The 72,089-nt window shown below is 43.5% G+C and overlaps 1 protein-coding gene across 1 annotated transcript; it reads left to right on the forward strand.

The window, feature by feature from the left end:
• The first annotated feature begins 3,996 nt into the window (after positions 1–3,996).
• On the forward strand, positions 3,997–30,248 carry LOC147637258 (uncharacterized). Its single transcript, XM_086800877.1, has 7 exons — positions 3,997–4,129; positions 4,361–4,561; positions 4,841–4,907; positions 5,015–5,349; positions 29,060–29,201; positions 29,337–29,462; positions 29,559–30,248. Exons 1-7 carry the CDS (start codon positions 4,051–4,053, stop codon positions 29,935–29,937), a joined length of 1,329 nt encoding a protein of 442 aa, XP_086657003.1. The 5' UTR covers positions 3,997–4,050; the 3' UTR covers positions 29,938–30,248.
• The last annotated feature ends 41,841 nt before the right edge of the window (positions 30,249–72,089 follow it).

Raw genomic sequence — 72,089 nt, forward strand, 5'->3', positions numbered from 1 at the left:
AAGCATAAAGGTCAAGTCAAGTCACCTATGTGGGACATGATAGGCATAAGAGTCAAGTCCAAGTCAAATCGAAGGAGTGGTAGAGTGGTCCTCACACTTCACAAAAGGAGAAGCCTCGACTCTGAAAGCTACTTAGGTTCATCTCCGGATGGGGGGACACTAGTGAGCTATAGAAGGGGAACCTTTTACGCTTGTCCTAGTGTACGTCCCATCACTTGAGGACTCCCTACTCAATTCCTTTTGTACCACATATCTATTTTAATTGACCTTGTGATGCATCTTAGGGTATCACATGACAAGGCACATTTAATAGGCACGCTTTAATTGTTTTACTGGTGCACTTGCATGATTACACATCATTCATGCACCGAGTACCCAATATAGAAATCTTGTGCCGACAACCCATAGACCCCCACCGAGCTGTATTGCACAACATGCCATAAATGCATTGAGCATATCTAGGGCACTACATTGTAGCGTTCATCATTAGGCACAAGAACTTGTTGAGGCATAAGCATTGAAAAGGCACTTAAAAATCCAAGTGCAATTTTTTTGGATTGTGGTAATCATTCCCCTAGATGATCCCACTTTTGAGATGATTCAACATCTTTGATTGTTGATATCACTTCTACGATCGCATCTTTGATCAGTTACTTCTCAAATCGTGAGTTAGCTCCACCGATTTCACCCTCCGATCGTTGGCTTCAAATCGTTGATTCACTTTTTAAATCGATGATCATCCCGATCTTTGATCAACGATCAAACCCCTCAAATCATGGGGCGATTTGAGCGAAGTGTGATTTGAGCGAAGTGTGCCACATCAACATGGCCACTATATATTACACATGTGCTGACTTTACCCTTTATTTGAGCAAACCTATTCGGCGTAGCAATTCGATTAGCAAAGCAATTATGCAAGTACGTTCTGCCTCCAAATGATCCTAGCTGAGCTTTTAACAACCTATCAGTGTTGCAAGTGTTGTCAGTGCTAAGGCTTAAAGTGTTTTTGTTAGTAGAGCACATATAGAGCCAGAGAAGGCCAACTCTTTTTATTTTTGTTAGTGCCTATATAGTTGTATGAGCAGTATATATAAATTGTTGTGAGCATAAGCTCCTGATCCAGCACTAGAATCACATGTTGAGGTTCTTTTTATGAGATTTTTTGGGGAATTTTCAATGTTTTTAGTCTTTTCTTCTTTTCTATTTTTTAATGGCTTTTTGAGGATTTTCTAATGCATAGAGGCAGAGTATAGAAACAAAATAATGCTTGCATAGTACAAAATCCATAAAATTCACAAATAGATGGTACTATGTTTATAAAAACAAAATCCATAAAATTCACAAATATATGGTACTATGCTCGTAAAAACAAAGTATTTGTTCTAGGAAGGGCACTCTCCTTGGATCTTGTGATTTTTAGAGAGGAAGAGTGCTAACTCTTCATCCATATGAATGTGTGCTTGTATTTTATATACGATAATATATATTTATTCATGTACACACATATATTAATTGTGTGTTTACAAGAAAGTGCATACACGCTTTTGTTACCCATTAACGGAATCCACAAATTATAAAGCTCCAAATCAATTTGCTACAAAGGACCCTTCAAAATGATGGGTTTAGTAAAATAATGCTCATAATTTACCTTATTTTTGACGGTCACTCAAAACAAGTGGTTGTATTTTACAACCGAAATGCCCAAAAATGAGCATGATGCCCCTCATAAAGCCCCCCTAGAACATATTTTTGATTAATTAATTAGATGGTGGGTGAGGGGGCCCTTCAGGCCCCCCAAGGAAACAAATTTTTTGTAAGGTTTATAAGGCTTAAAAAAATATATAAGGTTTATAAGGCTAACGGTTGGGTGTTAGGTAGGATTTAGCGTGATTGTGAATTTTTTGGGATAGTGTGCATGCATGGGGCTGGGTGGCAATTAAGGGGGTGCATGGGGCGGCTCGTCGGTCGTGGGTCTCCTTCGTCATCGTCTGCACCTCCTCTATTGCTGAGGTGAGATGCGGGTTGCTCCTTTCTTCCTGCGTGTTGCTGTCCATGTTTAGGGCAGGGAGTCACATGGTTAGTGGTGTGGGGTTGCTCCTTCGTATATGGCTTGCTCTTGCATGTTGCTGTTTGTGTTTAGGACAGGGGGTCGCGTGGTTCGTGGTGTGGGGCTGCTCATTCGTTGGCATCTCCTCTGTGTTGTTGTCTATGTTTAGGGCAAGGGGTCGCGTGGTTCATGGTGTGGGGCTGCTCCTTCATCGACATCTCCTCTACCTACACATCATGCTAACGTGAGATGCGGCTCGCTCCTTTCTTCTTGCGTGTTGCTCAGAGTGTCCGCATGTCTGTGGTGGTCTGTGCTGTGATTGTATGTGGTTGTGGTTGCTGGAGGTTTATGATGGTCTCTGATTAGTTGTTAGTTCATGTGATGGTTTGTGATTAGTTGCTAATTAATGATTAGTTACTGGTTTGATTTTATTGTTTAGTTGCTAATTAATGCTTGTTTGTTGGTTTGATTTGATGAGAACCCTGCTAATCTTGATTTTATTAATTGATTGCTAATTAATACTTGTTCTTTTTGCTTTTATAGATTATTCTAATTAATTAATCAAAAATATGTTCTAGGGGGGCTCGTGTAGTCAAATTCTGTAATTGAATGTCAATTAAATGTGTTTGACTAATTAAATGTAGATCAAAACTAATTAATATCTTTCTGTACGTCGGCCTCATGAGGGCATGTACGGTGAATCCGCGTTGGATTGGGAGCCTTTGTTACGATCGTGGGTGGGATGCGATTTTGTACAGTTGGTTGGGGCAATAAAAGGGCACCTATGTGGAGGGCTCTGGGAGCTTGGGTTGGCTTGGCTTTGTCTACTATGTGTTGTGGGGTTAGGCCGGCATGGGCACCTGGGTGGATGGGAACTCACTGTTGGTGTTGTGTTGGGTCATAGGCTCTGTGTTGTTGGCTTGGGGACTCATTATTGGGGTTGGGTTGGGTTTGTCTGACAGTCTTAGGCTTTGTGTTGTGGGGTTGGGTTGGGTTTGTGTGTTGGGGTGGGTCTTTGCCATGACGGCTCGCCGTCCTCAAGGGCTTACAGACATCACAAATGTAGGTAAAGATACAGCATGCCCTTCTGCGCGTCCACGTGATAAAGGGAAAGTCTTGGAGGCTATTGCATCCACACATGCGTGTGACAAAGGTAAGGGTTATCGCTTGCAACATACACGAAGCAATATATGCAATAACTTTTCGAAAAATGTCTATCTTGTACATTCTAAAATTTTGTGCAAAATTTGTTCGAAATTCATATATATATATATATATATATATAGTTGTCGAAAATTTATCTATCTTGTGCAATTTGTCAAATTTTGGCATTTTTTAAAAACAAGAGAATTTTTTTTTGCAAACCATAGAATATAGTGGTTCAATTTGTAAATTTATGGCTTTTGTTAAAAAAAAGGAGAACTATGTATAATTCTTTATAGAAACTTCTCAAAAGCACTTTTCAAACTAAAAAGTGATTTCTGACTTCTGTTTTCATGGCAACAAATATAGTAAAAAACATTGGTGTGCTAAGGTCTAAACCTAACAAAAAAAATACTAAGGCAAGAACCTTATTAAAACAATGGGAATTTTTTTTCCAACCCTTAATTAATGCGATTTATATATATATAGTGAAATAGGTACGCGAAAAAAAAGCAACCTTAACGACAATTACATGGATGATGACGATTATCATCATAGATATAATCTACTTATGCAATAAAAATAAAAAATTACATGGATTATGATGACGATGACGATTATCATCATAGATATAATCTACTTATGCAATAAAAATAAAAAATTTCGCTTATCTTATATTACATGTCACATTTTGGCACATGGGTAAGCGAGTCGTTGCGCGTAAAGTGTTTGAGCTGGCCTTTCGTACGCTGTGTCCCTGTCCTCTGTCTGTCTGTTCTCTCTCTCGCTCTCTCTCGCGCGCGCGCGTAGTTTTCTATTGAACCCATTGAATCGTGTGTGCGCAAGAAGCTGCTGTGGCTATGGCGGACGATCCAAGGCAACCCCTCCTAACGGCTGGCCCTTCTGCCCCTCTCTTTGCAGATTTCCAGGCTGCTCCTGCTTCAGGCACGTCACAAACTTTCTGTGCACAATGCGTCGTTTAGCGTCAAGATTTTCAATAACTAGAATGGTAGATTAAAGGAATTGATGCATTGTAGGCTTCTCGGCAATCTCTTCATTAAACTCTAGAATGGTAGATTAGTTAAATATGGTGGTAATGATCACATTGATAGACATTATCACATGTGTAGATTAAACTTTACGTGTACTGATGAACCCATCTCTGCATACATTCAGTGGAGAAGGAGGGCCAACTCTCTGAGTGGGCCCAGTATGAGTATGTGAGCAAATCTCTGCGCAAACCCGGTGCTGTTGAAGCTGACACTGCAGTCAGTGGCGACGAAATCCGCACGGCCGCATCTGTCGATCCTTATCCTGTGTGGATCTATGGTGCCCTCATCACTCCTGAAGATCCAGCAGAAGGTGGCTCTGGTAATGGACACATCCCATTTTTGAGGTCAAATCTCATGTTTGTTGTTGTCGTCCTCCCTAATGATATCAGCATTCAATTCATTTGATTTAATACTGTGTGTGTGTGTGCGCGCGTGCGCGTGCACGTGCTCGCATATGTGTGTGTGGATGGATGGATGGATGGATGTGTGCGTGCATGCATATTTTGTTTGCTTGACAAGGAGCCAGGAGCCATAGAGTTGAACTGTAGGTGTGTTTCTTCTCTTCAAATGGAAGGCTGTAAATTTCTTGTGTCTTCAGGAAGAGGAGAGCCTTTGACAGGTCCAAGTACCCCAGCACCGCAACTTCAGGATGAGGGTCAGAGAAGGTTTTGAATCTGTTCTTTTATGAAATTCTAACTCAGTTTCTATCACATGCTTGTGCAAATTGACTTCTTAAAGTGAGGATTTTTTGGATGTTTTGTTGTTGTTCCAGTGTGCAGGTCTTAGAAGAAGAAGAGATAAGAGAGCTGCTTATTGACCATGTGGGCCACCATTGCTGCTGGGGTCGGTTCCCAGCCAGGAGATGGGCCATTCAGAAAATAGAGGATTGCAATTCGTATATCGGTACACTGGAGACATTCATTGAAGAAAGGGATGTGGTTGATGAAGTTGAACCCTATGCAGGAGGGATTGTTGATGGAAAAGATGGTGGTAGAATGCTGGGTGCATGGGAAGTGGATATGAAAGCAGAGTTTCCTCTACTCTTTGTCTCCAGAAAAGAGGCTCGAATAAAGCTTCCACATTCAGAAGTTGTGGAAAAATGCCAAGGTATTTTGATATGAAACTCCTCATATTTGTATCACAATGTAGAACATCTAGAAAGGCATTGCATTTGTTGCAAGAGAGAGAGAGAGAGAGAGAGAGAGAGAGAGAGAGAGAGAGATTGTATTAAACGCTCTACGGAAGACCCAAAGGGTCTATGAGTACATATGGTCCATGAAGTATTGCATGTCGGAAGCATGAAAAAAACAAACATCTACCAAATAAAATGAGCCCATGGTAGATGATTGGGTCCTAGACGGAGGGGGTAGAGTCTCCATTGCTCCTTGCACTACCACTACGGATCATTTGCCAAGGGTCCTTTCCCTAGCCAATATGATTGTAGATTAAGCCATAGAGGATTTGTCATCAAGCTGAAGCTCCAGCTCCCCTTGTGCCCTTCGCCTTGCCCTCCACCTCTCCCCCCTCGGATGCTTAGTGCGCACCCCCCCTCCCCCTTTTCTCTTGCCTGTCCTCTTGGCCGCCAAAGTCTTCCTTTCTTAATGGTGACTTACATGAGGAGGTGTATGTTGAACAACCTCTAGGTTTTTAGGTTCCCGGATATGAGGGTAAGGGGTACAGATTGCACAAAGCCCTTTATGGTTTGAAACAGGCACCCAAGGTGTGGTATGATAAGATTGATGCATTCTTTCTTTCCCTTGGATTCCAGAGATGCTTTGTAGATATAATCTCTATGTCTTTGCTCAGGATGCTTTGCTTTGTTTGATTGTCTTATATGTTGATGATTTATTGATCACTGGCTCACATCTTGCCGAGATTGAATAGCTCTGGTCAGATTTAGCTCACCTTTGAGATGATTGATTTAGGACGTCTCCACTACTTTCGTGGGATTGAGGTCTATTAGTCTTCTGATGGAGTGTTTCTTAGCCAGTACAGATATTTGCAATAGCTCCTGGAGACATTTGAGATGACCGAGTGCTATTTAATTTCTTGTCCAATTGATCCTAACTCCAAGCTCTCCCATGATGATCCCTCTCCCCTTTTCGAGGACAGTACACAGAACGGGAGGCTTGTTGGTTCTCTTATTTATCTGACTTTGTTACATGCGAAAGCTCTAGGAGCATAGTCACATGGGATGCGAAATGGGGACGGGGAGCAGGGACGGAAAAGATTGAGAATGGCCATTCCCTGTGACTATAGAGTGACATTGGATGGGAATGGGAACGGGAAGAAGCTGCCATCCCCAACATTCCCAAGGCTAAAAATGCCCATTCCTTGTGACTATGTCTGGGAGTCTTCTTTGAGCCCTAAACACCATCTGGGAACATGTTGATGCAAAATGCATGCAGAAGAGAGAGAAGAGAGAGAGAGAGAGAGAGAGAGAGAGAGCTGAGTATTCCATATATTTCATATGGTACAAAAAGGTACAAGTGGTCTTCCAGCCCTTTGGCTGCCTTCCATGAAAAGGTATAACACCTAGTCTAAGCCTATGTTTAGACCCAGCCCCAAGCTAGGGCTGAATGAGTCAAAACGTTGAGCATTAATGCTATTTATAAGCTGGAAAAAGACATAATAAACTGGTCGGCCAGCTAACTGGACAAATATCACACTATTTGCTGCAGCCGACTGGATTTCCCCCCTGGGTATGCTGGCTGGCAGCCCTCTATGTCCAGCAACAGTCCATCACCTGCCAAAACTAGCAACACATGCTCCTAATCTTTGGTTCTGATTTGTCTTTATTTGGTTGCTCTCCTCAGTAATAGCTCTGTTTGTTGAGCCTGATGCTCTGATACCAATGTTACATGCGAAAGCACTGGGAGTCTTCTTGCAGCCCTAAACACCATTTGGGAACATGCTGATGCAAAATGCATGTTGAAGAGAGAAAAGAGAGGGAGAGAGAGATAGCTGATTATTTAGTATATTTCATATGGTACAAAAAGGTACAAGTGTTCTTGTAGCCCTTGGTTGCCTTCCATGAAAAGGTACAACACCTAGTCTAAGCCTATGTCTAGACCCAGCCCCAAGCTAGGGCTGAATGAGTCAAAACGCTGAGCATCAATGCTATTTGTAAGCTAGAAAAAGACATAATGAACACCATTTGGGAACATGCTGATGCAAAATGCATGTAGAAGAGAGAAAAGAGAGGGAGAGAGAGAGAGCTGATTATTTAGTATATTTCATATGGTACAAAAAGGTACAAGTGTTCTTGCAGCCCTTGGTTGCCTTCCATGAAAAGGTACAACACCTAGTCTAAGCCTATGTCTAGACCCAGCCCCAAGCTAGGGCTGAATGAGTCAAAACGCTGAGCATCAATGCTATTTGTAAGCTAGAAAAAGACATAATGAACCAGTTGGCCAGCTAACTGGACAAATATCACACTATTTGCTGCAACCGATTGGATTTCCCCCCTGGGTATACTGGTCGACAGCCCTCTATGTCCATCAATAGTCCATCACCTACCAAAACTAGCAACACATGCTCCTAATATTTGGATCTGACTTGTCTTTATCTGGTTGCTCTCCTTAGTAATAGCTCTAGGCTCAGCAAGTGCGTGTCTTGCACATGACAGACTTACACTAGGCTCGACATTTCTTACAGTGTCAAGTGTTATCAGTCAGTTTTCTTCCGCTCCTCGACATTCTCATTGGTAGGCCGCTTTGAGGGTTCTTGTTCGGTACCTTGGACAATGGTCTCTCTTTCAAAGGAGGCAATGAGCTTGTTGGATACTTTGATGCTGATTGGGTAGGTGATCAAGATACTCGACGACCCACTTCTGGTTATTGCTTCACTCTTGGTTCCGGTCTTATTTCCTAGAGATCCAAGAAGTAGAATACAATTTCATTATCTTCTATTGAGGCGGGGTACCGTGCTTATCTGGATACATACTGCGAGTTGTTATGGTTGTTCCAAATGTTGAGCAATCTTGATGTACTCTCGGATTCTCTGATCCGTATTCTTATGGACAGCCAAAGTGCCTTGGCATTGGCTCGAACTTTATCCTTCCATGGTAGGTCTACCTTCACTTCGTTTGTGAGCTGGTTGCTGACGGCATCATTACGGTGGAGTATTGTCCTTCTCTGAACAACTTGGCTGATCTCTTCACCAAACCTCTTCCTCAAGATACTATTGATCAACTCTCTACTCGTATGGTAGTCGGACCCCGTGTTGGAGCTGAGAGGAGGTGTTGGACATGTCACTGGTAAGCGAAAGCAGAGGGCGTTGACAGATGCGGTCGCTAGCGTCGGGCAGGACCCGCCGGCGGCCTTGGATTAGCACGGAGGGCGCAGGACGGCGGCAGCGGCTATACACGTCCGAAAGGGACCAGCCACAGGCGAGTGCTCGGCGTTGGTGTTGGACCAGGGTAGCTGTGGGCTAGCAGCTGCAGTCGTGAGTCAACGGTGACCCGAACAAGCGACGGCAATCGTGAGTCGACGGCGACCCGAACAGAACGGCTGTCGACGGAACAGAACGGGCGTGGTCGACGACGAAGGCCGATCCTGAAGTGTGACGGCGCGTGCTCGGGATGGCGCGTTTGTGAGCGGTCGGAACGTGAGGGGCGACGTGTGGACCGTCGACGGGTCTGGCCGGAACGTAGTTGACGGAGTTCCCAAGTACTGACGGACGGACGACAGGTGGGAGGCACGGAGGCGGCGCTGGGACGGCGGCTGCAGAGGAGACTGCTGCCCGCGAGGCTGGGCGGAGGTGGTGGGCTTCCCACTAGTGCCGTCCGTTTCTGGCGGCCGGACGGTGGAGCAGAGGCAGAATGGGCGGACGGAATCCACGGACGGACGGCGATGGAATTTCGCAGGCGACGGAAAAACACAGCGTCGACGGAATTTCGCAGGTTTCTTCCAGCAGCAGAATTTCAGGGCCAGCTCCCAGCTCTGATACCAAATGTTGGCACACTCACACACACAAACCTGCACATTAGGGTTAGGTGCAGGGTAGAGAAGCTCACACACAGAAATAAGAGAGAGAGAGAGAGAGAGAGAGAGAGAGAGAGAGAGAGAGAGAGAGAGAGAGAGAGAGAGAGAGAGCCAAGAGTGTGGTATCCACAAAATGGAAGTCAACCCTTGCATGTGTGCCACATCCATATAATATAGAAGTACAAAATATTATATGTTGTCCTTTCACACTTGATGTCCAAGGGGAAAAACCACATGGGAAAAAGTGCCCTTGGTTAAGCCCTGTTCACACATAGCACTACCATAAGTGAGCATATGTCTGCAGGGAATAGGGAATAGGGATCTTGCACAATACAGCACACTGAGCAAGGAACAGGCCCCGCCCCCTTTCAGGAATTTATTCAGGAACAATCCATAGGCACATTGGCAAGGATCAATACAATCAATGAAGACAAAACAAACAAATATGCCGATGTAGGATATCCAAGTCGATGTCGATATCTTTGCCTAGGTATGAGATCTCTGATGTCGAGCACACCACGGGGATGACCCACAAGTATCTCTCACCGGGCTAGTACCAAATCTAATATCCAAATCCAATGAATCCAAGTCCAATGAATCCAAATCCAAGTTCATATCCAAGTCCAAGTTCTAGTTCCAATCCAAATCCACGTCCAAGTTCCAATCCAAGTTCAAGTTCCAATCCAAATCCAAGTCCGAGTTTTAATCCAAGTTCTAGTCCAAGTCCAGATCCAAATGCAAGTCCAAGAATCACTCGCTCATCCCATGAGTAATCTCCACAACGCCTACAGCCTTGTTGATGAAGAAAACCATCAAAAAGCTCTTTCTAGCAAGAAAATTGATATAAAACTTGTTTTAATGGTTTTTGGGCGATAAAAATCTTCGAAAATTTGTTTTTTAGTGTTTTTGGAGCAGTTTTAGGGTTTCTAAAATTTTTAGGATTTCAAAAATTTTCAATCCGCACAGCTCGTGCAGTTTCGTACAGTTGTACGGACAAATGATGACATGGCACTACAACCAATGAAGGCACTCTGAATTAGCAGGCAACGATGAAAAACTCCATGGTTTGGTTCATAATCAAGAAGATGATTTCTGAGCTTCAACAGAGATGGCAACACCTTAAAAATGAAGAGGTTATTCTCCAACTTGATGCTCAAGAGAGGCTCATGCTTCTTTTATACTTGAGAGGGTCCTACGCTTTTTGCCAAAAGCTTATCCATGCTTTGCTTTTGCCTTTTTACTCTTTTCTTTTTCCTTTTTGCTTTTCAATAATAAAATATTACTCAACTTTTGTCAAAGTTATTTATCTTTTGGTTTTCTAACTTTAGGGCCTTGCTTTTTGGCCTTGGAGTTGCTTTTTGGAAAAGCGGCTTTTAGCTTTTTGGTTTAGCTCAGTCTCCTCTTGCTAGTGGTGCCCCTAGCTCGTGGTCAACCTAGTTTCACTTTTTGCTTTTTCTTGCTTTTTGACCAAAACTGGTGCTTTTTCTTAATCAAACCTTATGGACCATGTCCCCATGTCCTCTTCCACCTATCTGGTGTCCGGGCATGGGTTTCATCATGAGAAATAGAGCTAGGAGGGCCAAATAGTTACAATGACTCTTTGAAAGCTCCTCGAAAACTAGGAAGCTAATCTAATCCTCCTCCCTTTGGGGTTCGGAGATATACCCACTTCAAAAATCTATTACCTCTCGAGTTCTAGCTTTGACTGCAGCACTCGCGCAACGATACCTATTCGGAAACACCTTTTGTGTCTCCTAGGTCCTCATGTCTTGGAAGCTCTCCTTTACTCGATCTTGGGCTGCTCCATAGCCTTAGGCGATTCCTCTACGATCCTTACCCATGGGCGCATTGCCACCTTCAAACATGTCACCATCTTGATGAATTCTAATGTCCTTTGCTCTCCCTGAAGCCTTCTTGCTCCATGTCCTTGTTGATTCCAAAAGTTCGAAGCTACGATCGTCCCCTTCAACTTTCTACTGAAGTTTTGAATTCTACTCCATCAAAGCTTCATTCTCCTCTATCGGAGATTCTTGTCAAGGGAGCAGCCAAAAGAAGCCATTTCCTACCTCAATTAGACGTAGGCTAAGACTTTTGTTGATCCTAATCTACATGCAACCTACGCAAAAATGGGCTCAAAACGCAACAATGTGAACCCTAATTTTGACTTTGCACATTGAAACTAGGGCTGAAAACACTATTCCAAGGGCTGAGTTAATGCAAAAGAGAAACCCTCATACCCTAATTCACCATGCACACACTCTACCTAGGATGACCTACATGCTCTGATACCAATGTCACATGAGCGATGCAGCAGAAAGACTAAAATATAGATTAATGCTAACCAAACTTATCTTGCAAACGCACGAAAGACAAGGGAAGATAGACCTAATCTACTAAATATTGCAAAACATGAGTATATACAATGATGAACATGGTTCTTGACTTAGATCTTGGTTATCCATACCTATCTTACTATTGCATACAAAGGTAACTTGCTGATTCACAACTTTGTGATGATCTCCAGATGTTTCCTTGCATTAAGGGCTGAACACTGCAACATACAGTTGTATTTACCCTATATGTGTGCAAGAATGCTAAGATGAGATGCCTAAAATGAACTCTAAACTAGCCTTTTATAAGGTATTATGATGCTGGTCAGGCCAGCCGTTTTATGACTTCAACATAATACATGCAGAGTTTGGGGTAGTCCCACTAGTCATAGACGCTCTCTTCCATATCATTACTTACATTCAGCATGTATCTTCCCTGGACAGAGACCGTCTCCCTCGCCTAGCACTAATCTTCTATGCAACCGTATCATGAGAGGGAGAGGGGTGCAGGAGAGACAGGCCAGACACCCTCCATCTCACTGAGAAGTTGGCTGCCACCCTTACCAAAGCAGGTATGGTACGCGGAGGTAGTTAAGGTACTCGGAGGTAGTTAAGGTACTCGGAGGTAGTTGATTGGTTTCAGGCACATGGATTGCATATGGAGGATTGCAGATGGATCATATCCCCCCATTTCAGTACAACCTAGACTGCCACACCTCGATCTCTTACAAGAGGAGATCAACTGGATCATCCGGTTGGATCTACTTGGCCTACACATACGCCAGACTTGAGTGTCATCATCATAGATAGGGACAAAACGTGAGTTCTACAGAAAGCATTTTTTGAGACTCGCCGGGGATGGATTCTTTGATATCCTGAGGTACATGTAGATTCACGTGTCACATGTTATGGATTGGTCAGCGAATCTCAATCGCCTCGGCAAATCTTTGGAAGCCCACCCCCGGGCGACCCCTGATAACTACGTTGCCATATCATCAGCGAACTCAGAATCAAGCAGCTCCTCCTATGCTCGGATGGGAAGACGCAATCCCTAAAGTCCAGTCTCCTGGGCGGAGAGAAAACTGCTCATGGCCTCCGTGACAAATAGGAAGAGATAAGGCGCTAGAGGACACTCTTGCCGGATGGTGCGAGAGAGCGAAAATCTGTCACCTCTAGCTCCCTAAATAAGAACCTCATTGTGTGAAGCCAAGTAGAGTCCCAATACACCTTGGACCCACTCCTCTCGGAAACCCATCCTGCACATCGTCCCCTCCAGCAAGCCCCAATCTACTCTGTCATAGGCTTTCTCAAAATCAAGAAGGAGAACTACCATATCCTGCTGATGCATTCTGGCCAACACGGTCACCTCCCAGAAGGTGAAGATGTTGTCTAGAATACTCTGATCCTAAACGAAGCCCGTCTGTGGAACATGAATCAAGTTGAGAAAGGGTTGTAGTCAAGCCGTCCCTAGGAGGGTGATGGGTGTCCATTGCCGAATCTCCAGTCTGTCACCACCCTCGGAAATGAAAGTGTATCAAACCCTCAGACAGCCTCTCCGGCATGGCTCCCGTGACTACAGTACATCATGAGCTTGAGAGGGGATGTTGAGATTCAAGCTCGATGTCAGCTTGTGTCAGTTGCACTATGTGCTGGCATGTTAGGTAGTAACATGTGTGAGACATAAATGACCGCGTCCAGTTGGTCATAGTGTGTGGACATTAGCTAGAGTTAGTAGTGTGTGGACACAACACAGTGTGTGTGTTGTAGATTATGGATTGTGGCTTTATGCATTGTGTGAGAAGGGAGATGGCTTCCCTCTATGGTTAGGGTTAGCAATATACATTAGGGTTTGCTCCTCTGTGTGTGTCTCCTCTCCCTCTACCTGTTTTTCATCATAAAGGTGGGGGATAAGGGTCTGAGTGCGCTCGAGCTCCAGCTCGGCCTGCCGACAGCCCTCCGCCGCCCTGCAGACCTCCTCGACATTTGCAGCTACATGTGGTCCTCATCGTTGAGTCTCCAGTTGCTGGCTCCCTCCAATGCTCGTTAGCTCTATTCGTCGACTGTCTGCTCCAAGCCTGCTGCCCTTGTCTGAAGGTATTTCACTGTACAAATTTTTGGTCAAACACAAATACAAAATTTACAGCCATTCCAGTGCAGGTCATATGCAGATTTTGCAGGCACTTCTGTGCAAGTCAGATTTTGCAGGCACTTCTGTGCAATTTGGGGGATTTATCAATTTCAGGACATTTTGAAAAAATTGGGCATTTTTCTTTGCCTGCAATTTGGGGGTTTTCGAAATTGAGGTCAAAATCAGCAAATTGAACCTCTTTCACTTGCAGAAATTTGGGGCTTTTGTGAAAATTGGCCAATTAGATGCACATTGAAGCGATTGGAGTGTACAAAAATTGGGGATTTTCAGATTGGAGCATGTAATTGGGCATTACAGCTGCGATTTGTCGCGTATGTATACACATTGTGTGTAATTGGACAATTTGGTGCAGGTTTACACTTGCTTTGGTTTGCAGGCATACATTTGCACAGGACATTTGGTTGCTTGGCAGTGCACATTGTGCTTGGTTTGCTTGCAGATATATTTTGTTGACATGGCACAGAATGCTACAGATGTATTTGGTGTGCTCACCTAGGAGAACAAGCTGGATGGATCTAACTACTCTCTCTGGAGTTTCATGATCCGTAATTTGCTGGTAGCCAAAGGGCTTTGGGGCATCGTGTGTGGTGATGACACACGCCCACATACCATACAGCCAGCCACGCCTCAAAGGGGAGGTGCTCGAAGAGCTCTTGATGTAGATCTTGCTCCCACACAAGAGCAGAAGAGATGGGACTCTAGAGATGCACAGGCCATGTCAATAGCCCTTTCGGTGAAAAGGACTATTATTCCGCACATTTGTTCTTGCAAGACATCGAAGCTTGCATGGGACACATTGGAAGCAATGTATCAGGTACGCAACGAGGCAAGAGTTGCCTACTTGAAGAGGCAATTGGATCTTCTTTCTATGGATGAGGGTGACTCCATGGCAGATCATCTCACCAAAGTGAAAGATTTACAGGAACAATTGCTCAACATTGATGAGGTTATCCCAGACAGACAGATGGTCACCAACACTCTTCATTCTTTACTGCCTTCCTACTTGGGTTTTCACACCTCTCTCAACCTCTCAATGAGAGGAGGTGTTGATCCCGTCACTTTTGAAGAGCTCGTGGGTTTACTCTTGCAAGAAGAGCAAACAAGAGCAAACTTATCGAGCAACCGTGGTGGAGAAAAGGCATTTACAGCCAAGGATAAGGGTAAAGCAAAGAGCTTTAGGCATGGGAAACAACAGTCTAGCAAGGCTGGTCATGGACAGCCCTCTTCTACTGGTGAAAAGTCTGACAAAGGGGATGCAAACAAGCCCAAAAAGAAGGGCAAATGTCACTACTGCCATAAGCCTGGACACTACATCAGTGAATGTAGAAAGCGGATTGCAAAAGAGAAAAGGAAAGAAGCAGGCAATGCAGTAGCAGACTCTTCTGATGACAAAGCACAGCAACCAGCTAATGTAATCCAGGAAGAGTACACTTTTTTGGTCACATGCACTAGTGACACACCAAGTGCTTCAGACACTGATATGTCTTGCATTGCATCTGACAGACAGAATGCATCATGGTATTTTGATAGTGGTGCTTCGAGCCACATCACTTCATGCAAAGATGTATTTCAGCACTTGGTTTATGCTTCAAAAGGCCGCACTGTATCATGTGCAGATCATACCACATATCCAGTAAAGGGAATTGGTAATGTCATACTTATTGCAGCCAATGGTGCCAATATATGTATGAAAAATGTATTGTATGTTCCAGGGATAAAGAAAAATCTGCTCTCTGTCTCAGCCATAAACGACCAAGGTTTGAAAGTTGAATTTGAAGACGGGAAGTGTTTGGTAAAAGACCCATCAAAGGGTTATGAAATAGTCACTTCTGGAACACGATACAAAGGCTTGTATAAGCTGGACAGCTATGACAAGTGTACTTATGATGCAAATACAGTGGCTGCCCACACTCCTACTATGCATGATGCAGAGCTATAGCATGCTCGTTTTGGGCATGTAAATTTTCAGAGTTTGATGCTTTTGCAGAAGCATCATATGGTTGATAATATGCCGCCTCTTGAGTCTCCACCAAGACATGTATGTGAGGGGTGTATTTTGGGAAAGATGCAACGAAAACCATTCCCCAAAGATGGAGCTGTTAGAGCTGAAAGTAAATTACAGCTCATACATAGTGATGTATGTGGTCCGATGCGGACACCATCCATAGGGGGGCATCTTTACTTTGTCACATTCATTGATGACTACTCCAGGTTTGCTTGGGCTTACCCTTTGAAAGCGAAAGCAGATGTGTTTACATGCTTTCGACACTTTGTAGCAATGGCTGAAAATATGTGTGGATGTAAAGTCCAAACACTCCGCTCAGATAGAGATGGAGAATACATGTCAAATGCATTCAATGATTATATGCTTCAAAAGGGCATCAAACACCAATGTACTGTGCCTTATACACCACAGCAGAATGGTGTACTCGAAAGGAAAAATAGATCTCTCATGGAGATGGCAAGATGCATGGTGAAAGCACAAAAATTGCCTCACAAATTTTGGATGGAAGCTATAATGTCTGCAACTCATGTGTTGAACAGGTGTCCAACAAAAGCTTTGAAAACCATAACACCATTTGAGGCTTGGTATAGCCGAAAGCCAACAGTGGATTATATGCGTACATTTGATTGTTTGGCATATGCACATGTGCCAGAACAACTCTGAACAAAGCTAGATGACAAAGCAATTAAATGCATTTTTGTGGGCTACAGCAATGAGAGGAAAGGATACCGTCTTTATAATCCAACTACACGAAGGATTTTTGTCAGTAGAGATGTGGTATTTGCTGAAAATTCAGAACAGCCCATGTACAGCTTGTATAAAAGTAATGATACAGGCATACAGGACATGTTTGATGGACTTTTACCCATTGCAATTAGGGGAAATTCAGATCAGCCAGCTCTTACACAAGAAAATCCACATGTAGAACATGTGGAACAGCCAGCCATTCAGCCCCCTTCTGTGGAAGAAGTGGAACATCTTGTCAGGGAAGAGCAAACAGCCATAGACACAGCCAAGTCAGTGCCAAGATGGTTGCTGAAAACTTTGCAAGAAAGCAAACTTGCAGCTCCACTCAGGTAGAACAAGGGCTAGTTTCAGCCATGCTTTGAATGTACATCGTGGGGAGTCTGCATTCGCAACGGGTGGTCTCTTTGATTCAGAAGAGCCTTCTTCTTATGAAGAAGCACATGAGAATGAGCATTGGGTGCAAGCTATGCAAGCTGAAATTTCTTCTATCATGAAGAACAATACATGGGATCTTGTGGAATTGCCTAAAGGCAAACATGTAATTGGAACAAAATGGGTGTACAAAGTCAAAAGAAAATCTGATGGTACTATTGACAGGTACAAAGCAAGACTTGTGGCAAAAGGCTACTCCCAGAAAAAGGGAATAGATTATGATGAGACTTTTGCTCCTACTTCGAGAATGACCACAATAAGATCTGTGATTGCATTGGCTGCACATAAAGGATGGAAAGTGCATCAATTGGACATCAAAACTGCATTCTTAAATGGGGATTTACAGGAGGAAGTATATGTAAATCAGTCCATTGGTTTTGTAGTTCCTGGTGAGGAACATAAAGTATGGAGGTTGCACAAAGCATTGTATGGGTTAAAGCAAGCTCCAAGAGCTTGGTATGATAAGATACATGCTCATCTAACCAGCCAAGGTTATGAGAATAGTCCAGCTAAAAGCACATTATATGTGAAGAAAACCGATGCCGATATTCTCATAGTCATCTTGTATGTAGATGACATGCTCATTACAGGTACAAACAAAGCTCAAATTTCAGATTTGAAAGCTGAATTTGATATGTCAGATTTGGGAGCCTTTACACTACTATCTCAGCATACAGTTTATGCATACAGATGATGGCATTGTTATGCAGCAAACTAAGTACATAAAAAGTTTGCTAAAAGGGTTTCACATGGATGAATGTAAGCCGATTTCTACTCCGGTAGAACCAGGTGTACGGCTTACTATGCATGATATTGGAGAGCCTTTTGAGGCTGGCATTTACAGCCAGGCAGTAGGATGCCTCATTTACTTGTGTAACACGAGGCCAGACATATCTTTTGGGGTGTCTTTGTTGAGCAAATTCATGCACAGCCCAGGCACAAAGCATTGGCAAGCAGTCAAACGCATTTTTCGTTATCTTAAGGGTACCCTGGATCTTGGTTTGTTCTATCCCAGGGGGGGCAGCTTGCAGCTTTATGCATAGAGTGATTCAGATTGGGTTGGTGATTATGATACCAGGTAATCCACCAGTGGGAATTGTTTTTTTCTTGGCAGTTCATGCATATCTTGGTTGAGTAAAAAGCAACCCACTGTTGCTACATCTACTTGTGAGGCTGAGTACAGGGCAGTCTTTACAGCTACAGTAGATTGTGTATGGTTGAGGAGACTATCGGCTGATCTTCGTGAGTGTCAGCAGACACCCACCACCATTCTCACTGATAGCCAGAGTGCTATGGCCGTGGCACGAAATTCAGTATTTCATGCACGTACCAAGCATTCAGTATTTCCCCTATCGAGGCCGGTGAGGGGTCTACATGCCACTGTCTCTGATGAAAGCCGACCACCCGCACCCTCTGAAGAATACATCCCTGGAGCCCATCCAAATCTAGTCGTGTCCTCTGAAGCTGGCCACCCTCTCCCACCTCGAAAGTGAGTGGGGCGACTCTCTCCGCTGTGCCGCAGACCGCTAGAAGGATCTCATGCCGAGTGAAGACACCCATCCACTGTGGAGGTGGAGGGTCTTGTACTGGGGTCCGCCACTCCCGGGGGATGGCCGCCTCAATGTCCTGTCTCATCAACTCTCTGCCCCTCATCCTACTGAGTCTCCTCTCCTGAGCCTTTAGAGGCAGCTGCTGAAAACCTATCCAGTCGTCTAGGGACTGGGTTGGGCCAGAGCTCAGCGGGCCCCACGACACGTGAGACCGCGATCCAACCATATGGCCACTGGGGAGACGAATCAAGGGGTTCCAGATCAAAGGCTGCCTCAGGCGCTCCTCATCGGTGCCCGGGGGAGTCTGGAAGAGTGACGGCCTCAGATGCGCCCAGGCCCTCAGAAGGCTAGCTGCAAAACGCTCCTCGAAGCCAAGGCCCACTCCTCTGGATCGCTGCTCTGTAAAGATCCACCTGATGCTGGGGGTCCAGGGGCCGCTAAGAGAAGGGGTGCGGCTGAGCATCCTGGAAACAAGAAACTCCTTCCACGGCTCAGCGCCTGGCAGGAGGCCACGAACTACCAACTTGCCAAGCAATGCTCGGCTTTGGCAAATAGGATCAACAATGCCCAGGCCGCCTCTCTCCCTCGGCTGAGTGATCACCGCCCATGCCACCTTGGCCCTGGCGGGCCGCCCGTCGCCATCGGACCAAAGAAAGTTCCTGATGAGCCTCTGCACCTGGCCAATGCACGCCCGAGAGAAGGCCCAGCAAGAAGTGATGTACCACATAGTAGCAAGCAGAACCTGGTTGGCCACAACTACTCGGCCAGCCAGAGATAAACGAGCGGTACTCCAATACAGAAGCTTCTTCCGAATGCTCAGAAGAAGGGGGGCTATCTGCTGCTCCGGAGATATGTCAATGCCCACATAGCATCCCAAATAACGTACTGTAGTGCCGGGGGGCAGCCACTGAAAACCGTCAACTGGCCTCCAAGTCGGGGGGGGCATAGAGCTGACCCACAACCCACACGACTTGTGCCAGTTGATCAAAGCGCCCGAAGCTCTGCAAAACCTGTCCATGGCTAAGGCGAAGCGGCGGAGGTTCTCCTCACCTCCCTGAAGATAGACAGCAGTGTCAGCCGCAAACTCCGAGTCTAGGAGCTCCTCCGAGGTGCGGATGGGAAGCTGGAGGCCCCGCAAACCTGTATCCTGTGCCGTCAAAAAAGTGCTCATGGCCTCCGCCACAAAAAGAAAAAGAAAGGGCGCCAAGGGGCACCCCTGCCGCACCGAGCACGAGAGCTGGAACCTCTCTCCGCGCACGCCCTGTATCAGCACCTGGCTATGAGCCGATGTGTAGAGTGTAGAGACCCCACGGATCCACTGAGGGGGGAAGCCCATCCTCTCCATAGTGCCTTCCAAGAAGGCCCAGTCCACCCGATCATATGCCTTCTCGAAGTCGAGAAGGAGCACTGCCAGATCCTCCTGTCGAAATCTAGCCAGAGCCGTAGCCTCCCAGAAAGAGAAAATGTTATCCAGAATGCTCCTATCCTGGATGAAGCCTGTCTGCGTGGAGTGGATGATGTCCGGAAGGTGAGGCTGAAGCTGCCTGCTGATCGCCTTAGCTAGGACCTTGTAGGCCGTGCCTAGCAAGGTGATCGGTCTCCACTGTCTAATCTCCAGTCTGTCTCCTCCCTCTTTGGGGATCAAGTGGATCAACCCCTCTGCCATGCTGTCCGGCATGACTCCTGACTCCATAATCTCCTGGAATGCCAATCTGAAGCCCCTATGTAAGAGGCCCCAGTACCTCTGGAAGAAAGCCACCGAAAGACCGTCCTCTCCTGGGCATTTGCCCCGAGGTAATGCCTGAAGAGCCTCCTCCAGTTCCGTATCCGAGAAGGGGGAGAAAAGGGAGTGCTGCAAATGGGCCGGCACAACCGGTCTCGTGAAGCTCCAGACTGCCTCCCGAGCCTCTCTCACCCTGTCATCTGCTGGCTCAGCAGAGAGAAGATCCCTGTAAAAATCTGTGGCTATAGCCCGAACCCTGGGGGGATCCACCACAACCTGGCCATCAGCCTGCCGAAGACGCCTGAGACCCTCTCGTCTGAAGCGAGGCCCTGTCGCCTCAAAGAAATCTCGAGTCACTCTGTCTCCAGCCTGTGTCCAAAAAGAAGCCCGAGCATGGAATCGGAACTCCACCCTCCTCTCCTCGATGGATCTGATCTCAGTGCGAGCTGACTCCATCTGCTCTGAGATCCAAGGGCTCGTAGGATCCCTCTCCTGGAGTCTCTGGAGGGACTCTAGACTCCTCCGTAGGCTCCTCTCCTGCTCTCTGAAGGCCTCCAGCCGGTCCAAGGCAGCCTGTCTGAGCATCTGGCTGATCTCCTGCAAGCCACTGGCAAGATCGCTGGCTGCCGATCCTCTCTTGAACTGTAGCTCCTGCGAGACCTGCTCAACTCTGATCGCAATCTCGGGCTCCTCTATGAGACAATCTGGAATCCGGACGCTCTGGCCCTGCTCTCCTCTCGTGGGGTCCTCGATCTGGAGAAGCACTGGAAAGTGGTCTGAAAACGAGGAGCCTGTAAGTATGCCCACTGTGCCACCTCTATGACAGGCCCACTCATCAATGTAAAACCTGTCGATGCGGGAAAGGTTAACTCCTGTGGCCCGTCTATCCGAGCGCGAGAAAGATAGACTCCCCTGCAACCTGCCAAACTCCGGGAGAGTCCACGGATCCTGGCCTCTCACCTGTAGCACTAGTTCCTCCCAGGCAGCGAGCTCCGGCCCATGAATGGTCTCCTGGCTGCCCCCCATCCTGTCCTCTGCATCCTCCAGCATGTTGCAATCCCCTCCGAGGCACGAGTGGTCTGCCAAGGGGAGGGACTGCCTAATGGTGCTCCAGAACTCGGCTCTCCCGGTCGCCCCATTAGGGGCGTAGAAGTTGAGGAAGCCAATGCGGTCTTCCCCAACCCGAAGGATGATCCACTGCGCACGACCCTGGACCAGAATGCCAGAGTCCACAACCTCGGATAGAAGCTGCTCGCTGACTGAGATGCATACTCCACCCTGGTTCCCCTGGGAGCCATATGCCGGTGACCAAAAAGTGTGACTCCTGCCTGGCAAGATCTTCCCGCAGGTGCGGGTATGCCCGGCAGAAAGGTGGTGCTCCTGGATGAAAAGGATATCTATGGGTCCTCCAACGAGAGCCCTCTGGATCTCCTGGCGAAGTCTGCCCCGACCAATGTAGCAGCGATGTCCACCGAGACCCTGGATGTTCCATGAGAGGATCCTCATGGATGAGCTATGGCAAGTGAAGCAGCCTCCACTGGCTCACCCCTCTCAGCCGGCCCGGATGATCTGCCCTCCACTCTGTGAGTCTTGGGCGCTGGCTTGGAGGGAGAATAATCACTGTCTGTCCGGGTGCGGAGTCTCTCCAAAAAGAGGGTGACCTGTCTCTGTGTCGAGCCCCACTCCGCCTTCGCCCTGTCCAGGGCATAGGCGTGAGACCAATCCTCTGCATATATGTATCTAAAGGTAGGCTGCACCCTCGGGGCGGCATGGAGGAGAATCAGAAGCACCGCCTCAACTGAGGTGTGGACCGGATCCGCCCGCCAGTCTCCTATACCAAACAAGCTCATGCGGGCTGAGTGTAATCGGGTCTGCAATAGGTCCGTGAGCCCCAGGTCACTGAAGTGGTGAGAAAACTCCAGTATCTGATCACGCAAAACTTCCTCTACAGAGTTGCAATCCCATGCTGTGTCTGGGGCAACACTGAGAGGAAAGGAGAAAGCCACCATGCTGCTCACCACTGAGGGAGAACGAGAGGGATGGCACACCACGCAAACTCGCAAGGGCGCGACCAGTGTCTCGAATGGGCCAGCGTCCAGCTGGAGGCACCTGAAAAAACCGTAATCCACTGGTAGCCCCATCACTCGCGGGGGCCCCCCAGGGGAGGCTGGAGAGAACTCTGTGGCGGGCGAAGCAAGGATCGCCATCTCCATCGGCCCGGAGTGGCGGTGGAATAGCCGCTGGACTGAGCTCTGGCCTACCCAGCTGCGCTGCCCCGGGGCAGTGGGTGGTCTGGCGAAGTATCCTGGAGAGGCCGAGGGAGGGATGGGGGCTCGCGGCGAGGAGGGGGGAGAGCGAGGAGAGGATGGAGAGGCATCTGCCAGAGGATAGGTGTCAGGGGGGGCCGCCGGGGGAGGCGGGAGGGGGGGGGGCTGGGGGGGGAGAGGGGAGGGTGGAAGGAGTGCTCTCCGGGTGAGGGGAAGGGGAGCCGGGGGTCGAAGAGTGCGGCCCAGGATCCTCAGGAATCTGCTCCAAGGAGGGGGCGGGGCCCCCCGCGGGGGGGAGGCGGGAGCGGGGTCTCCACGTGGGAGGCTCCACCAGCGGCCTCAACGGGCACTGAGTCTGAATCCTCGTCCATCGGGGTGGGACCTGCTGGCCGCCTATCCCTGACAGGAGCATAAGTGCGGGTAGGTGCCTGTACGCCAACCGGAGTCGCCTGTCTGCCAGCCTGTCCGCCAGCCTGTGCTGCCTGCTGGCGTCTGCGACGGACCCTGTGGGCCGGGCGTTTCCGCCGGCGAACCTCCTGCCATCCGCCAGCCTCCTGGGACTGCGCGGCATCCTCCGCCGGGGCCTGCTCGTCAGATGATGGCGCTTGCTGTGGCGAGCCAGGGATGTCCGGTCTCTGAGGTGGATGGCCACCCCTCGGGTCTCCTGCAGGGGGTCCAGAGGCGGCATAGCGTGAAGGATGAGCCCCCTTGCGGGGACAGGCGCGTGCGAGATGGCCCATCTCCCGACATGTGTAACACTGGCCGGGGAGGCCCGAATACTCCACGCGCTGTATCATATGTCCTCCAGAAAGACAAGGGAGAAGGATCGTCTTCGGGAGGGACTCCGGTGACGGAACCACAACCCGAATGGCCGGGAGTCCTACTGCCCGAGCAATCACTGAAGCCGCTGTCTGAGGCGTCTCCACCACTTGCCTGAACGCCTTGCCAATGGATGACAAGAGGGGCAAGTACTCCCTACAGAGTCCAGGAAAGCAGATAGTGACGGGGAAACCTGTCGCGCCTGCTAGCGGGTCAGAAGCGGGGTCGAAACCATGAGTCCATCGCACCAGGAACGCCCGGGATGAGCGGAGGGCAATGGGGCTCCGAGCCAGCACCATCTGAGCTGCCTGTGGGGACTCGAAATCCACCTGGTAGTAGCCACGTCCCAAAAAATCTACGCTGACGATCTTGGCGGGCACGCCAACAAGGCTGCCTTGCAGAAGGTCGCGAAGCTCTCTCCGCATCGGACGGCTACCCACTATCTTGCAGACCAAGGAGGAGGCCTTAAGAGCGGAAACTGTTGAAACAAACAACTGAAGATCTTCAGCTGTGAACTCCAGACGGAGACCGGAATCGGCAGGGTTAGTCGGAGCGGCTTCCATGGAGTCCTCCAGAGGGAAAAGGCCAGAAACCGGGGTCACCAACGGGAGGGACACAGCCCTGCGAGGAAAAAAGAGAGGCGGAGGGCTACAGGATAGCGGGGGCGGGGCGGGGGGGAAGCTGAGGCGGGGAGGAGTTAGCGGTGGGCGGAGGGGCGAGACGAAAGGGAGGAGAGAGAAGGCGGAGGAGGGAGAGGAGGCGGAGGAGAGAAGAGAGGCGGGGGAGAAGGAGGCGAAGGGGATAGAGAGGCGGAGGAAAAGATGACGGGGGAAGGAAGCAAGCGGCGGGGGGAATGGTCGGGAAGGCAGCGTGGAAGGTGGCGAGGGAAGAGAAGGCGGGGGGAAAGAAGGCGGAAACGAGGAGGGAGGCAGGGGAGCGAAGGCGGGGGAGGACGCTAGGCAGAAGGCGGGGGAGAGATGGCGAAGAGGGGCGCAATGAAGGAGGCGGGGGAGAGGACGGAGGAGAAAGCGGTGGACTGGCGGGGGGGAGAGGAGGGCGCGATGGCGAGAAGCAGCGGGGGGGGGGGGGGGGAGAAGCGGAGCTCGCAGGCCAGTAGCAGACTCTTCTGATGACAAAGCACAACAATCAGCTAATGTAATCCAGGAAGAGTACACTTTTTTGGTCACATGCACTAGTGACACACCAAGTGCTTCAGACACTGATATGTCTTGCATTGCATCTGACAGACAGAATGCATCATGGTATTTTGATAGTGGTGCTTCGAGCCACATCACTTCATGCAAAGATGTATTTCAGCACTTGGTTTATGCTTCAAAAGGCCGCACTGTATCATGTGCAGATCATACCACATATCCAATAAAGGGAATTGGTAATGTCATACTTATTGCAGCCAATGGTGCCAATATATGTATGAAAAATGTATTGTATGTTCCAGGGATAAAGAAAAATCTGCTCTCTGTCTCAGCCATAAACGACCAAGGTTTGAAAGTTGAATTTGAAGACGGGAAGTGTTTGGTAAAAGACCCATCAAAGGGTTATGAAATAGTCACTTCTGGAACACGATACAAAGGCTTGTATAAGCTGGACAGCTATGACAAGTGTACTTATGATGCAAATACAGTGGCTGCCTACACTCCTACTATGCATGATGCAGAGCTATAGCATGCTCGTTTTGGGCATGTAAATTTTCAGAGTTTGATGCTTTTGCAGAAGCATCATATGGTTGATAATATGCCGCCTCTTGAGTCTCCACCAAGACATGTATGTGAGGGGTGTATTTTGGGAAAGATGCAACGAAAACCATTCCCCAAAGATGGAGCTGTTAGAGCTGAATACATAGTGATGTATGTGGTCCGATGCGGACACCATCCATAGGGGGGCATCTTTACTTTGTCACATTCATTGATGACTACTCCAGGTTTGCTTGGGCTTACCCTTTGAAAGCGAAAGCAGATGTGTTTACATGCTTTCGACACTTTGTAGCAATGGCTGAAAATATGTGTGGATGTAAAGTCCAAACACTCCGCTCAGATAGAGATGGAGAATACATGTCAAATGCATTCAATGATTATATGCTTCAAAAGGGCATCAAACACCAATGTACTGTGCCTTATACACCACAGCAGAATGGTGTACTCGAAAGGAAAAATAGATCTCTCATGGAGATGGCAAGATGCATGGTGAAAGCACAAAAATTGCCTCACAAATTTTGGATGGAAGCTATAATGTCTGCAACTCATGTGTTGAACAGGTGTCCAACAAAAGCTTTGAAAACCATAACACCATTTGAGGCTTGGTATAGCCGAAAGCCAACAGTGGATTATATGCGTACATTTGATTGTTTGGCATATGCACATGTGCCAGAACAACTCTGAACAAAGCTAGATGACAAAGCAATTAAATGCATTTTTGTGGGCTACAGCAATGAGAGCAAAGGATACCGTCTTTATAATCCAACTACACGAAGGATTTTTGTCAGTAGAGATGTGGTATTTGCTGAAAATTCAGAACAGCCCATGTACAGCTTGTATAAAAGTAATGATACAGGCATACAGGACATGTTTGATGGACTTTTACCCATTGCAATTAGGGGAAATTCAGATCAGCCAGCCCTTACACAAGAAAATCCACATGTAGAACATGTGGAACAGCCAGCCATTCAGCCCCCTTCTGTGGAAGAAGTGGAACATCTTGTCAGGGAAGAGCAAACAGCCATAGACACAGCCAAGTCAGTGCCAAGATGGTTGCTGAAAACTTTGCAAGAAAGCAAACTTGCAGCTCCACTCAGGTAGAACAAGGGCTAGTTTCAGCCATGCTTTGAATGTACATCGTGGGGAGTCTGCATTCGCAACGGGTGGTCTCTTTGATTCAGAAGAGCCTTCTTCTTATGAAGAAGCACATGAGAATGAGCATTGGGTGCAAGCTATGCAAGCTGAAATTTCTTCTATCATGAAGAACAATACATGGGATCTTGTGGAATTGCCTAAAGGCAAACATGTAATTGGAACAAAATGGGTGTACAAAGTCAAAAGAAAATCTGATGGTACTATTGACAGGTACAAAGCAAGACTTGTGGCAAAAGGCTACTCCCAGAAAAAGGGAATAGATTATGATGAGACTTTTGCTCCTACTTCGAGAATGACCACAATAAGATCTGTGATTGCATTGGCTGCACATAAAGGATGGAAAGTGCATCAATTGGACATCAAAACTGCATTCTTAAATGGGGATTTACAGGAGGAAGTATATGTAAATCAGTCCATTGGTTTTGTAGTTCCTGGTGAGGAACATAAAGTATGGAGGTTGCACAAAGCATTGTATGGGTTAAAGCAAGCTCCAAGAGCTTGGTATGATAAGATACATGCTCATCTAACCAGCCAAGGTTATGAGAATAGTCCAGCTGAAAGCACATTATATGTGAAGAAAACCGATGCCGATATTCTCATAGTCATCTTGTATGTAGATGACATGCTCATTACAGGTACAAGCAAAGCACAAATTTCAGATTTGAAAGCTGAATTTGATATGTCAGATTTGGGGGCCTTTACACTACTATCTCAGCATACAGTTTATGCATACAGATGATGGCATTGTTATGCAGCAAACTAAGTACATAAAAAGTTTGCTAAAAAGGTTTCACATGGATGAATGTAAGCCGATTTCTACTCCGGTAGAACCAGGTGTACGGCTTACTATGCATGATATTGGAGAGCCTTTTGAGGCCGGCATTTACAGCCAGGCAGTAGGATGCCTCATTTAGTTGTGTAACACGAGGCCAGACATATCTTTTGGGGTGTCTTTGTTGAGCAAATTCATGCACAGCCCAGGCACAAAGCATTGGCAAGCAGTCAAATGCATTTTTCGTTATCTTAAGGGTACGCTGGATCTTGGTTTGTTCTATCCCAGGGGGGGCAGCTTGCAGCTTTATGCATAGAGTGATTCAGATTGGGTTGGTGATTATGATACCAGGTAATCCACCAGTGGGAATTGTTTTTTTCTTGGCAGTTCATGCATATCTTGGTTGAGTAAAAAGCAACCCACTGTTGCTACATCTACTTGTGAGGCTGAGTACAGGGCAGTCTTTACAGCTACAGTAGATTGTGTATGGTTGAGGAGACTATTGGCTGATCTTCGTGAGTGTCAGCAGACACCCACCACCATTCTCACTGATAGCCAGAGTGCTATGGCCGTGGCACGAAATTCAGTATTTCATGCACGTACCAAGCACATAGAGATTCATTATCACTATGTCAGAGAGAGGCTACATGCAGGGGAGATCAGTTTATCTTATTGCCCTACACAGGATAATGTTGCAGATCTATTCACAAAGGCTTTACCTCGAGATAAGTTTGAAGCTTTCCACAAAGCTTTGGGCTTACTCTCATACACAGAGTGATCTGCTACCTTGTACAGGTTCACACTTCCACTACAGGGGGGATTTGTAGACATATGCTCACTTATGGTAGTGCTATGTGTGAACAGGGCTTAACCAAGGGCACTTTTTCCCATGTGGTTTTTCCCCTTGGACATCAAGTGTGAAAGGACACTTAACATATAATATTTTGTACTTCTATATTATATGGATGTGGCACACATGCAAGGGTTGACTTGCATTTTGTGGATACCACACTTTTGGCTCTCTCTCTCTCTCTCTCTCTCTCATTTCTGTGTGTGAGCTTCTCTACCCTGCACCTAACCCTAATGTGCAGGTTTGTGTGTGTGAGTGTGTGAGTCCAACACCCAACATTCCCTTCTCCCTCTCCCCTCTTTATATCTTTTATCTCTTGGACACGTGGTTGAGTTTGTCACTGCACGCCCCGTTGGGCTTACAGTCTCCAAGTCCTATACGGAAGAGGATGAGGCTATATCTCTTGTAGAAGATCCAGTAACCGAGTCAAAGAGCTCGGAGATTGAGACAGTGGACATGGGGTCGAGCATACAATTGGAATGGAAGAGAAGTCCAGTAAAGTTGCACGATTTGCCATAATGCTCCAAGTTTAGCAAGAGGGGATCACATGTATCACGCATGTGAGTTAGCTGGACATGCTTCCTACTTGCAACTGCTTTCTAGGCAAAATGCATGCCAGAGTATGGCCTGTTTGGGGCTGTTTTCGTTGGGCAACAGGCATCCGGAGGTGCCGAGGACTTGCACCAATAGTCACAATATGAACACAGTTCATGACCTTTTTGAACACACGTGACCAGCATCATGACACCCTATAAAAGGGTATTTCAGATATCATTTAGGCATCTCAGTCCTGCACACATACAAGGTGGATACAACTTCTGGAAGAAGTCCTCAACCATTAATGCAAACATCTGGAGATCATCATCATCACAGAAGCTGTGAATCAACAAGTTATACATCATCCAAGATCCAAGTTCAGCATTGTAAATAGCATGTATTGCAATATACAGTAGATTAGGTCGATCTCTCTTGTTTCGTGTGCGTCTGCAAGGTTAGTTTGATTAGTGTTAATCTCTCATGTGCTTAGCGTTAAACTTTGTTTTAGCCTTTCCGCTGTGTCACTCATGTCACACTCCTTCACACGGTAGGCTGTTGGGAGGGTTCTGCAGGAATGTACAGGAGGTCGGAGACTGTTCAGATGCTGCATGCTGTAGGGGGAGGGGCTAAGGAGGACTGTATGGATGATGCAGATAGTACATGCTATATGGAACAGAAGTAGACTGTCCAAGTGTATTTCCTGAAGGCACTTGAAGGCAGTTCATGATGGATCTTAAGCTAAGATTTCAGTGTAAATAATTTCTGTTTTCAATATTGTTCACAGGTTGTTCAGGGCGAGGTGAACTGCCATGTCCCAAATGTAATCCAAATCCAGAGGCAGGCCATTATATAGCAGGTCAGACGACCACATGTTCGGTGTGCCGTGGAAGAGGTCTCATTGCGCACATTGACGGCTCTGATACTATGTAGGTGTTTAATCTTTCCTCTGGTTGTTTTTTATTTCAGACTGGTGTCTTGTTATCAAACAATGTGTTAGACTTGAAGTGTCCTGAATGTGGTTACTGCTGGCTCTAAAGCTTATGTTTTTGATTGCTTGGCAGCTGTAAGAACTGTAAAGGGGAAGGGAAACTCCCTTGCTCAAGCTGCAATTCACGCGGTCTTATCAAATGCGAAAAGTGTCGTGGAGAAGGTGCCTTACTTCAAAGAAAGATCCTTGTGGTCAGATGGTGAGAAGCCTGACTCCATGCTTCAAGTCTTACTTTTGTTGGTGTTTTATATATGCTTTCTGTTTGTATATAATCATGTGAAATGTATGGTACTAGGAGGACAATACTGCATAAACGCGTTAGTGCAACGAAAAACGCTGCCTCTGTCCCCGATGATGTTTTTCACAGAGCAAAAGGAGTTCAGCTATATCAGAGCCAAAGCTATCAGTGTGAACCGGCCTACTTTCCCAGGTCACCTGGTCTTGGTAAATTTTCTGCATCTATAATTGCAGAGCGTGTTTCTATCCCTCCGGCTGCTCGTGTGATTTGCGAAAGACACCAGATCAGCCTAGTGCCAGTCACCAGAGTGGTCATGGGCAAGGGAAACAGGTCATTCATGTTCTACATCATCGGGTTGAGTCGGGAGGTTTATTTGAAAGATTATCCAGCAAGCAAGTGTTTGGGGTTGTGTTGTGGAGCATGTTCTATCTGCTGAAAAGCAGAAATGACAGTCATGACAGGTTTGGAAGTTGGATTATTGTTTTGGAGACAACCCAGGTTTATATTGCTCGTGGCATGAGGCGTGTCGTGTGATGGGATTCCTGTTTAGTACCAACTACCTGGTCCAGCATTTTGGACTAGGACTACTGTCAACTGTTTTTTTTTGAAAGACCTCTCTTTGATGATCATTGATATGTATACTTGTTAATGGTAAGTTTGGTCAGTCTTAAATTTTTTTTGGTTGGGATGAGGTTTAAACAGGCACTTATCTTACTTGTTTGAACAGGCACTTATCTTTTGGAAGACGTCGTTGGAACATATAGAGAAGCCTCATCTTGTGCTTAATGTTAAATAAGGAAAGTCTAAGAATCTTGTGTACATACTTGCTCAAGACTAATAATAAAGGATGTATCATTTTTAAGTTATGGTTGGCCTAGTGTGAGAACTAGTCATTTGTATATAAGTTATTTTTGACAATAAGCAATAGACAATTACTTTCTTGGAATAGTTCTTCTCTTCTCTCTTTTTACTTGCTTGTATATCATTAAACCTTGCTAGCTTCATGGATGCATGTTAGATAGGTTTGGTCATAGGTTATCTTCTTGCATTAGCTTCCCCTTTATTTTTTGTCTTTTGTGAGAGAACCATTGCGAGTCTCCATCTAGGTATATAGAGAGCTCTTCTCATCCTTTTGGCAAAGAAGCATTTTGGTGTAACAAACTGAGTGAGGACGTGACATATGAGCTAGCGTACCTACACAGGGAAGTTACAGTTTGTGGCTTGAAGACAAGAGCTTATGACACATGCTTCGACAATGCTAAGGTTAGCTCTTATCTTGAACATATTTGGTGTCGTCGTCGAAAACTAGTCTTCCATTTATCTATCCAGTTCATGCTATGAGGAGATCGCCCAATATCGTTCGATGTTGATTAGGAGGTTGTACTTCAAAAGACATACGGTTTTGGAGTCTTGGATGTATTTAGGTTGTTTTTTATTTTCATTTGAAGCTTCTTGCTTTAGGGCATTTTACTTTCATATCTTGAAAGAAAAAAATCATGATTTCTTAGTAATTTGCATGATTTTGGAGTTTGCAAGGCTTAGATTTTATTGTATTAAGTCGAGGAATAGCTTAACAATTGTGATTAGGAGTGGAAACCAATCAAAAAACATGAGTATTAAGCTTCATCAAGTATGGATTAGAGTGAGATAGTTAATTTTTATTCATGCATCTCATATTCTTTTATGCATTATTTAAACTGATGGCTTGAAAGCATGCAAAACCAACAAAATACAATATAAACACTTATATTACCACCATTAAATAAGATTAAGATCCGTAATTGCTCTCCATTAAGTCCAAAAAATCTCAAAAGACTCCAAAAACTAGGCCAAACGAGCAGATGCGAGTCCATAGTCTTGCGAAAAAATATGTGAGTTAACACACACACAAGCTTGGAGACGTGGGCCGCGAGTCTTGAGACGTGAGACGTGAGCTATGAGTTTGGAGACATGAGTTAATAGATGTCAACTAAACGTGAATCTAGATATAGGTATAATTTTTAAGAAAAATTCTTGTAATTATTGGGACATTAATGTATAATTACTACCCACAATAATTGTACACCAACCCTGTTACAAGGCTAGTGCATAAAATTCTACATCCTTGGTAGGTCTTTCAAAAAAACAAAATACGTGAGCTCAGTTCATACAAAGAAGACGTGAGCTTAGTTCATATAAAAGGACATGCGTCTATAAATGTGAGCCTTTAAGTGCGAGCTGACACACATGAGCCTATATACATGAGTTAACATGCGTGAGTCGCAATTTGCCATCGAAACCATACAAGCGCGGAGTATCCACTACTAAGTTCTAGACAACAATAGTAGTGTCTTCATTGCCAGGGCGATGGGACCACGATATAACCAGGAAACTTGGCACCACAACCTATGCTTTTGGTGTTAAAGCTACCGCCCATACCAAACGCTTCTCAGTCGGTGCATAATCTAGTGTCCAATTATTAGAACCCTAGATCGAGAGGTATGTACAGACCACCACCACTAACACCATACCCACCTTTGATATTACCACCCTAACCAATTCCTCCTAGAACCACACCAGTACAACATTACTTGCTGACATTACTAGTAGGAGACCTTGAGAGTTCAGAACAAGAACACTATGAGTTATATGAGCAATGCAATTCATATGGATATTCGAAGCAACTCCCAACTATTGATTATACCTCCTTGTTCGAAGCTATGGTGTAGCAAAGGGTAGAGACTTCAGTAACATGTCATGCTAGCCATCTGTTTCCATTGTAAGGGCCTACACTGTACACCATGTTGTGTGTCCTCACAACTCCATTCCCAAATCCAGTGATAATGCCCAATGTCATTCCATATGGAGGCACATGTTACAAGTGTGGATTTGATAATGCGTCTAAGGATTGTCTCAATAGAGTGGCAATCACCCTAGTGGCTAGAGCATCAGCCACTTCGATGAGCCTTAGCTAGTGTACAGGGATGACTTACTCATACAGTCCCCCTTAATGCCATCACAAGGATCCAAACTAAGGTGAGGGTAGTTGCCCAAGGAAACATCCACAACAACAACATGACAATTGAAAGTGGTTTGGATGATAGCTCAAAAGCTGCCTCCCTCACGAAAACAATGGTCAATCTCCTCCCACTCAAATCAACTCTTCCCAGAGAGAAGAAACCCATTGGCTACACAAAAGCTTCCGAATAAACTTAAAGAGTATCCCAACAAGACCAAGTGCTTACAAATTATAAAAATACTCAAGCGAGGATGCTTTTGGCACATGCTTGGGGGGAAAGTTGTTGGGACCCAATCTGGTGTTCTCTCGCATCTATATTTTTGTGTGGCATGCTTCCCGAGGTCCCATGTACTTTCCCATTTCAGTGGTATCAGAGCCTGGGTTACGCTCCGTCAGAAAGGTGTGTTTGGTGGGGCACTTAGATGGCCCAGGACATGGTTGGTCCTTTGTGTGAGGTGAGTAACGATGATGGCACGAAGCCCAAGTAACCCAGCGCGGGCAATGAAGTGTCAGAGAGTTGGCGACACGACGACCCACAACAATGAGTAGACTAGGTAGCGATCGGCGCACCGTCACCACAACGAACAAGCGTGGATGGCAACAATGGCACTGGCCACCAACAAGCAAACAAACTAGCACTGGCATCATAACCGGTCACTGATTACATGACCAACCGTGATAACACATGACAATGGCATAGGGAGTGCGACTGACCATGCGACAACACCGAAAAGCGAAACCGACGGCACCGGCCGAACAACAACGGACGTCGAGGTGGCGGTCCATAGCCGACGGTGTCCCCTTAAGAGACATCAATATGGCCTTGACCTTTTCCCCTTATACCCTTGCTCTAGGCTTTGAAAGACGCTATGTGGGATAAAGGGACCCTTGCGTGGCAGCGAGAGGTGAGCTGTGAGAGGAGAAGAAAGAAAAGAAGAAAAAGGAGAAGAAGAGGAGGAGAGAGAAGAAAGAGAAGAAGAAGAAGAAGAGAGGAAAAGAAGAAGAAGAAGAAGAAGAAAAAGAAGAGAGGAAAAGAAAAAGAAGAATAAAAAGAACAGAAAAATAAAAAAGAATAAGAATAAGAAGAAAAAGAAGAGAAAAAGAAGGAGAATAAGAAGAGAAAGAAATTTATTTTATTTTACTAAAAAAGAGAAGAGAAGAAAGAAAAAGCAATTATCATTAGCATCGATTCCGTACTTTGACCCTCTACCCTCTTCCTCTTGTTGATAGATATGAGGATCGCTCTAATGGCATCATGACAAGAGCAACTCGAGCATTATTGTTATACGATTACGATCATTGTTATATGGTTTGGACCAATCGTCCAATTCCATGGTTTCAGATATTTTCTCAACTCTAGGGACTCATAATTTAGGGTAGATTTTTCAGTTATGCACCTCTAACTCAAGGCCAACGTTATTCTAGATTGTGTGATTATTTCTTGAGTAGTTTATATCGTAATCATACTCTTGAGTTTGTGCATGAGGGTAGGCATGTTGTTATGTGCGCTGTAAGCATGATGTGCAAGTTATTCAGACGATTTTTATCATGAAGCTGTGCTGAGATTCCGATAATTATCAGCTTGACTTACCCACGATAAGTTCGCATCTTTATTGAAGAATTACATTTTTAGTTATTAACAAATTGTTTTAAATTCTCTATTTCTCTTAACTTTTTCATTTTTGTAGCCAACAATACATCAAGGTAAAACTCTCTTGCTTTTGGATTTTATTTTACGTCATCAAGTTTTCTTTAATATTTGTTATTTATGTTTATCTCACTTGGACTCAATATGATCGATGATGATGAAGAACAAGACCACCACGACGACTACTCTGAGTCGTCTTAGGGTAACATATTCATTTGATTATCTCTACAACAAATTTTATTTAATTGTAAATTTCAAGGACAGTTCTTATGCATCAAAAGTAGAACTTCTTGGAGGAACTAGCCCTTCCATCTTGAACTATACTTTATGAAATTTTCACTATCAACATGCTTAGGACATATGATATGGTCCTCACATAGTCAGAGCAAGATTCTCAAGATGTTTATATACCTAGTGCCATCTTGGTGTAGACATGTATGATGGTCCATATAGTCCATGTGGCATGTACGGTTATTGATATGGTTTGTGTGGGATGTACAGTCATTGATATGGTCAATGTGGGGTGTACATTAGGAATAAGTTGCTCGAGATCTTTATATGCTCAGTATATCATCATGATCTGGCTTGTATAGTTAGAATGGGATGCATGTGATTTTAGCATTCCTGACCATGGATGGATTAGTCTTGTGGTATGGGACATGAGATTAATCCTGTGTGAAGTATTCCGATGCATACTTATCTCTAGATTTGTGTGGGATAATTTCTGGTGGTATGGTGTTTAGGGATGAAAGAAGACTCTCAGAGCTTCCGCATGTAACAGACTACATGGACACTATTGTATCACTTTTGGTCTTATAGACCCATTGAGTCTTTTGAAGATGTTTAATATAACTTTGTTTCTTTCTTTCTTTCTTCTCTCTCTCTCTCTCTCTCTCTCTCTCTCTCTCTCTCTCTCTCTCTCTCTCTCTGTTACATTGTGCTATCGTTTAATGTTTAATTTTTTTGCTAATCTTGCTTAGTCAGAGCATTAACCCCAAATCTTATCCTTTTCAAAATTGAGGGCATATATCAAGCATGAAAGGGTTGCTCTATAGCCCCCTACATCATCATTTTTGAAAACCCCATGTTTGGAAACCCTAATTTTAGAAAACCCTAAAAAAGGCTCTTATTCTTTCTACTCTCACATGTTTATAGACAAGTTCAATGGCCAAGGTTTCCACACCTGGAAAATGAAGGTAACGTTTCATTTGATGAAAGAAAATCTGTGGGGTTTCATCAAGAGCACTACCCGTGTAACCTCTTTCTCCAATGTTGATGCACCCAATGAAGAAGAGACAAGAACACAACAAGATCTAGAGCAGAGAGGGCATATGACATCATTACTCTTGGCTTGGGTGATGATTATTTGCATCCCATTTCTGATCTAGAATCACCGGGCTGAATCTTAGGCAAAACATGGTTTGCTCTATATAGTGCTAGTGCAAAAGACTTAAAACTATCTTTGAAAATCACTTTCTTTGAGTTGCAACAACTGAAGACATGAGAATCTATTGCTGCTGCACATATCAACAACATGAGGAGTCTCATGACTCAACTAGCTACCAATCTCCAGCAATAGAAGATGATGCCAGGGTAGTGTTTCTGAGAAGCATGCCTGAGGAGTATGACAACCTAGTGTGACCACCTTGAAGTACATTCTTGATTCTACCTGGGAGGGAATCATTAGTTCTTTATAGAAAGAAGAAAGAAATAAGAAGCAAAGGTCAACAGAAGTTGTCCACAAATCAAGGTTTTGATGATGTAAAGTCTAATGGTTCATACAGAGGACAAGCCAAAGGAAAGCCTTGAAGGTTATGTGGGAAAAGCAATCACTTAGAAAAGTATTATTTTAGCCTAAATACTTGTGGTATCTTTGGGAAAAGGACTCATCTTAAAAAAGATTGTTATTCAAAGAAAAACACTGCTAATATTGTTAAAGATTGCAAAACACTGCTAATATTGTTAAAGAACCTTCCATACAACAGGAGGCCAACCAATGTATTAATTATTGGGCCTTTAAAGTCCACTATGTGCATTGTTCTCTTTGGTGTGGTGACCTGATCTTTTGTATGTCCTTACCCTTGGGACCCCATAACTAGCATGTGAAACCAGGACCATATGATTTATCTTTGACCAGGAAAATTGGCATTGCTAGAGCCCCATGCATCTTGGATCTGCTCCATGTCTTCATCTCTCCATGGATGTATTTTTCCCCATCCTTTTGAAAGGCTATCTTAGGGTATTTCTCAGCCCTTTTATGCTGCTACAACATTTCAAGTGGCCAACAAATATCACATCATTTTGGGAGACAACCTTGCGGTCACGTGAGTAACCACTACCATGGAAAACAAACCTCCAGCAAACAAATACATCCTTATGGGGCAACTGACTACTACACTAAATGTTTGGAGGAAAAAACCCTCAAGGATAATTCAGCTCTGCAGCAGTAGCTAAATTCTTGTACGAGAATATGATGACGAGGTTTGGATGTCTAGTGGAGTTGGTAAATGATCAAGGAGGACACTTCATCAATGAATTGATTCAAAAGCTGACTCAGCAGCACATGATCCTGCACAAAAAATCAACTGTTTACTATTCGTCACGCAGGCAAATGGTCAAGCAGAATCTACAAATTAGGTGCTAAAGCGGATCCTCCTAAAGTGAATCAATCAAAATAGAACAGACTGGGATGAAAAGATGCACTCTGCACTATGGGCATTCCACACACCATACAAGGTAAGCACTCGGCTAACCCCATTCTCTTTCGTCTATGGCTTAGAGGTAGTTGTTCCAATGGAGTATGTTGTCCCAAGCCTTAGAATAGCTCTGATTGAAAGGCTCAACCCAGAGAAATCAGTCAACCAGCGGATGCAAAAGAACGCAGACTACACAATGCATGGGTGGCATACATCACTCAAAAAAGAAGAAAGAAATGGGTGTACAGGAATAGCAAGCACAAGATCTTTCAGGAGGATGACAAAGTATTGTTGTTCAATTCAAAGCTTGGACCACACCCAGGAAAGCTTAAAATACAATGGATGGGTCCTTATCAGATAACATAACAATTAATCTCAGGCACATTCACAGGCACATTCTGGCACATCTCAGCAGGCACATCTCAGGCACATTCAGGGGCTGCAAACACTAAGTGGTGAAACATGTTAAGAATCATGGATCAAGCTCTCCTAATGATAATCAACTACTTAATTAGATTCTAATCCTAATCTAATGACAATACAATTAACATGACTAATCTAGGGTGGATGATACCTAAGTGAACTCATGATGATGAGTATGTGTAATAGACTCAAGCACAATTCGGTTACAAGATTAAGACTTGTACTCATAAAGAGGCTTGAGATGTGTGTACATGATACAATTCATTTCTTGAAATGGCCCCCTTTTATATGAGGAGTTACATCCTTGGGCTTGTACATAAATGTGGGATAAATCCCTTTGCTCATGTGGCTTCATTTTAGGCTCTGCACTTTCTTAGTAGCTACTCATTCTCACTCCCTACCTATTTCTTGTGCTCTTTGGCACCACATTTCTCAACACCCCCCCCTTGGTGCCAAATATTTTGGCTACTCAAGGTGGCTGGATGTCGAGTTTTACAACATTTTTTCACCCCCCTCATTTCTAATTTGGTTGAATAACTTAGAGGCTCTTTGGCTTGGTTACTCTCTAGCTTAGAGATTACTTTTAGAGATAGTCGGGTTGATTTTCCCTCCCTGGGGTGCTACTTTGGCTATTCTCTGGTGGTCGAGTGTTTTACATTTGCATATTAATTTACCTACTCATTTGCATATTAATTTACCTACTCATTTGGTGGCTTTTACAACATATGATTTTGGCTAGGCTAGTGGTCGGTAGCTCCTTTGCTTGTTAAATATGTCTTGGCTCTTGGTATTTATGATACATCCTTTGATGCAGACTAGATGCTCTTTTCCATTTATGGTTTGCACACATACGCATGTGGTTGCAGCGTTTTTACATAGGTTGTATATTACTTTTTCACATGCGCATGCATTAGCATGGTCATCTGGCGGTTGATAACATGATAATTTTGTTAAGAGTTTGTCAATGATGCCAAGGTTGTTTGATGAAGAACATGTAGATGATGATGAATTTAATGAATTACACATTGTTACACATGTTACGGAAAGGATTTAATGTAACCCTTGTGAGAATTGAGATGATGAGTTAAAATTCTCATTGATGGCGTCTATGTTGATGATGAATCCTATGCCAATTCAGGACATGCCCATGTGAACAAGCCCTTATCTAGGGCACCTTACATAACCAAACCTAAGGTATTGAAATCTTATCATCATCATTTGTGTGGTTGGAGGATGCTGTCGGCATCTTTAAAAAAATATTATTTATTATTTTTTAAGGTTTTCTTTTTCTAATGCCGCCCACTTACAATTGTTTTGGATTTGCGATTCCTTTTTTTTTTTGTAATGCGAGATTTTTTATTTGTACCAAGTAGTGTCCTTACGGATGAGAGCCTCCATTCTTGTTGTAGTGCTAGAGACAAGTTCTCTGATGAAAGACTAATAGGGAGATTCCTGGATGGTCTGGATGACATACCCTTGCACAATTCATTATATGCCATGGCCCATACCTCCTTCGAGCAATGTTGTAGGGGTGCTATGGACTTTGAAGACAATTTCAAGGGAACATGTTCCCAAGAACTTCATGAGGGCACATCAGAAGCCTCTTTCAAGACCACCAGTATGAAATCTGACGGAAAAAGCAAGGAGTCCAAAAGTGGACAACAAGTTGAGAAGTTGGCTGCTACATTAATGCAGCAAATGACCCAACATTATAGAACCGTCGGCCAAGGTCAGTAGGATCAAGTCGGCCAACCACATCTCTATCCAAAGAGGGAGCTTGTATGGTGCCCGATCTCTCGCGCTAACCATACTAGCATGGAATGTCTACATTTGCGACCCCGTCCTCCCAACCTCTACTGCACATATTGCCAAAGATGGGATAATCATTAAGTTACAAAGTGCTATTAGCAAAGGGTTTCTCATTCTCAGGCCTTGCCAACCAACCCAAGGCAACCGCCCGTGTAAGATTCCTCCCCCAACCCCCTTTTTGATGTCTAGTACCTTCCCCTGTAATCAATCCCTCTTCAAAAATATAAAGACCTTGTTTCTAACTGTTTTAACCTAGAGAGAGAAAATATTCTAGAGAGAGAATATTCAAATTTTGAATATTTTTGGATAGAAAAATATCTCACCTTATTAAAATGAATTCCCCTGAAACAGAAATTCAGAAAGAATTTTCCAATGTGCAATTGGAATTAATTGGAAATAGGTATAAAGAACCTTAGTCTAGGGATCTAGATTTTCAGAAATTTTTGATTATGGTCCAATTAAGGTTCCTATGGGCCAATAGCATCAATCCATGTGTAGGGAGGAGATAAATCCTATTTGTAAAAGAAGATACCCAAAAATGAGTAAATGCTCACATAAGATGAAGAGTTGAAAATGTACAAGGTTTATTAGTAAAAAAACTATGAGTAATATCAAAAAAATGAGATATTTTGGGTATCCAAAAATGAGTAAATGCTCACATAAGATGAAGAGTTGAAAATGTACAAGGTTTATTAGTAAAAAACTATGAGCAATATTAAAAATATGAGATATTTTGGGTATAATGATTCCATTTTGACACATATGTAAGGAAGGGGAGTTCTTTAAAGGAGATGCATATTTCACATAAGATGAAGAGTTGAAAATGTACAAGGTTTATTAGTAAAAAACTATGAGCAATATTAAAAATATGAGATATTTTGGGTATCCAAAAATGAGTAAATGCTCACATAAGATGAAGAGTTGAAAATGTACAAGGTTTATTAGTAAAAAACTATGAGCAATATTAAAAATATGAGATATTTTGGGTATAATGATTCCATTTTGACACATATGTAAGGAAGGGGAGTTCTTTAAAGGAGGTGGATATTTCACATGCTTGAATGAGTTTTAAACTCAAAAATAATGTGATATTTTTATCTCTCATCTCTCTTGAACCAAACCAAATCAAAATGGAACCAAATCGAATCAAAAAGTAACCAAACTAGGTCCAAATTCAACCAAACTGACTTGGAAAATTCTAGAATCAGCTGTTTGGTTAGGAGCTTAATTTTTTCTATAAATAGAAGCCTCCCCTTGTTGAAAATAGATAGTGTCTTATGCTTTGTTACTCTACTCCACCTAAGCCAAGAACTGTGAATTCTTTAATAATTCACTAGTTTTTGACACTTCTCTCTTTCTTCAATCCCCATTGGTGGCTCCATCAACATACTAAACCATTGGTGGCTCCATCAACATACTAAACCAATTGATTGGTTGGGGGCCTCTACTGTGAACAAAGAATCAAGTAATTTGTAAGGTAAGTATAGTGAATTTTTCTCTTTTCTATGATTTCTCAATGTTTTATCTCTTCTCAACCCCTCTCAAGCTTGAGAAGCTTAATTGGTATGGTTTTTGAAATGCTTTTGAAGTTAATTAATTAATGATAGTAAAGAATTATATAAATTTTTATTTATGTTTAATTCTAATGGGTTTTTCTCTCTCTCACTTAAGAAATGGTCATACTCATGACCATTTCTCAATCCAAATGAAGCTTTTCATAAAGTTTTTCTTTAATCCAAGATTAATCTATGCTTAAGACCAAATTAATGGCTTTCCCTATGCTTTTAGTTTATGTATTTCATGAATATTGATGATTCAATCCATTATGGGTTAATGATCCAATTAGGGATCATTCTAATCATTCCCTTAATGATAAGCTTTATCTTTTTAGATAATTGAGATTTATTAGTCATAGCAGCGGAGGTATGGCAAAATTTTTATAAAAATTACACATAAAATAATTTCATTCAAAGCATGAAAAGAGGACTTCCTACCATATTCTAGGAATTATCATCCTAGATTAATTAAAAGAATTTTATTGTAATCATGGAGGTGTGGAGGTATGCATGTAGATGTAGATGTATAGATATGGATGTGAATGGAGATGTGGATGTATGCATGTAGATGTAGATGTATAGATGGGAATGTGAATGGAGATGTGGATGTATGCATGTAGATGTATAGATGGGGATGTGAAGGGAGATGTGGATGTATGCATGTAGATGTATAGATGTGGAGGTGAATAGAGATGTGGATGTATGCATGTAGATGTAGATGTAGATGTATAGATATGGATGTGAATGGAGATGTGGATGTATGCATGTAGATGTATAGATGGGGATGTGAAGGGAGATGTGGATGTATGCATGTAGATGTATAGATGTGGAGGTGAATAGAGATGTGGATGTATGCATGTAGATGTAGATGTATAGATGTGGATGTGAATGGAGATGTGGATGTATGCATGTAGATGTAGATGTATAGATGGGGATGTGAATGGAGATGTGGATGTTTGGATGTAGATGTATAGATGTGGATGTGAATGGAGTTGTAGATGTATGCATGTAGATGTAGATGTATAGATGTGGATGTGAATGTGGAGGTGGATGTATGCATGTAGATGTAGATGTATAGATGTGGATGTGAATGTGAATGTGGATGTGAATGTGGAGGTGGATGTATGCATGTAGATGTAGATGTATGGATGTGAATGTGAATGTGGATGTGGATGTATGCATGGAGTTATGGATGTATGCATGTAGATATGAATGTATGCATGTAGATGTGGATGTATGGATGTGAATGTGGATGTGGATGTGGATATATGTATGGATGTGAATATATGATATGTGATGTGAAGGAATCTCAAGTGATGAGATGGAAAATGATGTGATGGGATGAGTACACATATAAATGGAATGTGGAATAAGTAATGTGGGTTGATGAGGGATAATGTGGAAAAATGAGAGTTAATATAGAAACTGTATTTGTAAATTGTTTGTAAATGATTGTTTTATGTCAAGAATGCTGGGGAAGCATTTTGGCCGTCTTGTGATTAAGGTCGTGATGATAAAGTTGCAACTGCTGACGGAGAGTCAATGAAGGACGTCTCGCGTAGCAAGGTCGGCCGAGGTCTTGACCAGCCTCGGTGCGATTAGAATGGTGAGCTTCCGGTACAGTGGATGAGGGGCCAAGGAAGCGGCCTACGAGTGAAGCGCTAGGTCGCCTGCGAAGGATCCTAGAGGGTGCTGACCATACGGTGCTCGGGCTCTGGGTCACCTAGGATACCCACGCGTGCGCGTCGAGGAAGATATTGAAACAAGAGTAGGAGTTGTTTTCTGAAATCGGGCATGGATGTGGTTGATTGACCTTGCTGGTCTTCAATGGATGAGTCCATGGCTCTTTATATGGATCTGTTGGTTGATCTTGCTGATCTTCAACGAGAGTCCATCTTGATAAGTGATTATATTGCCGAGTATTATGGGCTAGGAACTAGGAAACGGCCCCTGAGTGGACAGGTGGTGAGCGTCCTAGTTGCCAATGATGCCATAGATACTCTGATGAAGGAATGATGGAAAAATTAAGAATCAACCGGATAAATTGGAAGATTGTGATCAGTGATACTATGGTTTTATTAAAGGATTGTTTTAAACTGGTTGAATCTGCGAAAAGGCAATTTCATATTGGGTGTGTGAGTGGTGTGACTAGTTTTATTTTTGCATGAACATTCGGCTAGGGGGCCTTGGAACTCTTTTCCTTGGTACCCGGGACAAAACCTAACCAAATTCTTAATTGGATCCCATTACTACAGTGGTTGGGCATTTGGCTAACCCATGGGACTAGATGGGGTTAGGCTGGACTGATGGATCCGTAAATCGAGACTCAAACTTTTGTTTTTACGATAGATAAAATAAATCTCGGACAGTAACTGTTCTATGGATAGGGATCAACGGCTGTGCCTCTTGAATGGGGAAAAAAACGTTGATCCCAATGATCCATGTGCAAGTTTCTTCCTTGATCTAACCAAGTATCTTAATAGATGAAATTGGATCAAATCGATCAGAAATGATCTTGACTACGTTAGAGTAAATAGTTATCTTGGTGGAATCGCCCGTGCTTTCCGATAAAGGAAGTTTTTCCGGGTTCGGTTTTGGAACAACCGACGGATTAGTCTCTTATCCGGATATCCGTGGGTGAGGCCCTGAATGTGGGACCCCTATCCCGCGCGAGAAGTGCTACTTCCGCTGCTAGTATCCCGAATCTATTGCTCGGTGGGAACAGGGATCTTACAGTTGGTATCAAAGCCAGGTTAATAAAGATCAACTGAGAAGACAAATATGTCAAAAATTTATCAAGAAAGACAAAAAGGTTATAATTGTGTGATATAATTCATACAAATTGATATTCAAACTGAAACTCGTAATTTGGTAATTGGGTCTTCAAATGGAAGTACCGCAATTATATAGAATCCCTGACTTGCTTGAGGCCTAGACATGATGGTATTTACCTTATAATTCCAAGGGCCGTGACTACCGTATATATCGAGAGTATAACTGCAGCTCTTTACTGACAGTATATACGAGTAAATCTAAGACTTGAAATTATAAGCGTTGATGATTTCGAATGTGATTGATATGATTTTTAATTCTGTTTGAGAATTGATGAATTGATTTGGATTCTGATTGAAAATTCTGATTAAAAAATAATGATTTTTAAAAATTAGTTGAAATATAATGAAACCACAATGAGGGGGAATGGGACGAGTCCCTGTGATGATATTCATAACTAGAATGATGATAATGAATTCAGCAAATCACTATGAGATTAGTGGGTTGTACTATCAGATTGCTACTGTTAATACTTGACCGGTAGATCAAGTTAAGGATGTCAAATTGAGAACTTGCTTGACTGAAATTTCCATGGAGGAATGTTCCGAAGGAAACTTTTCGGTCTAATGGACCATTATCATGTTAAAGATATGAATGATATGATCTGAATGAATTGTTATTTAGTGATGAGTTCTATATAAGGGATATTTATCCCAGTGTTCTGTTGGGTTGACTAGAATATAAGGAACCCTAGAATAAAATTGGATCTTAAGAAAAAGAGCTGTCCTCTACCTTGCGAGATGAGGACATCTCGCACTTTTTAAGTGGGGTAGAATGTAAGATTCCTCCCCAGCCTTCGAGGTATACAGGAGTAAGAAGCTCCCTTTCTGATCTTATAATTATTCCCTCTCTAAAATAAAAGAAAGTTTCTGTTTAAAAAAGGAAGACCCTTTCCCTAGAATACTTCTCAGGAGTCCCACCTGTTTTAAGGATTTAGAACAATGAGTTCAGAAGTGAGAATCGGTGTTTTGGATACCAAGGTTTTGGTTTTCATTCGAGTACGGCCCAAAAGAAGTTCTTTATCTCTTGGGGAGTATAAGAAGTTATCCCCCAGATATTGTGACCCTTATATCTGAATTCAATGAAAGTAGGTGACTTAGCCTACAAGCTTCTTTTATCTCCTCATCTCAAAATTCTTAATGCTTTCTATAGAAAAATGTGTCAAACACAAATCATGGAAAGACGGTAAAACTTCAGTGGCAAGTTACCGTTGGCTTCTAAGTTACGCTAGCTCCTTCCTTTATATAAGTCGTAACCTTTAACTGTCGCTCACAGTAATCTTACTTCCATCGATCTCCCTTCTTCTTAATCTCCTTCATGGCTTGGCAACAGGAATTAGTTTTATCCATGATGATTTCTCACCTTCAAGACGCAAGAGAGTCTGTGAAGAAAGATTTTATAGAACAGTATGAGCGCTCACTTTTCCCTCACTTGGGAACTTCTGTAGCACAGACCAAATGGCGGACCTATCAAGACATAACTAGGGTAACACCCTGGGGTCAGCAGCACTTTCGTAACAATGTCCGCTTGGCCATGATTATTGAAGCCTTAGGTTTGGGTCCCCGATACTACTGCGTCATGAGATCAAGGCATCTTGGGTTTTCTGAGCGGGTCTTCTTACTGGCGTGGTTAATCCAGAGCCCGAGCACCGTATGGTCAGCACCCTCTAGGATCCTTCGCAGGTGACCTAGCGCTTCACTCATAGGCCGCTTCCTTGGCCCCTCATCCACCGTACCGGAAGCTCACCATTTTAATCGCACCGAGGCTGGTCAAGACCTCGGCCGACCTTGCTACGCGAGACGTCCTTCATTGACTCTCCGTCAGCAGTTGCAACTTTATCATCACGACCTTAATCACAAGACGGCCAAAATGCTTCCCCAGCATTCTTGACGTAAAACAATCATTTACAAACAGCATTTACAAATAGTTTACAAATATAGTTTCTATATTAACTCTCATTTTTTCTCATAGACTTTTCTTGGTGATTAATCTTGATTAAAATTTTTCTCTAAGTCTCATATTCACGTGCATCTTGCGAAATTATCCCAAGTTGCGAGATGAGGACATCTCGCGTTTTTTAAGTGGGGTAGAATGTAAGATTCCTCCCCCAACCCTCTTTTTGATGTCTAGTACCTTCCCCTGTAAAAATCAATCCCTCTTCAGAAATATAAAGACCTTGTTTCTAACTGTTTTAACCTAGAGAGAGAAAATATTCTAGAGAGAGAATATTCAGATTTTGAATATTTTTGGATAGAAAAATATCTCACCTTATTAAAATGAATTCCCTTGAAACAAAAATTCAGAAAGAATTTTCCAATGTGCAATTGGAATTAATTGGAAACAGGTATAAAGAACCTTAGTCTAAGGGTCTAGATTTTCAGAAATTTTTGATTATGGTCCAATTAAGGTTCCTATGGGCCAATAGCATCAATCCATGTGTAGGGAGGAGATAAATCCTATTTGTAAAAGAAGATACCCAAAATTGAGTAAATGCTCACATAAGATGAAGAGTTGAAAATGTACAAGGTTTATTAGTAAAAAAACTATGAGTAATATCAAAAAAATGAGATATATTGGGTATCCAAAAATGAGTAAATGCTCACATAAGATGAAGAGTTGAAAATGTACAAGGTTTATTAGTAAAAAACTATGAGCAATTTTAAAAATATGAGATATTTTGGGTATAATGATTCCATTTTGACACATATGTAAGGAAGGGGAGTTCTTTAAAGGAGGTGCATATTTCACATGCTTGAATGAGTTTTAAACTCAAAAATAATGTGATATTTTTATCTCTCATCTCTCTTGAACCAAACCAAATCAAAATGGAACCAAATCGAATAAAAAAGTAACCAAACTAGGTCCAAATTCAACCAAACTGACTTGGAAAATTCTAGAATCAGTTGTTTGGTTAGGAGCTTAATTTTTTCTATAAATAGAAGCCTCCCCTTGTTGAAAATAGACAGTGTCTTATGCTTTGTTACTGTACTCCACCTAAGACCACCAGTATGAAATCTGACGGAAAAAGCAAGGAGTCCAAAAGTGGACAACAAATTGAGAAGTTGGCTGCTACATTAATGCAGCAAATGACCCAACATTATAGAACCGTCGGCCAAGGTCAGTAGGATCAAGTCGGCCAACCACATCTCTATCCAAAGAGGGAGCTTGTATGGTGCCCGATCTCTCGCGCTAACCATACTAGCATGGAATGTCTACATTTGCGACCCCGTCCTCCCAACCTCTACTGCACATATTGCCAAAGATGGGATAATCATTAAGTTACAAAGTGCTATTAGCAAAGGGTTTCTCATTCTCAGGCCTTGCCAACCAACCCAAGGCAACCGCCCGTGTAAGATTCCTCCCCCAACCCCCTTTTTGATGTCTAGTACCTTCCCCTGTAATCAATCCCTCTTCAGAAATATAAAGACCTTGTTTCTAACTGTTTTAACCTAGAGAGAGAAAATATTCTAGAGAGAGAATATTCAAATTTTGAATATTTTTGGATAGAAAAATATCTCACCTTATTAAAATGAATTCCCCTGAAACAGAAATTCAGAAAGAATTTTCCAATGTGCAATTGGAATTAATTGGAAATAGGTATAAAGAACCTTAGTCTAGGGGTCTAGATTTTCAAAAATTTTTGATTATGGTCCAATTAAGGTTCCTATGGGCCAATAGCATCAATCCATGTGTAGGGAGGAGATAAATCCTATTTGTAAAAGAAGATACCCAAAAATGAGTAAATGCTCACATAAGATGAAGAGTTGAAAATGCACAAGGTTTATTAGTAAAAAAACTATGAGTAATATCAAAAAAATGAGATATTTTGGGTATCCAAAAATGAGTAAATGCTCACATAAGATGAAGAGTTGAAAATGTACAAGGTTTATTAGTAAAAAACTATGAGCAATATTAAAAATATGAGATATTTTGGGTATAATGATTCCATTTTGACACATATGTAAGGAAGGGGAGTTCTTTAAAGGAGATGCATATTTCACATAAGATGAAGAGTTGAAAATGTACAAGGTTTATTAGTAAAAAACTATGAGTAATATCAAAAAATGAGATATTTTGGGTATCCAAAAATGAGTAAATGCTCACATAAGATGAAGAGTTGAAAATGTACAAGGTTTATTAGTAAAAAACTATGAGCAATATTAAAAATATGAGATATTTTGGGTATAATGATTCCATTTTGACACATATGTAAGGAAGGGGAGTTCTTTAAAGGAGGTGCATATTTCACATGCTTGAATGAGTTTTAAACTCAAAAATAATGTGATATTTTTATCTCTCATCTCTCTTGAACCAAACCAAATCAAAATGGAACCAAATCGAATCAAAAAGTAACCAAACTAGGTCCAAATTCAACCAAACTGACTTGGAAAATTCTAGAATCAGTTGTTTGGTTAGGAGCTTAATTTTTTCTATAAATAGAAGCCTCCCCTTGTTGAAAATAGATAGTGTCTTATTCTTTGTTACTCTACTCCACCTAAGCCAAGAACTGTGAATTCTTTAATAATTCACTAGTTTTTGACACTTCTCTCTTTCTTCAATCCCCATTGGTGGCTCTATCAACATACTAAACCATTGGTGGCTCCATCAACATACTAAACCAATTGATTGGTTGGGGGCCTCTACTGTGAACAAAGAATCAAGTAATTTGTAAGGTAAGTATAGTGAATTTTTCTCTTTTCTATGATTTCTCAATGTTTTATCTCTTCTCAACCCCTCTCAAGCTTGAGAAGCTTAATTGGTATGGTTTTTGAAATGCTTTTGAAGTTAATTAATTAATGATAGTAAAGAATTACATAAATTTTCATTTATGTTTAATTCTAATGGGTTTTTCTCTCTCTCACTCAAGAAATGGTCATACTCATGACCATTTCTCAATCCAAATGAAGCTTTTCATAAAGTTTTTCTTTAACCCAAGATTAATCTATGCTTAAGACCAAATTAATGGCTTTCCCTATGCTTTTAGTTTATGTATTTCATGAATATTGATGATTCAATCCATTATGGGTTAATGATCCAATTAGGGATCATTCTAATCATTCCCTTAATGATAAGCTTTATCTTTTTAGATAATTGAGATTTATCAGTCATAGCAGCGAAGCTATGGCAAAATTTTAAGAAAAATAACACATAAAATAATTTCATTCAAAGCATGAAAAGAGGACTTCCTACCATATTCTAGGAATTATCATCCTAGATTAATTAAAAGAATTTTATTGTAATCATGGAGGTGTGGAGGTATGCATGTAGATGTAGATGTATAGATATGGACGTGAATGGAGATGTGGATGTATGCATGTAGATGTAGATGTATAGATGGGAATGTGAATGGAGATGTGGATGTATGCATGTAGATGTATAGATGGGGATGTGAAGGGAGATGTGGATGTATGCATGTAGATGTATAGATGTGGAGGTGAATAGAGATGTGGATGTATGCATGTAGATGTATAGATGTGGAGGTGAATAGAGATGTGGATGTATGCATGTAGATGTAGATGTATAGATGTGGATGTGAATGGAGATGTGGATGTATGCATGTAGATGTATAGATGTGGATGTATGCATGTAAACTGTTTGTAAATGTTGTTTGTAAATGATTGTTTTATGTCAAGAATGCTGGGGAAGCATTTTGGCCGTCTTGTGATTAAGGTCGTGATGATAAAGTTCAACTGCTGAACGGAGAGTCAATGAAGGACGTCTCGCGTAGCAAGGTCGGCCGAGGTCTTGACCAGCCTCGGTGCGATTAAAATGGTGAGCTTCCGGTATGGTGGATGAGGGGCCAAGGAAGCGGCCTATGAGTGAAGCGCTAGGTCACCTGCGAAGGATCCTAGAGGGTGCTGACCATACGGTGCTCGGGCTCTGGGTCGCCTAGGATACCCACGCGTGCATCGAGGAAGATATTGAAACAAGAGTAGGAGTTGTTTTCTGAAATCGGGCATGGATGTGGTTGATTGACCTTGCTGGTCTTCAATGGATGAGTCCATGGCTCTTTATATGGATCTGTTGGTTGATCTTGCTGATCTTCAACGAGAGTCCATCTTGATAAGTGATTATATTGCCGAGTATTATGGGCTAGGAACTAGGAAACGGCCCCTGAGTGGACAGGTGGTGAGCGTCCTAGTTGCCAATGATGCCATAGATACTCTGATGAAGGAATGATGGAAAAATTAAGAATCAACCGGATAAATTGGAAGATTGTGATCAGTGATACTATGGTTTTATTAAAGGATTGTTTTAAACTGGTTGAATCTGTGAAAAGGCAATTTCATATTGGGTATGTGAGTGGTGTGACTAGTTTTATTTTTGCATGAACATCCGGCTAGGGGGCCTTGGAACTCTTTTCCTTGGTACCCGGGATAAAACCTAACCAAATTCTTAATTGGATCCCATCACTACAGTGGTTGGGCGGTTGGCTAACCCATGGGATCGGATGGGGTTAGGCTGGACTGATGGATCCGTAAATCGAGACTCAAACTTTTGTTTTTACGATAGATAAAATAAATCCCGAACAGTAACTGTTCTATGGATAGGGATCAACGGCTGTGCCTCTTGAATGGGAAAAAAAGCGTTGATCCCAATGATCCAAGTGCAAGTTTCTTCCTTGATCTGACCAAGTATCTTAATAGATGAAATTGGATCAAATCGATCAGAAATGATCTTGACTACGTTAGAGTAAATAGTTATCCTGGTGGAATCGCCCGTGCTTTCCGGTAAAGGAAGTTTTTTCGGGTTCGGTTTTGGAACAACCGACGGATTAGTCTCTTATCCGGATATCTGTGGGTGAGGCCCCGAATGTGGGACCCCTATCCCGCGCGAGAAGTGCTACTTCTGCTGCTAGTATCCCGAATCTGTTGCTCGGTGGGAACAGGGATCTTACAGTAAATAAGAACAAGATTTAAACTTTATTCATTCTCGGAACTTATACAGTAAAGATAGAAGAACTCTTTACACTTCCATAAGCCCGTCCATCATATGGTCACAAAAGCAGTACTCACAAGCTGCACAAGTATAGGGTAACTCATCTATGGGAATGATTCTACTGGTTATTGCTGCACCTATCTCAGTGGTATGAGATGATCTAACAAAAGGACCTCTGAGAGGCAAGCCAAAAACGGGGTAAAGGCATATCTTCTCATGAGGAAGAAAACACGCCAGTAAGAAGACCCGCTCAGAAAACCCAAGATGCCTTGATCTCATGACGCAGTAGTATCGGGGACCAAACCTAAGGCTTCAATAATCATGGCCAAGCGGACATTGTTACGAAAGTGCTGCTGACCCCAGGGTGTTACCCTAGTTATGTCTTGATAGGTCCACCATTTGGTCTGCGCTACAGAAGTTCCCAAGTGAGGGAAAAGTGAGCGCTCATACTGTTCTATAAAGTCTTTCTTCACAGACTCTCTTGCGTCTTGAAGGTGAGAAATCATCATGGATAAAACTAATTCCTGTTGCCAAGCCATGAAGGAGATTAAGAAGAAGGGAGATCGATGGAAGTAAGATTACTGTGAGCGACAGTTAAAGGTTACGACTTATATAAAGGAAGGAGCTAGCGTAACTTAGAAGCCAACGGTAACTTGTCCACTGAAGTTTTACCGTCTTTCCATGATTTGTGTTTGACACATTTTTCTATAGAAGGCATTAAGAATTTTGAGATGAGGAGATAAAAAAAGCTTGTAGGCTAAGTCACCTACTTTCATTGAATTCAGATATAAGGGTCACAATATCTGGGGGATAACTTCTTATACTCCCCAAGAGATAAAGAACTTCTTTTGGGCCGTACTCGAATGAAAACCAAAACCTTGGTATCCAAAACACCGATTCTCACTTCTGAACTCATTGTTCTAAATCCTTAAAACAGGTGGGACTCCTGAGAAGTATTCTAGGGAAAGGGTCTTCCTTTTTTAAATAGAAACTTTCTTTTATTTTAGAGAGGGAATAATTATAAGATCAGAAAGGGAGCTTCTTACTCCTGTATACCTCGAAGGCTGGGGAGGAATCTTACAGCCCGCACTGGCTTTTCTACTAGCACACTAGGTCTCCATAATGCACCTCAAGTGACCCAAGGAGGAATTCTTAGGGTACCTCAAATGCCCTTAACACCCCCGGTTCTCCCACCACAACCCCCATCACCAAGAATCACACCAGTGCATCAGCTAACCCTAACAGAGATCTTCAAAGAAGGGGACAAGGGGGAAATTCTAGAAGTTCCTAACTATGAAACCCTTGAGCCAACAAGCCCACCCTCTCAAATTTTGAGTCACCAGGTTATGGAGGGAGACTAAATGTACCCAGTGTACTTAGTAGCCCCAATGCCACGGGCTAGATACATGAACACTATGGCAAAATGACCACCTATGCAGTGCTATCATTGCGCAAGGCCTCACCGAGTGGCTGAGTGTCCTACCAAGAAAGGGATGGCGAGTACCTCTATGGTGCTCTTGCCATTAACTCTGTTATATGCGTTGGGTGTGGAATTGAAAAGCTTGACCGCTAAGACCTAGAACAATGAGGAAGGCTTTCAAAGCTAATCCGAGCACTAGCATTAACCTACTAAGTATGAGAGATGGCTTCATCCATACATTCCCTCTCATCAATGCTATAACTCGACTACAAAACTGACAGAGAGTCGTAGGTCATGCTGCAGCAAAGGCATCCACCTCATGAGACTAGGGACAAGGAAATGTCTTATCCTCAAGGAATGTCCCTAAGCAAGTACAAGAAACTAGACGCTCAAAGAAGAAAACCACCAAGATGGGCAAGGGAGGCTGCCATGTGTTGAGATTCAAGCTCGATGTCAGTGTGTGCCAGCTGTGCTATGTGCTGGCATGTTAGCAGGTAGCAGCATGTGTGAGACATAAATGATCGCGTCCAGCTGGTCATAGTGTGTGGACATTAGCTAGGGTTAGTAGTGTGTGGACACAACTCATAGTGTGTCTTGTGTATTATGGATTATGGCTTTATGCATTGTGTGAGAAGGGAGATGGCTTCCCTCTATGGTTAGGGTTTGCAATATATATTAGGGTTTGCTCCTGTGTGTGTGTCTCCTCTCCCTCTACTTGTTTTTCATCATGGTATCAGAGCCTAGTGCTCTCTATTAGGGTTTATGAGTGAGTGAGAGAAGAGGGAGAAGAAGCTGTGAAGCTTGCCATTGATGCTGTAAAGCTTGGAGCACATCGATTTCTATCAGATCTGAGAGCTTGGCCTACCGGGTAAGAACTACTAAACACCCTTGAGCGGATTGCAGGTGATTCAAGCACAAACAAAGCAAATCAGGGTTGCCCAAAGCAAAGGAAAATTCTGGTTTTTTGGAAGTTTTCCATTGGAGCTTGAAAGCGGTGATGTATGGTGAAAATAGATGCAAATCTGGCAAAGAAACATGAATGTGACAAGAATGAATGTATTGTCAACTCATGTGCAAGCCCTACACTGATTTTGGAGCAAATATGATGCATTTGAGAGATTGGAAATTACTGGTTTTGAAGCTCTCACAAAACAAAGAAAAAGAGGTCAACTTTTGATGAAATTAAACCTAGTTTTTTGTAAAAATCAGACATTTGATGGATTTTACACTTGCCTTGGAGTGTTAGGAAACATTATATGCTATCAATTGACACCCTAATTAGTCCAAAATCCCTAAGGAGCAGGCAGCACAGATCCACAGGAGAAAACAGAGCATTTTCACATAATTTTGATGCGAGGAGGCTAAATACTACTTGTGTGATTGATAACTTCCAAAATTGGCTTAGCAATTGTGTGGTACATACACTTGAGAAGGAGGCTACATGATTTGTTGGAGCAATTATGCCTTATGGAGCTCGAAATGAGCTGATTAAATAAGCTGTTGACTGTCATTAGTGAAACAGAGTGTGATTAATCGACTAATTACTCTCTCATCTTAAACAATTGGTCTAATTCCTTTTACATGGAGTTAGTGGACATCATTGCTAAGCTAATAAATTCCTGGTCTCTCAATTTGGACAAGCATTGAAGAAATTAGAGCAATTTTACTACTGGTTTTATTGGTTTTTCTAGTTTTTCTCAAAACAGAGAAGGGGGTTTGACAAAATTGGTATGTACGCACCTTGGTTGGTGTTGATATGCAACATTGAGGTTGTTTAGGTGTCAATGCAAGTTATGCACACTTGATTGAACCACTACATTGCAATTTGGAGCCTTGGAAAGCGCACCACAGCAGGGTACCTTGGATTGCGTGTGCCAGTTCATTTTGGATGCATACAGTTTGATTTTCTACATCAAAAGTGAAGTTTGTTGAGTACTTTGGAGTATCTGGAACACTTATTAGAGTGTGGTTGAGCTGAGGAAGGCTTGTTTACAGATTTGCACGTGTGCGAAAGGTGCATTTGCATTGAGCAAATATGTCGGATAATCCAGTATAAATTGTGGGGGTGAAAAGCTGGATAGGAAGAACTTCCAGGCATGGAAGTACAGGATCAAAAGATTTCTGAAGGGAAAAGGTTTTTGGAACCTTATTACCAGGTGCAGAGCCAGAGCCGAAACTACCCCGACAACCTACACAGCAACAAGTTATAGCTCATAAAAGTAATGGTTAGAAAGAGCATACAAAGTGTTGCATTATCTGTCTATATGTATTTTGGATGCTATACTCATACACATACTGTTGAAAGAACGGTAGAGGGGGAGGAGACACACACACAGGAGCAAACCCTAATGTATATTGCAAACCCTAACCATAGAGCGAAGCCATGTCCACTCTCACACAAAGCATAATGCACTAATCCATAATCCACACAACACACAATGAGTTGTGTCCACACTCTACTAACCCTAGCTAATGTCCACACACACTATGACCAGCTGGACACGCGGTCATTTATGTCTCACACATGTTCCTACCTAATCTGCCAGCACATAGCATAGCTGGCTCACACTGACATCGAGCTTGAATCTCAACAGCCCCTCTCAAGCTCATGATGTACTGCCGATGAAGATGTAGATGAGCTTGGGATATCAAGACTCTCAACACTCCCCCTCAAGCTCATCCCATGTACTCCCAACATAGTCCGGAAGTACTCAAACTTCTCCCTGCTAAGTGGCTTCGTAAAGATATCAGCCACCTGCTCATCAGTCTTCACATACTGAAGATCAACTGTACCATCCAGCACCTTTTCTCTGACAAAGTGATAATGGACCTCTATGTGTTTGGTCCTCGCATGAAACACTGGATTCTTTGCCAACTGTATACTGCTCATGTTGTCACAATGTATGACAACTTTGCCATCAAGAGGCTCACATAAATCTACCAAGAGACTCTTTAACCATATAGCCTCACAAGTAGCAATGGGTGGCTGCTCCTCTGTACTCAGCCTCTGTACTGGATAAAGTAACTGTAGGTTGCTTTTTGCTACTCCAACTCACCACAGCACTTCCAAGTGTAAAAGCATATCCACTAGTAGACCTCCTGTCATATGCGCTACCTGCCCAATCAGCATCTGTGTAGCCATGTATGTCTAAGCTTTTACCACTCTCATAAAATAGACCATAATGTGCTGTGGTCTTCACATATCTCATGATGCATCTCACTGCATCCAAATGTGGTTTCCTGGGACTCTGCATAAACTGGCTCACTAGCCCCACTGCATAACTCAAATTCGGGCGTGTGATAGTCATATATATGAGACTACCAACCATCTTCCTGTACATAGAAGGATCATCCAATTCCTCGCCATAATCAGCCCGCAACTTCACATTTTGCTCCAATGGTGTACTCATAGGCTCACCCTGTCATGCCATACTTTGCCAACATATCCAATGCATATTGGCGCTGTACTAACCAAGTACCTGCATGATCTTTCACCACTTCAATGCCAAGGAAATATCTCAACTCACCAAGATCTTTCATGTCAAATTGCCCACTCAAAGCTTTCTTGACATGCATCACATCTGCACCATGATCACCTGTGATAATCAAGTCATCCACATAGATGACTAGTACAACAATCCCATGTTGAGTCTTCTTCACATAGAGTGAAGAATCTGCTGTAGAAATCTGAAAACCAAGTGAGATAAGATATCTGCTCATCTTATCACTCCAAGCACGTGGTGCTTGCTTTAGACCATACAATGCCTTTTTCAACCTGCATACGTGAGTGGGATATCTAGGGTGTACATACCCTTCTGGCTGTGCCATGTATACTTCCTCTTGTAGATCTCCATTCAGAAATGCATTCTTAACATCCATCTGATGCATTTCCCAGCCATTAGCTGCAGCCATAGCAATGACTGCTCTCACTGTGCCCATCTTAGCCACTGGACTAAACGTCTCATCATAATCCAATCCATGGGTCTGTGCATAACCCTTTGCTACCAATCTAGCTTTATGTCTCTCAATAGAACCATCAGATTTGCACTTCACTTTGTAAACCCATTTACATCCAATAACATTCTTGTCCTTTGGTAGTGCAACCAAGTCCCATGTATCATTATGGACCAATGCGTCCATCTCTACATCCATTGCTTTCTCCCATACATGCTCTCCAATAGCCTCTGTATAGCATGTAGGTTCCACATGCTTCACCATAGATGTCATGTATGCATAGTGCATAGCAAAATCTCTGTATGTCAATCTGTCAACAGGATATCTGACTCTCTGGGATCTCCGCAATGCCTGCGGGTCACTTTGTACACCTGTAACTCTAGCCTGTGGTGGCACATATCTGTCCTGCCTCGCACCAGGTGTGCGTAAAACAGGTATGCCAAGCTCCTCATCCAAACTCTCAGAACTAGATGACTCATATCCTGTGATTCCAATTCCTTCGACTTTCTTTTTGCCTTTATCCATAGCACTACTCCCAGTGCTTACACTCTCATGCCTCAAACGTCCTGACCATGGACGTACACTGCTACTCTCAGCTTCTGCTGCTGGCCCAGACATAGTAGTAGAACTAGAACTTGCTTGTGATGGCAAGTTCACATGTACATCAGCCTCAAGTGACTCAATAACACCCTCATCTTTTGCTTTATACCAACTAGCAAGCTCATCAAACACCACATCACGTGAGATGACCACTTGTCTAGTTTGAGGGTTATAACATTTGTAGGCCTTTCGATCCTGTGCATATCCAACAAATACACATTTCTCTGCTTTAGGATCCAACTTCCTTCTTCTTTCATCAGGCACATGTACATAAGCTATGCATCCAAAAACTTTAAGATGTCCAATGTCTGGCCTGTAACCTGTGAGCCGCATCTCTGGCGTGCTTCCATGAATGGCTGCTGTAGGTGTTTTGTTCAATATATACACTGCAGTAGCACATGCTTCTGTCCAATAGTAATCTGGCATGCTCTTTTCATTAAGCATCGCCCTTGCCACTTCACATATGACTCTATTCTTTCTCTCAGCCACACCATTCTGCTAAGGTGTATACCTGCAAGTCAGCTGTCTCCTTATTCCATGCTTCCTCAAGAAATGCTCAAAAGCTTTTGAGGTGTATTCACCACCTCCATCTGTCCTCAGACATTTAATCCAACAGCCATACTGCTTTTCTGCAAAAGCTTTGAAATCCATGAATTTTTCTAACACTTCACTCTTCTCTTTGAGAAAGTATATCCATGTCTGTTGGAATTAGGGTTGCAGGAATGCACACACAACTTCAAGAAGATGAGGAAGCTTGAGCACAACACAGTAGTGTATTATGAGTGCCAAAAATGAAAGATAACAAGCCCTAGAAGATAATGGGCGTATATACAATGCACGGGGGAAAAAACCTCCTAGTGAGGGAAAAAGTGCCCCGGCGGTCCTAAGTGTGTTCACACACATCACTACTATAATATGGTAACAAATCCCCCCTGGAGTGATGCGGTGAACAAGAGCTAGCACTCATGTATAGGGAAGTGTCTAGCTATGTGGACGAATCCACAAAAGGGAGTAAGCCCAAAGCTTTGCGAAAAGCTTCGAACTTCTCACGAGGCAGAGCCTTTGTGAAAAGGTCTGCAAGGTTATCCTGTGTTGGCACATAAGCCAAACTGATCTCTCCTGCAGAGAGTCTCTCCCTGACATAATGGTAGTGCACCTCAATGTGCTTCGTATGAGCATGGAACACTGGGTTCCGCGCAACTGCCAATGCGCTCTGACTGTCAGTGAAGATGGTGGTGGCAGATGGCTGCCCAACACCCAAATCAGCCATAAGGCGTCTGAGCCACACACACTCAACCGTAGCTGTGAAAGCTGCCCTGTACTCAGCTTCACAACTAGAAGTGGCCACAGTAGGCTGCTTCTTGCTCAACCATGATATGCATGAGCTTCCAAGCATGAAGCAAAAACCACTCGTGGACACGCGTGTGTCATAACAACCACTGTTTGAAGCACAAAAACACTTCGGACTTTGCCTTCAAAGGATATACCCATGCATGCCTGGTAAAATCATCAATGAAAGTCACGAAGTAAAGGTAGTTTCCAAATGATGGAGTTTGCATGGGACCACAAACATCACTGTGAACAAGCTGCAATCTGCGTTCAGCTCTCACTGATCCATCTTTGGGAAAGGAAGCACGCTGCATTTTACCCAATATGCAGCCCTCACAAACATGCTTGACAGGTGCCTCAAGCTTAGGCAAAGAAGACACCATTTCAGATTTCTGCAGGCGCAGCAAACTTGCAAAATTCAGATGACCAAAACGTGCATGCCACAGTTTTGCATCTGAAATAGCCTGCGTATCCATAATAGCACATGCTGAATCCTCTACACATTTGCCATCCATATTGAGCTTATACAGCCCTCGACATAGTGAACCAGATGCTACAATGATGTCACCACAAGAGAGATCATGAACAGTACATCTGTCATCCACAAATTTTACAACCAAACCTGTTTTGGCAAATGCGGAGACTGACAGCAGATTCTTTTTGATCCCTGGCACATACAATGCATCAAAAAGTGTAAAGGTGTTGCCATTTGCAACATTCAGCACAATCTGTCCAACTCCTTCAACGGGATAAGAGGAGTTATTGGCACAAGTGACAGTATTCCCTGTGGGAGCAGACTCAAGGAAAGTGAATAAACTGCGCTGCGAGGTGATATGCTTAGTGGCACCACTGTCAAAGTACCATACATCTGAATCTACTGCAGACATACATGTGTCATGCAAAGATGGGTCATAACTGCACTGCGCATTGAATGCCCATTCTGTATCTAGCACAACATTAGCAGATTCATTGTTAGAAGGAGAGGCATCTGCAACAGCCATACCAGCCTCTTTCTTCTTAGCCTCTTTCGCAGCCAGCTTAGGACACGCTTTGATGACATGATCATTTCCCTTACAGTACTTGCAAAATGTCTTTTGTTTGTCACCCTTCTTCTCATCTTTGTCTTCCTTCTTTGGTTGCGCAGCATTTGCAGATTTCTGCTTACTAGAAGAAAAGCCAGCTTTACCTTTCCCGCTTCTCTGACTAGCAACGAAAGCTTGATCTGCGACACGCATAATATTCCTGTTTTGCCTTGACTGGTCTTCTTGCAGCAAAACAGAAACTAACTCCTCAAATGATAAGGCATTGGGATTGCCTTTCATCATCAAGCGAAGAGTGGAAGCAAAACCCTGATAAGAATCTGGTAGACCATTCAAAACAGTCTGCACAAGTGAACTGTCTGACAGGATTTCATCTGCAGAAATGAGCTGCTCTTTGAAATCCTTGATCTTTGTCAAAAAGCTATCCATAGAATCACCTTCGTTCATATGCTCACTCTCCAACTGTTTTCGGAGATAAGCAACACGAGCCTCATTTCTTGCCTGATACAATGTGGCAAGTACATCCCAAGCATCCTTAGAAGTCCTGCAAGAGCGAATATGTGGGATAATGGTACGTTTGACAGACAGCGCAATCAAGGCATGAGCCTGCGCATCTCTACCATCCCAACGAATCTGCTCTGCTGAAAGTGGTGGTTCTCGAACAGCTGCTACAGCACTTGTGCCTGCACCATCATCAACAGTACCTGTTTCTGATGTGTTTGCAGCATTCCCAGCCACAATAGGACGTGCATCAATACCCTGCACAATGTTCCATAACCCCTTTGCTACCAATACATGTCGCATCATATATGCCCACAATGGATAGTTGGTGCCATCCAACTTATCCTCAGCAGCCAACATGCGGAATACATCATTGTTGTCAGCCATGGCCAATGACTGTACTACTAGATGTAAATGCTGTCTGTAAGAGGTAAACCTGTATAAAATCGACCTGTGCTATGTAGCACAGCCCAAAACAGACGAATGGGCACCTGTTCTGCAGATTTTAATCTTGACAGAAAATCTGCACAGTAGGACGATTTTGCCTGCGCAGTACTTGGAATGCAAAAACGGAGGGCGAAATGACTTCAGATCAAAATTCTGAAACGAACGAACCCTACGGGCTTACCCACGGCATATACTAACCTGCAGACGCTCGTGAAACCTCGTTGCAATCGGAGGAGATGAAGCGGCAGGTGCCGGTGATGCTGCCCGGGAGGAGGAAGCCTGCTCTGATACCAATTGTTGGAATTAGGGTTGCAGGAATGCACACACAACTTCAAGAAGATGAGGAAGCTTGAGCACAACACAGTAGTGTATTATGAGTGCCAAAAATGAAAGATAACAAGCCCTAGAAGATAATGGGCGTATATACAATGCACGGGGGAAAAAACCTCCTAGTGAGGGAAAAAGTGCCCCGGCGGTCCTAAGTGTGTTCACACACATCACTACTATAATATGGTAACAATGTCATCCTGCTAAAATCATCTATGAATGTAACATAGTATAAACTACCTTTGATAGATGGGTTTTGTGCAGGACCCCATACATCACTGTGCACGATCTCAAGTGGCATGTTACTCATATTTCCTTCTCTAGGAAACCTCAACCTTGCCTGCTTCCCAAACTGACAGGCTTCACAAACATGCATATGTCCATCATATTTGAACCTAGGCAATCCATTGACAATGCCTCTTGTTTGCATGTTCTTTAATCTCTGTATATTGACGTGTCCAATCCTCTTATGCCACATATCAATGTCCTGTACCACATTCCTGCTCTTTGAGAACATGGCTGATTTTAGCTCAGGAGTTCCAGCATCCAGCTTAAATAGTCTTCCTTCTTTCTTGCCTTTAGCAATCACTCTACATCCATGTTTGAAGTCTTCAACGAAGCATCCATGCTCATTGAATCTAACCTATAATCCCTGTTCGACCATTTGACCAACCGAGGCCAAGCTTTTAGTGATTGAAGGCACATACAGCACATCTGACATAGACTTTGTCTGACCATTATGCATGACCAATGGTACACTTCCAACATGTGTAATGACATGCTGGGTATCATCACCTGTTTCCACATAGCCTTTGACATCCATTGGCTTCATGTGCTCAAACCATTCACCATGGCATGTCATATGATTTGATGCTCCTGAGTCCATATACCATGTATCATCATTCTCAGCATTTGTTGTCATAGAACCCACAACATGCTTCATGGCAAACAAATGATTTGCAGTTCCATCATTGCTACTTGATGCATAGTTACCACCATGTTGTGCATAGTTTCCACCATAATGACCACCACGTTGTGCTCTTCCCCCTCTCAAATCATTCTATTTGCGAAAGCAATCTCTCGCCATATGACCATATTTGCCACAATAATGGCATTCCACATCTTGCATTGAATTTTGTTGGCCTTGCCAACGTCCTCTTCCACGGGGGGTACCTCTGCCTCGCTGAGGTGCATATCCACGTCCACCTCGAGCACCATAAGAAGGCTAAAAATTCTGTTGTGGAGGTCTATCCTGCCATCCACGACCATTACCACCACGTCCACGTGATGCGAATCTCCCCCTGCCTCTAAAGCCTCTCTGCGAGTAGAAAGCCTGATTTCTGCCATCATCATGGCTAGTAGATGCATCCAGAAATGAATCACTGAGCTTGATTTCCTCAACCAATAAGAGTGAAACCAACTCATCGACGAAGTCGGGTAAACCTGTACTCCTCACTGAGATAGATGTATCAAAAAATTTGTATTCCTTGCCAAGACCACGCAAGGTAATATCCACCAAATCATCATCAGGCATGGGGGCATTTATTGTGGCCAATGCATCTGCAAACTTCTTGATTTCTTGCACATAATCATGTATGCTCCTTTTATTCCTTTTCACATTGTGTATCTGCTGTCGCAATTGAGACTTATGAGCACTCGTATCTGTATCAAACATCTTGACCAAAGTATCCCATGCATCTTTGGGATTCTCAGCATCCTGAATATGTATGAGCATAGCATCAGAAATGCATATAGACAAATAATGCAGCACTTTGAATGCTCTCTCTGACCATTGCTTATGAGCAATAAGCTGCTGCTGTGTAGGTTGCCGAGGTAGCTTTGGCTCTGGCTCACCACCTGTAATGAGATTCCAAAATCCTTTCCTTTTCAAGAAACTCTTTATCCTGTACTTCCATGCCTGGAAGTTCTTCCTATCCAGCTTTTCACCAACTATCTGAACTGGATTATCCGACATGTTGCTCAATGCGTACACCTTTCGCACACTTCAAATCTGTAAATGAGCCTTCCTCAGCTCAACCACACTCCAATGAATGTTCCAGATACTCCAAGATAGCCAACAAACTCCAAATTTGATGTAGAAAATCAACCTGTAATCATCCGAGATGAACTGACTCACGCAGTGCGGGATACCCTGAATTGACACGCCTTCTAAGGCTCCAAATCGCAATGTAATGGTGCAATCAAGTATAGGCAACTTGCATTGACACCTAATGAACCTCAATGTTGAGTATCAACTCCATCTGACATGTGTAATTATCAATTTTTGAAAACCCCTTTTTCTGTTTTTGGAAAAACCAGAAAAACCAGTAGAAAATTTGCTCTAATTTCTTCAATATTTCACCAAATTGGGCAACCAGGCATTCATTGGCTTAGCAATAGTGTCCATCAAGTCCATGTAAGAGGAATTTGTCCAATTGTAAAACACCAAAGATTAATTGCTCAATTAAAATGCTCTCTTTCTCTGCAACCAGTGGACAGCCTGTTTTAATCAGCTCATTCCCAGCTCAATTAAGCATCATTGACCAAACAAATCACATAGCCCTCTTCTCCAAGATGTAAAGCATCCAATTGCTAAAGAGATTGTGGAAGGAACCAAGCACCCAAGTGAAATTTGACCTCCTCGTGTGAAAAATACCAGAAAACTGCCCTGTTTCCTCTGTCTGGCTGCGCCGCCTGCTATAGAGCTCTTTGGGAGTGGTTGTAATGCTCAATGATGAGGTAATCAAGTCCCCAACACTCCTAGGTATGTGTGCAATCCACCAATGCTTTGATTTTTACCAAATACATGCTCCAAATGATTCAATTTTGGGCTTCTTTTTCACTGTTTTGTGAGAGCTCAAAAACCAGAGTTTTCCACTCAATTAAATGCATTCAAATTGCTCCAAAAGTTGTTCAAGGCTTGCACATGGGTTGCTAATACATCCCTCTTTGACAAATGTATATGTCTTTTGCCAGAATCACACGTATTTCCACCATACATCAATGTTGTCAAGCTTTAATGGAAAGCTTCAAAAACTAGAATTTTGCTTTGCTTTGATTTGCTCTATTTTGCTTTGTTTTTGCCTGTATCACCTGCAATCCGCTCAAGGATGTTTAGAGGACCTTACCCGGTAGGCCAAGCTTTCAGATCTGATAGTATTTGGTGTGCTCCAAGCTTCACAGCTCCAATGGCAAGCTTCACAGCTTCTTTTCACAGCTTCTTCTTCCCTCTTCACTCACTCACTCATAAACCCTAATAAACAGCACAAGGCTCTGATACCATGTTGAAAGAACGGTAGAGGGGGAGGAGACACACACACAGGAGCAAACCCTAATGTATATTGCAAACCCTAACCATAGAGGGAAGCCATGTCCACTCTCACACAAAGCATAATGCACTAATCCATAATCCACACAACACACAATGAGTTGTGTCCACACTCTACTAACCCTAGCTAATGTCCACACACACTATGACCAGCTGGACACGCGGTCATTTATGTCTCACACATGTTCCTACCTAATCTGCCAGCACATAGCATAGCTGGGACATCGAGCTTGAATCTCAACACATACATGATGCTGAGAATCCCAAGGATGCATGGGATACATTGGTTAAGCTGTTTTGATATAGACACTAGTGCCAAGTCTCAGTTGTTGGCGACAAAACAGATTCATAATGTGAAACAGAATAGAAGGAGCATCCATGATTATGTACAAGAGAGATAAGGAACCCCGAGGCTAGTATACATTGACAAAGACCTCTCTATAGGGAAGAGACCAAGCTCATCGCTCTGCTTACCGAATTCTAGGATTGCTTCACCTAGAAGTACATGGATATGAAAGGTGTACCTCCTGAAGTAGTCAAGCACACCATCCCAATGTGGTTGATGAAGCAAGGCCGGTCAAACAAAGGGCATATCCTATGAACCCAAAATATTCCAAGATGGTTTGAGAAGAGATTGACAGACTCATTCATATATGAAATAGAACATACGGAATGGGTATCACGCATTGTGATAGTGCCCAAGAAGAATGGAAAAGTAAAAGTGTACGTAGACCTTAAAAAAAGTCAATGCTACAACCATAAGGGATCATTACCCCTTACACTTCACGGAACATGTGCTAGAATGAGTAGCAAGAAAGGAAACCTATAGTTTCCTTGATAGATTGTTTGGTTACAACCAGGTGTTAATCGACCGAAAGGATCAGCACAAAATAGCCTTCACCACTGAATGGCGCACATACACATATCGTATCATGCCCTTCGGGCTGACCAATGCCCCTGGCACCTTCCACCATTTAATGTGCACTGCCTACAAGGAATATCTTCAAAAATTCCTTGAAGTCTTTATGGATGACCTTTGTGTCAACTCCTCCTAGAAGGCACACCTTGATTGTTTGCGTAAGGTGTTAGAAAGATGCAAGCCGTATCGCATCTCATTGACCCCCTCAAATGTCAATTTTGGGTTAGACGGAGTGATCTTGGGACACATTGCCTCCAGGCAAGGAAACCACGGATGATAGTAAGGTGCAGCTCATCCTTGAGCTACCCCCACCCACCAACTTTAAGGGAGTCCAACGCTTCATGGGACAGGCCAGCTACTATCGACGATTCATTTTTATTTATGCTGATATAGCTTGATCTCTTTATGGACTCTTGATTGTTTTCGAGTGGACGTAGGAAAACGCTCAAGAAAGCCTTGGCAAGTGTTCCAATTCTCAGGTCCCCCAACTAGGACATTATATTTCATGTCCACATCGATGCCTCCACTTTTGTTATTGGATGTGTGTTGGCCCAACTAGGTGAACACAAGATGGACTTCCCCATCAGCTTTGCTAGCCTCCAACTCAATGAAGCTGAGAGAAATTACACCACAATAGAAAGACAAGGGTTGTGGCCATGGTCTACACTATTAATAAGTTTCACCATTATCTTCTAGCGACTAAATTCATTTTCTTAATAGACCATCAAGCTCTTTTGTACCTGGTAAACAAGCCGTGTACGACACGCAGAATCACCAAGTGGCTGCTTATACTACTTGAATTTGACTTCACCATTACAGTGAGAAAAGGCTTATAGCATGTTCTAGCAAACCACATGTCAAGGATCCCTAATGGTGAGCCACCTGTGGGAGTAGAAGATGATTCACCAGATGCTGCCCTATTCCAACTATGCTTAATCCATAAATGGGGCAAAGAGGTAGCACACTTTTTATCCAACGAATTACTAGTGGACCCCCTCCTTAACAAGGACCGTGCTCATTGCCTAATTAAACATGCAGCCCGGGCTTGCAATAGAGGTTTGGGGATCCACCTGAAGGTTGGTTTTGCGCACGGTGGAGGGTTTGATTGAGGATAGGGATGCCATGGAGAGCGTTTGGACTGGTGTCTGTCATGTACCCTAGAAGCTTGTGGTTGGCAAATTGGTTGCCTGTGCAAGGGGTAGACGAGGAGCTTTGGGTGCCGATGGATGAGGGTGAGAGTTGGATCTTCATGAGATCCATAATGTAGATGTGCCCTCATAGAAGTGTTGGGAAGTTAGAAGCTTCTTAGGAACCCCCAATGGAGAGATGGCATGCCCTGTGTGCATGTGTTAGTTTGGTTAGAAGTATTATTTTGCCCTGTGTGCATGTGTTAGTTTGGTTAGAAGTAGAGATGGCATGCCCTGTGTGCATGTGTTAGTTTGGTTAGAAGTATTATTTTGCCCTGTGTGCATGTGTTACTTTGGTTAGAAGTATTATTTTGCGGTGGGTCAACAGCTTGAGTGATTGTTGAGTTGTGGAAGTTGGCTCTGCTACCAAGCGTGGTGGTGGGTGGTGAGGGTGCGAGAGGAAATGATGTGGTGGGGAGTGTGAGTGGCCTCTTTTTGAGTTAAATAGACTTAGGGGATTTTGAAGAAGGAATGATGAGGGGGGAGCGGAGGGGTGACCTCTTGGCTTGTGGGAGCATCGGATCGAGGACTGTAACTTGGCCAGAGGCCAGCTGTAAGAGGTCGCCGTCCTTGCATTCCAATCCATGTTGCACCTATTATGGCCCAACCAACCCCATCCAATGAGTATTTCCTCCCACGTTGTTCCTACAAGCATCACATAGAACTCCCCTTCCAAGGGATTATTTCCAATGTGGAATAAAAGTGTGACTGTGCCTATGCAGTGAACGCGCTGTGATGCCGCTATTGTGACTATGGCAGGGGCGTCTTTCAGCAAAGGTTCCCCAAGGGAACACCATGTTTCATGATACATAAAATTGCGATTAGCCCCTGTGTTTATAAGAGCTAATTTTTGGACGAAGCTTATCGGGGTGGTCATTCCTAACCAGAATTGAGCAGCCTACACCTCCCATTCTTCCTCCTTGAGGTGTCGACTACTTGGGCCATATTGACCATGATTTGTTTCTGGACAAAGCTAGGCTTGCCTTGACCTAGCCTTTTGTTGGGTGCCTTATTTCATATTCTCATGGTTCTTTTTGTGTTGTATCTTTTCGTGTGGATGGCTCTTAAGGTGGCTTCAGTGATGAGTGGGCCATAGTAGCGTTTTAATTTGCTACCGTTAAAATAGCTAGCCATTTCGACACCATCGAGTATCTTGATGCGTACAACACCTTGTGGGGTTATCTTAGTGACTAGGAAGGGTCCTAAAGCCTCTGAGCTTGAGCTTCTGTTTGTGCGTCTTTGTATTGAATAGGAGGACCATGTCACTCTCGTTCATTTGTTTATCTTTAACTAGTCATCAAACCATTGTTTACGCCTTAGTTTTTTGACAATCATGCTCTATACAACTAGAAGGCGTGTTTCATTGAGATTTTCAAGCTCAGAAAGGCAATAGCCTAAGACGTTTCCTATGAGATTCTCTTGTACGGCGATGTGTAAGTTGGGGAGGGCTAAGAACTCCATTGGCATGACTGCTTCAATGTTATAGGTTAGACTGAAGGGGGTGGCATTGGGGTTGTTGCCTTGTAGGAAGTTTATAAGCCCAAAGTGATGCTGGCAACTTTTAACCCCAATTGTTGTTGTGACTACCATAGTTTTAGTTAGAATGGCACACAAAACTTTGTTTCTGCTCTCAGCTTGGCCATTTGCGTGGGGATAATAGGGGGAGGACTTTTTGTGAGTGACAAGGAACTCTTGCAAGAGGAATTGGATTACCTCATTAATGAAATGTGTCTCATTATCGCTCACAAGCTCAAGGGGGAAACCGAAGAGTGTAATGACTGATTCATAAAGGAATTTGGCAATTGATCGCGCATATCAACTTTATAGGTAGCTGAGCTGTTCGACCCACTTAGTGCAATAGTTCGTGGTGGCAGCAATTTATACCTAGCTTGGGTGTATCTGGCTGGATCTATGGGTCCAATGAAATCGATGCCCCATTTTTCAAACGGTTGTAAGGACACTATAAGGTTTATGCTGTCCTTGAAGTGGGAAATTGTCACACGTTGGCACTCATCATACCGCTTGACATATTCTGCTACATCTGCCATTAAGGTTGGCCCACCATAACCCGCGGCTGTGAGGACTTTGCGTGCAGATATGTGCTACAAAGTTCCCACCAGCATAGGCAGAGTAAGCCTTTTCTAGAAGGAAGACATATTTGTCTTCACGGACACAATGCCTAAGAATCTTGTCTTTCCCCTGCCTATAGTGTTGACCTGCAATGAGTTGGTCGTCTCAGTCTCAGGTACTCCCTTGACATCAGCCTCTGCATTCCCCCAGGAATCAAACGTCCCCACCTTGCCATCACTCAATTGGAACCAACTCCTAACTTTGGCAAATTGGGCACGTAATCAGTACAAAACCTGTAATGGGGTGCTGGCAACATAGCCCAAGGGTACAAAACTTGACTCAGGGTGCCCCAAAATAATAATAATAATAATCTGCCGTACCAAATCTACCATGGCCATACCATTCGCCTCCCCCATTTTCCCACGGCTGCACCAAGTAGAACTCCTCGGCCGTTCCAAATGTCCCCACGACCACACCAACATTCACTGAAACTGCCATGGTTGTACCTGTTGAAATATACAAGTGAATAGGGTGTGTGTGGGAACAAGCTCTTGGATAGAGGCTGTAAAAGAGGAGATGTAATTATGAAAGAACCTGTGATGAAAAGGTTAGAAGAATCTACTGGGAGAGAATAATGGGTAGCATGAGGGAATTTAGGAGTGTGGAGTTATTCTGGGAGATAATCAGGGAAAAGAGAAGAGGTGGAGAGAATCAGGCAAAAGGTGGAGATATTATGGGAGTGAATCATGGAGAAATCAATGGGATTTGATGCTTGATGTAAACTCTATAAATTGAGGCATAGCCCTAATGAGAATTTGCTGGTTTTTGAGTATCCATGCCTACATTAATCTATTTGCTAATTATTCACTAATTACATCTTAATCATTTGCTAATCACTTTATTAATGATGTTGATTCTAGTGTTTGATCCACCATAGCTCATCATTATGCTCAAATTTCAACATGGTATCAAAGCCATGCCTAGAATCAATTAGGTTTATGAGCCCATTAGTTAATTAATTAGGATTAGTAGATGATTAACAAAAAATCAAATTTTTAGTGAGTTTTCACTTCTCCCCTTCACCCCCAGTCAGTGGAGGATCTCTAGCACCTTGCACACATAGAATTAGGTCTTGTGCTTCTAACACAAGCTAGCCAACACCATTGGCTTCAAGCCCATCCAAAGGGAGCAGCAAACCGCCGACGGATGCAGCCGATTTTCGCAAATTACTAGGCACCGTTTTTCTGAAGCAATTTGAAGATTTCTCCTTGTGCAAGTCAAATTGATTCAATTCCTCCTAGCCCAAGGTGTAATCAAGCATGCTCTACAAGCTGGTGAAGACAGAATTGAGTTTCATCAAGTCTACATTGAGATCAAAGCTCTTCATCAAATCTGCAGGTGACTTTGGTAAAACAGAGATTAAGCTTTCATTATTTGGTCAAATCTTGTGTTTCTTGGCTTAATCCTCTACTAGACTCATTGCTATTGATGCCTTTGAAAGCATTTGAGCTCATTTGAAGTGGAAGGCACCAGATCTGGGCTCCCCGCATACTCTGTTTTTTGCACACAAACCAGAGCATTAATTTGCTAATCAGTGCTAATCACTATATTTTGGTGCAATTGAGGGTTCAAATTAACCATTAGGTATCTGATACAGATCCCTAAAGCTTCAAATTGCAAATCGGAGTTGGTTTGATACTCCAACCATCCCGTACAAATTGGTTACCCTTAATTTAATGTAATTTTTGGTGATTTTATGCTGATAAAATTGTTGTAATCATCTATTAAACACCAGATTGAGTTGTAAAAGGGTAGACACTACCCTTGAATCTTGAATTTGGATCAAGAGGTAAGACCCCCTTCACATCACCATGAGTTCAGCACAGGAAATAGCCAAATTTAATGGGGAACAATTTTATACATGGCAGACAAAAACCATGTATTTGTTGCTGATGAGGAAAAATCTGTGGGGATTAGTTGAAGGGAGAGATGAATGCCCAGAGAGAGGAGAAAATGAGTGGAAGAGTAGGAATGAAAAAGCATTGGGACTTATTGCACTCAGTTTAAATGATGAAATCATTCATCACATCATAGGGATACAGTGGGCAAAAGATGCATGGGATGAACTCAATAAGTTATTTGGTACACAAGCAAAAAATTCAAAGATAAATCTGTTAATGCAATTCTACAAATTGGACATGAAGGAAAGTGAACCTTTAATCACACACTTGAACAAATATAAAAGCATTAAGCAACAGCTGGCAACTATTGGCAAAAAGGTAGAAGATGATGAAGCATTAGCTGTACTTCTGAAGAGTGTGGACAAAGGAGATTATGAAAACATTGTAGCAACACTAAAGAATGTACTTGAATTGAAGATACATGAGATAGAAGCAGCTCTACTGGAGCAAGAGAGCAGAGGCAAAGAGAAGAAAGGGCTCGACTCAACAGCAGGAGAGGAAAAAGCATTCTTCACCCGAGGAGGATTCTCTCGAGGATGAGGACGAGGAAGAGGCAGAGTAGGAGGGAGGACCTTCACTTGCCACAAATGTGGAAAGCCAGGACACATGGCGAGAGACTGCTACAGCAAACCCAGTGAAGAAGGAACGACATCGGCAAACTTCATGGAGGCTCCAAGGGAAGTGGAGTCGGATCATCTTTTTTGAGAGAGAGAGAGAGAGAGAGAGAGAGAGACCCCACAACCCAATGTAACCTGCCCCAATAAAGTAAAACCACCTCTGAGCCACCGATGATGTAGGCCACGTGGTAGATGTATGTGTGAGCACTTTAGTCAAGGTCGCGGGCACTTATAGTAGCCTTGGACACATAGAGAGAGAGAGTGTCAAGGACTATGGAGTTTAGGGACTTGAGGCACTGGTCGCGGGCTATCAAGTAAGAGGGAAACTTGATACAGGGTCCAGGTGTGCTAGGATTATTCACTTGAGGGGGAGGTGTTGAAATATACAAGTGAATAGGGTGTGTGTGGGAACAAGCTCTTGGATAGAGGCTGTAAAAGAGGAGATGTAATTGTGAAAGAACCTGTGAAAAGATTAGAAGAATCTACTGGGAGAGAATAATGGGTAGCATGAGGGAATTTAGGAGTGTGGAGTTATTCTGGGAGATAATCAGGGAAAAGAGAAGAGGTGGAGAGAATCAGGCAAAAGGTGGAGATATTCTGGGAGTGAATCATGGAGAAATCAATGGGATTTGATGCTTGATGTAAACTCTATAAATTGAGGCATAGCCCTAATGAGAATTTGCTGGTTTTTGAGTATCCATGCCTACATTAATCTATTTGCTAATTATTCACTAATTACGTCTTAATGATCACTTTGTTAATGATGTTGATTCTAGTGTTTGATCCACCATAGCTCATCATTATGCTCAAATTTCAACAGTACCAAACCACAAAAAGAAGTTGCATGGCCATTCCCTCATCACACCCAACTGCCCCGGCCATTCTGAATGTGCCACGGCTGCACCACAATTTTTCTCCAAAACAACATAGCTGTACCGTTTCCCCAACCCAAGTGTCATGCCCATTCCCTTCTCATCCAAAGCTTGGTATGCCCGTACCAAATCCAACAACTGCCAAATCCAACCTAGCTTGCCACCCACGACCGTTCACTCAGATGCCATGCCCGTTTGCTGAGATTCCATGCCCGTCTGCTTAGATGCCACGCCCGTACTATCCAGGTTATCCAGGTTGCCACGGCCGTGTCCTTCTGGAAAGGTGTAAATATGGATCACACCCCCCTCATTTCCTCATTTTCAGCTCTCCTTGTAGCCAAACTCTTGTAGTTTTTTCTCTCATGCCCTCCTATTCTCACACCCTTTCTCTGCCATGGCTAATACCTTGGACTCATCCCTAGAGGTCTAGCACCACCCCACCCTCAAGAGGAACTTCCAACAGTGGACAAATTTGAAGAGTATGCCCGCCACCCCACACAACTGTCACACTTGGGGGAGCCCCTCATGAAGCAAGTGAGCAGCCACATGGAACACTCTTTGATAAAGAATAACCACAAAGTAGAGCACAAGCTTCTCTACTTCACAAGACAGTGGTGGCAGACCCTGCAGTTGTCACCAAGTTGGAGCAGTTGGGCTTGGAGGATTGCCTACTCTAGAGCCATGGGGGCCAGACCTTTACAACTGTCTATATTTCAGTGAGACATATGATGCCAACCTCCACATAGGGGAAGTCTTGGACAATAAGGGCCATCCACAAAGGGTATAGCTAAGCATGGAGCTTATCAAAGATGCTTTATAGCTCCCCCGCCTGGAAAGCCATACGTTAGGCTCACAAATGCCCCCAATCTAACCAAGAGAACCTACAGGGGCGCAATCAACAAGGATGGGGTTTAATGGGGCAACATTACTCAAGAATATTTGGTTATGCTAGCACGAGCCCTCCAATTCCTTTTGACCACCCGGTGGATTGACAGATTCAGCAGATGCAACATGTCCAGCTTGGCCAGGGTGCACCAAGGGTAAATGGTCAACTAGGCAAAATATCTGCACAAGGAACTTCATGCAGTATGCTCTAACCTACAAGGGAATCTTGC

The sequence above is a fragment of the Cibotium barometz genome, chromosome 7 (genome assembly GCF_041138505.1).
Source record: "Cibotium barometz isolate CiBa-2024 chromosome 7, ASM4113850v1, whole genome shotgun sequence".
Classification (NCBI taxonomy): domain Eukaryota; kingdom Viridiplantae; phylum Streptophyta; class Polypodiopsida; order Cyatheales; family Cibotiaceae; genus Cibotium; species Cibotium barometz.

Bases quoted from the DNA above. Each gene is read 5' to 3' on its own strand.
- LOC147637258 (XM_086800877.1), top strand. From the start codon at position 4,051: ATGGCGGACGATCCAAGGCAACCCCTCCTAACGGCTGGCCCTTCTGCC. The intron at 4,562-4,840 runs GTAATGGACACA...TTGTGTCTTCAG, and splicing joins TCCAGCAGAAGGTGGCTCTG to GAAGAGGAGAGCCTTTGACA. The intron at 5,350-29,059 runs GTATTTTGATAT...TATTGTTCACAG, and splicing joins AGTTGTGGAAAAATGCCAAG to GTTGTTCAGGGCGAGGTGAA.